The sequence below is a fragment of the Apium graveolens genome, chromosome 10, assembly GCF_009905375.1.
Source record: "Apium graveolens cultivar Ventura chromosome 10, ASM990537v1, whole genome shotgun sequence".
NCBI classification, from domain to species: domain Eukaryota; kingdom Viridiplantae; phylum Streptophyta; class Magnoliopsida; order Apiales; family Apiaceae; genus Apium; species Apium graveolens.
In genome coordinates, this window is record NC_133656.1 from 223,612,913 (window position 1) to 223,683,343 (window position 70,431).

At 34.8% G+C, this 70,431-nt stretch overlaps 3 protein-coding genes across 4 annotated transcripts; all 3 read right to left on the minus strand.

Moving 5' to 3' along the window:
• Positions 1-22,667: 22,667 nt before the first annotated feature.
• On the minus strand, positions 22,668-28,145 carry LOC141689601 (isocitrate dehydrogenase [NADP]). The gene is made up of 16 exons (XM_074493946.1): positions 27,991-28,145; positions 26,330-26,373; positions 26,127-26,236; positions 25,862-25,899; positions 25,660-25,737; positions 25,509-25,562; positions 25,325-25,426; positions 25,001-25,092; positions 24,800-24,903; positions 24,531-24,599; positions 24,339-24,454; positions 24,041-24,075; positions 23,652-23,794; positions 23,206-23,328; positions 23,031-23,119; positions 22,668-22,873 (listed from the first exon to the last, which is right to left on the minus strand). Exons 1-15 carry the CDS (start codon positions 28,037-28,039, stop codon positions 23,038-23,040), a joined length of 1,239 nt encoding a protein of 412 aa, XP_074350047.1. The 5' UTR covers positions 28,040-28,145; the 3' UTR covers positions 22,668-22,873; positions 23,031-23,037.
• Positions 28,146-30,472: 2,327 nt separating this feature from the next.
• LOC141693903 (uncharacterized) lies at positions 30,473-37,017 on the minus strand. 2 transcript variants are annotated; one of them, XM_074499088.1, is made up of 7 exons: positions 36,900-37,017; positions 34,344-34,463; positions 34,046-34,082; positions 32,377-32,450; positions 32,195-32,288; positions 31,997-32,079; positions 30,473-31,007 (listed from the first exon to the last, which is right to left on the minus strand). In XM_074499088.1, exons 2-7 carry the CDS (start codon positions 34,413-34,415, stop codon positions 30,840-30,842), a joined length of 528 nt encoding a protein of 175 aa, XP_074355189.1. In that variant the 5' UTR covers positions 34,416-34,463; positions 36,900-37,017; the 3' UTR covers positions 30,473-30,839. The 2 variants fall into 2 exon arrangements, with proteins under 2 accessions (XP_074355189.1, XP_074355191.1); XM_074499090.1 differs by having other exon boundaries at positions 30,473-31,020.
• A 3,411-nt stretch (positions 37,018-40,428) lies between these two features.
• Positions 40,429-48,313, minus strand: LOC141689573 (UTP--glucose-1-phosphate uridylyltransferase). Its single transcript, XM_074493915.1, has 21 exons — positions 48,108-48,313; positions 47,978-48,025; positions 47,234-47,325; positions 46,996-47,086; positions 46,031-46,091; positions 45,864-45,941; positions 45,728-45,778; positions 45,568-45,641; positions 45,163-45,235; positions 44,985-45,042; positions 44,829-44,875; positions 44,679-44,744; positions 43,726-43,758; positions 41,916-41,968; positions 41,746-41,821; positions 41,604-41,660; positions 41,307-41,390; positions 41,125-41,223; positions 40,911-41,015; positions 40,703-40,774; positions 40,429-40,607 (listed from the first exon to the last, which is right to left on the minus strand). The coding sequence occupies exons 1-21, from the start codon at positions 48,182-48,184 to the stop codon at positions 40,581-40,583; spliced, it is 1,422 nt and encodes a 473-aa protein (XP_074350016.1). The 5' UTR covers positions 48,185-48,313; the 3' UTR covers positions 40,429-40,580.
• Between the last annotated feature and the right edge of the window lie 22,118 nt (positions 48,314-70,431).

Sequence of the window (70,431 nt, forward strand, 5' to 3'; positions counted from 1 at the left end):
GAATCAAATTCAGTCCATTTTGGACAAACTGGGTATTTTTTTGACATCTCGATAAGCTTATTTTTAGTTCTCTACAAGAATAAACAAAATGACTTATCAATATGTCTTTCATTTCTTAAAATGACTTCTCGAGAGACTAATTCCAAACGTCTATTTTTGAGTTCTCGACTGTTAGGAAATGAATAACACATAGAGGGGGTGAATGTGTTTTAGATGTTTTTAGGCTTTTCTTGAATGTTTATGGTTGAACAAAGTAAATTAAATCTTGTAGTAAAATGTGTTCATGCATAAATTAAGCTTGCAGAAAATAAAGAACATAAATTTTCAAAACTCACTTAATTTTATATTAAAATTTAGAATATTTTGCTACAAAATTTCTAGGCTCTTAGTTGATAAAGAGCTTAGCTTCTTCTTGAGAGAATTATAAGATTTTTCTATCTAGATTGTTACCTCTAACGAAAGACTAGTGTTAACTTTATAACTCAGTTAACTGCTGGTTTACACAGTGTACAATAAGACATGCCATTCACTTTTCTAAACTGTCACTTGTCGTTTCTATTTATAGAAAATTACCTCTTCCATTTCTGGCTTAGCATATCTTTAGCATCCTGTGATTATCTTGATCTTCCTTTGTCAGTTAATCTTCATCATTGATCTTGCACATCCTTCAAGCTGCTTTTTGTAGACTTGTCAATCCAGCTGTTTGGATTGTTTGTTGATTGTTGATCTTGGATATTGAACTGATCTGTGATTTTGTACTTTGAGAATTTCACTCGGGATCTCTAATTAGGCATATAGAGATCTTGACATCACGATAAGTATAATGACATATCGAGATCTCTAATGCTCTAGTGAATTTGACTTATAGAGGTCTTTGAGTTCTCGAATGAAACTTTGGCTTGTCGAGATCTCTCAGCATCATGTCTTCACTTTGACTTGTCGATAACTTAGAGTTCACTAGTGAATTTTGACTTATCGATATCTTTGAGTTCTCTAGTGAACTTTGACTTATCGATAACTCAGAGTTCCCAAATGAATGTATACTTGTCGATAACTCTGAGTTCTCTAGTGAATAAATGACTTGTCGATATCTCCAACCTTCATGTCTTCTTGACTTGTCGATATCTCTCTGAGTTCTCTAGTAGCTTTCCTGACTTCTCGATAAGTCATTTGGAGCTCTCGAATGACTTCCCTATAACACTAAATCTGTGACTTGTAGAGATCTTGACTTAGAGTATTTTTAACCAAACAAATTTATTCAACTCCAAGCTTCTTCAAAATTCTTCTGAGGCATGATCACTTTGATCTTCTTCCAGATAGAATCCTTAGGCTTGATACTGTTTCAGGAAAAAGACTCCAGTCTGCTCCTTTGTATTTTTACAGACTTTAAAATGTTACAAATATAAACTAAGATAACAATACAACTTACTTAGGGTTGACAAGGTGTCTTAGTCTTGTTAAAGTACAGGCATGTCTTGTACAACCATCTCCCCCAATTTGTGAGAAGATTGCTTAACACAAATTCATGCATATTAACAAGACTAACCCCAAGTTTTTAAAAAAATGAAAAATTAAATTGATACACAAAGCTTGATCAAATTACAACTATTTGTACATTAGGAAATTTATAGAGTTTAATGGCTACAAGTGTCAGGTAAAGACAGTTTTTACATCAGCTTGTTCTCTTTGTAGGTCCTTTAAGTAATCAAGAATTTCAAGTTCTTCTATAATAGGTGTCCCACTTAGAGCTTCTATGAGTTCCTGTCTTGATGCTTTTGAGTAACCTTTGTCCAGTAAATCAATCCTGAATCTTTAAAATTGACCAGCTTTAATGTTGAGAAATTTTCCATCTTTGGAGATTCTACTCATTCCTTTTGCTTTCAACTCTTTAGATCTGCTTATGTACATCTCTATTTCTTTATCATACTTCCTCATTCTCTCTTCAGCTTCAGCCTCCTTTGTTTTCTTTGTTTCCTCCCTTTCAGTCAACCATTCAGCTAGAACTGATCTCCATGCCCTTGTAGCAGTATCCTTGTTCTTTATCAAGCTTATTATTCTCTTAATTTCTGTGGTTGAAAGAGAGTCCATTAATTTGCTGCTAAGTAAGGTGAAAGAACCATCTTCATAGAAAATTTTGACTTCCCCAAGAGATACAATCCAAACCTTGACTATTTCCTCAGCAAGTTAATGAAAAATTGTCTTTATCTGAGATGCACCAATTTAGAGGTAGAAAGTCAGATTGCTTGAAACAGTTCCAGATGGCCCTTTTAGTGACTTCCACTTTCTTTGCAGGCTTGACTTTCTTAGGCTTTCTCCTAACAGATTTGTGCTTCAATTTTAGTAAAAGTTTGGCTAAAGGTAGGGTTATCATTTTCTTGAGATTTGTTTGGCTTGAGATGATTGGGATTTTTAGAAGAGGGTTGGTTGTTTGTTTGTACATAAATTTTGGCTTTGAGGTTTGAGGTGGTTTGATGTTTGAGATAGTTGATGTTTTAAGTTGAGCTGAGGTTTGACCTAGTTGTGTTTGGATTTTTAGGGTTTGATATGGTTCTGAGCCATCATGAAGCTTTTTGCTTCTCCTCTCACTTCTTCTCTTTGTTTCTTTATTTTTCTTGTCATCATCCTTCTTATTTTCTCCGCTCTTGCTGCCAGATGGCTTACTGGATTGACTTGGATTTTATCCAAAAGGATTTTGATCATCTTTCTTTTGCTCATCATCATCCAAATCATCCTTGTTGATCTGAGTTTTGGGTAGGCTGGCTTTTGCATTATCCAGATATCTCCTCAGTAGCTTTATCATTTCCATATCATCATTGTTCTTGTTCTTCTTGGTTTTTAAACCAGTTCCAAGGATCATGATAAGCTTCTTGTTGCTCATGACACACTTTTTGGGGATGTGAAAATGTTTGAATTGTTTGGTGTTTGGACAGATGTATGTTATACCCTTGCTTGGCTGTAGATATGATTCAGAAAAGGCAGCCACTTGAGCATCTCTCAATTCAGTTAATAGCAAGGTATTTTCATGAGTTATAACTTTGACTTTGTTGATGAAGATATCTAACTCAGATGCCCTCCTTGAGACAAGGTAATTGAGGGACACATGTATACATCTTTCTGTCCCTGAATCATTTGCATTGATCACTATCCTCTTTTGCAAAAAGTTGTCCTGATTGACCATGATCACTCTTATGAAGTTAATTGTCTTGTCCATGGCCTTTTTGTATGTGAAGTGATTGTTGTTGAGAGAAGCTTTTAAGGGTTTGAGTAGTTCATCAAACTCTCTGCTCAAACTAGGTCCTTCAGCAACCCTAATAAGTCTCTACATGTCAAGATCAACTTCTTTAGATAATTTCTTTTCAGCACCCTGGACTTGTTGATGAGATGACCTTGATTGTGCCAATCTAGCATCTATCTCCCCCTTAGTCTTGTTGACAAGCATGAGGAGGGGAGTAGGGATTTCAGGCCTTACCTGTTCAGGTAGTGAAGGTAGTGGTATGTTGAGTTTACCCATGATGGCTCTTAAAGCTATAGAATTCTGCATTTGAAGATGCTTATGGGAGTCCACCAGGGTTTGGATATCTGTTTGTTGGCTCTTGACAAGAGATGTCAAGGCCTGAACTTGTGCAGTGAGAGAAGACTTAGAGTCTTGCAATGCTGTGACTTGACCTTATAGAGATTGAATCTGTAGATTTGTTAAAGTAGATGCAGGTTGATGGAAGCTTGACGTAGAGACAGCAGTAGATGACCCCAATGTAGCTTGCACAAATTTTTAAATCTCATCCATGACCAAGGGAGAAAGAGTGTATATTACAGTGTGCATTTGATCTAGATTCAACCTTGTGTCATTAGAGTTAGTGATATGATTTTGAACTTGCTTGTGTAAGGCAACACATGAGTGATTGAGTTGTGTCATGCCTTTATCTACCCCGCTGAGATCATATCTGGATATTTTGGTCTGAGAAGTGTTTAAATTGATTTTTGATCTCAATTTGAGAGGGAATGATTTCATCCATCTTTTTCCTTACCATCTTTATGATCCTGTCTTCATGACCAGTCAATTTGACTTCAAGAGCTTTACCAAAAAGGTGAAAAGCCTTGAGTTGAGCTTTGTGATCTTCTGTGACTGCATCATATACTTCTTGTGGAGTCAAGGCCTTTGCATTGCTTCCAAGGATAGTAACATACTCTTTCCTGAATCTGGCCAAGACTTGATCCATCTCCAGTCCAAAGTCTTGAGATAGCCATGCATCTACATTTCCATCATGTTCTTCATCAATTATAATCTTCTCCTTTTGTTTCTCCACATCTTCATTGTAGGTGAGCATGATGGCCTGATAGTCCTGATTGGTCATATCAGAAGTGAGTAGATGTTGAGAGATGTTTTCCAGTCCAGAAATCTGCTCCACTAAGAGATCATCTACAGATGTGGGTTGAGAGACAGATTCTTGCAGCCAGTTGGTGAGAATATGGGGTTGTTGAGGTTGGGAAGTTGAAGGGTGTGAGGTTGATGGTTCATAAACACCTGTGACTGAATTCACAGTTTGACTCAAAGATTGCTCTGTGGTTTTGACAGTGTGTTGTCCTCTATTTGTAGTGGGAACCTCCAATTGAATTGGAGGGGATTTGACTGGATTACTGTCATGTACAACAGCCTCAAACCCTTGTGTGTCTTGTAACACACTGGCACTTGAATGTACTATACTTGCCTCCCCTATGACATGATCATGGGCAATTATACTCCTAGCTTTAATTTCCAAGGCAATTTCTGCTAGGGTTATGAGGGGAGTTTCTCCTATATGAGGGGCCTCCAATTGAATTGGAGAGGATTTAGATAGCTCCCCTCAGGAGTACTACCCTCAAACATTTCAGTCTGTGAAGACTATTTTTCACATGAAGGTGCATTAGAAACATCCATGGGGTCTTCGGTAAAAACTGATGAATCCCCCGTGTTTGTGATGGTGTCATCAAGGTCTACCCCAGCATGTAGCCTATCACCATCTAAATGGAGTGTCAGGGTGGTGAACAAAGATTCTTGAGCTAAGTCATGATTTTTCTTGTACTTGAGAATTAGATTCAAGTGTAGATGGAAGAGAAGAAATTTTAGAGATAATAGAGTGTTGTTCAAGTGTGAGTGTTGGCAGCTCCTCCTGAATGAATGAGGGTGCTTCAAATGATGTGTCATCACAGTGTGTGCCTTCCTTGTTTCTCCTACCATACACTTGAATTGCTTCAGGTGCAGGCTGTGCAGACTCACTATTTGGTGCTTTTACAACTGCATTCTGTTGGGAGGATACAGAGGTGACTTGAGTGGTCAGCTCAGTTTGTTCACTCCTTTTGGATATCTTGACCAAGGGTGACTCTTTCTCAGCTATGTCCTCACCACTCTCAGTTATGACAGTCAAGGTTGCCCCCTTCCTCTTCTTTTTACTCACCTCATCCTTTTGAGAAGATGAGGTCGTTGGTTGTCTAGTTTCTAAAGGTTTTAAAGGAATGGTTGCAGCTTGGGAAGATCCATGTGGGTGTTCCTGTGTTTGTACTTCCACAGGTTCAAGGATCATAGTTGTGCTAGATTGACTACCAATACTTCTCATGTCTGGCATAGAATAAGGGTAGGTCTTAAATCTTTCAATCATGAAAGGTGTTAACTTAAGACTTACTGGAACCTTATTCTTAGTAAGAAGTGATCCAAATAGAATTTTGGATACTTGCTTACAATTGCCAATTAGTGTCTTGTTTACACCTTCTAGCATATGTATGTCATTTACTTTATAATTTAAAGCTGACATAATAAATCTAGGCAGAAAGATCTCTTTACCTTTTGATTCCAATGGCACAGTCAACCTGGTGCTCAGCTCCTCCAATATGTAGTGTCCTACATTTATCTATTTTTTGTGAGCCATGGAGTAGACTAGCTTCTGGACAACACTGGATATGTTGTCAAATCCTGACTTTCTGCAAGTAAATGCCCTTATCACAGAGTCAAATAGGAATGACCATTCCCTCCTCAGATATTTCTTGTTCATGCTGGCCAGGTTAATCCTCTCAGAATAATTTATGAAAGTCCATGAACTCATACAGCTCATCCTGAGTTGGAACCTCCACTAGATTGTCAGAGCTCTAACTCATGATGAGCTGTATGAATTCATGGACTTCATCAATTATTATGAAAAGATCAATCTGTCAAGCATGAATAAGAAGCACCTGAGGAGAGAGTGGTCCTTCCTGTTTGATTCAGTTATAAGGGCTTTCACCTGTAGGAAGTCAGGATTTGATAACATATCAAGTATTATCCAAAAGCTGGTCTACTCAATGGCCACCAACAAACAGATCAATGTAGGACACTACATACTGGAGAAATTGAGCATCAGGCTAACAATGCATTGGAATCAAGAGGTAAGGAAATTTTTCTACCTAGATTTATTATGTCAGCTTTAAACCATAAAGTTAATGATATACATATGCTAGAAGGAGTAAATAGGTCACTAATTGGCAACTGTAAGCAAGTATCTAAAATTCTATTTGGATCACTTCTTACTAAGAATAAGGTTCCAGTAAGTCTTAAGTTAACACCTTTCATGATTGAAAGATTTAATACTTACCCTTATTACATGCCAGACATGAGAACTAGTACAAGTCAACCTAGTGCAACATTGGTTCATCAGCCTGTGGAAGCACAAACACAGGCACACCCACAAGAACCTACCCATGTTGAGCTTGTTTCTTCAAAACCATTAGCATCTAGGAGACCAACCACCTCACCTTCTCAAAAGGATGAGGTGAGTAAAAGGAAGAGAAAGGAGGTAACCTTAACAGTTATGAATGAGAGTGGTGAGGACCAAACAGAAGCTGAGTCACCCTTGGTCAACTGAACAAAGAAGAGTAAGAAATCTAAGCTGACCACTCAAACCACCTCTGTGTCCTCCCAAAAGGATGCAGTTATAACAATAGGGACTAAACAGACTCTAGATACATCCTTTCAATAGGGTGTGTCTATTGAAAAGAGCATTCACCCCAATGCATCCTGTATAGAGTCTGCACAGCCTGCACTTGATCAAATCCAAGTGTATGGTAGAAGAAATAAGGATGGCACACACAGTGAGGGCACATATTTTGAAGCTCCCTGATTAATTTAGGGGGAGCTACCAACACTCACTTCTAAGCAACAACTTCTAACCTCTCAAATTTCTTTTTCACATATAATACTTGAATCCATTTCTCAAGTGCAAGCTAAATCAAGTGACTTGGTTCAAGAAACCTTGCTCACCACCCAGATACTATAATTAGATGGTGAGAGACTACTAGCTGGGGTAGACCTTGATGATACCATCAAGATCATGGGGGATTCATCAGTTTTTACTGAAGACCCCATGGATGTTTCTAATGCACCTTCATGTGCAAAATAGTCTTCACAGACTAAAAGGTTTGAGGGTAGTACTCCTGAGGGGGAGCTATCTAAATCCTCTCCAATTCAATTGGAAGTTCCTGTACAAGGAACAACTCCCCTCAAAACCCTAGCAGAAATTGCATTAGTAGTTGATGCTAGGAGTAAAATTGCTAATGACCCTGTTATGGGAGAGGCAAGTTTACCAAATTCATGTGATACTGTTTTACAAGAAGCACAAGGGTTTGAGGCTGGTGTACATGACAGCTTCCCAGTCAAATCCCCTCTAATTCAATTGGAGGTTCCCACTACAAGTGGAGGACAACACACTGTCATAAACACAAGGCAATCTGTGAGTAAAACTGTGACTTCGGTCACATGTGGCTCTGATCCTTCAACAACACAACCTTTAACCTCATAACCTCAACAACAACACATTCTTTCTCAATGGCTGCAAGGATCTGACTCTCAACCTACATCTATAGATGATCTTCTTGTTGAGCAGATTTCTGGATTGGCAAACATTTCACAGTATCTACTCACTTCTGACATGAGCAATCAAGACTATCAAGCCATCATGCTCACATACAATGAAGATGTTGAAAAACAAAAAGAGAAGATTCTGAATGATGAAGAACAGGATGGGAATGTAGATGTCTGGTTATCTCAAGATTTTGTATTGGAGATGGATCAAGTCTTGGATAGATTCAGGGATGAATATGTTATAATACTTGGGAGCAATGCCAAGGCCTTGACTCCACAGGATGTCTATGATGCAGTCACTGAGGTCTACAAAGCTCAACTCGAGGCTTTTCATCTGTTTGGTAAAGCTCTAGAACTCAAGCTGACTGGTCATGAAGACAAGATAAGAAAGCTAGTAAAGGATAAAATGGATGAGATTATACCATCTCAGGTATAGATTACCTCCAAGTTCAAGCATTTTTCTGATCAAATGTCAAGGATGGATCTTACTACCATTGAAAAGGAAGCCAAAAATCTCAAAAAATCCTCCATCTCTCTTCATACAGTGCTCCAACAGCAAATTACTCATTCAAATGATGCCAAGATCAAGCTGGACCAGCTATACCAATCAAGATATGAGCCTTCTGCACTGCTTATAGAAGGTACCAAACAAGTTGTCACAGACACATTTGGACCCTCTACTTCCTCAAGCTTACATCCACATGTCTCTACATCAACTAATCTTCAAGTTCAAGAACTTCAAAGACAAGTCTCCACTCTACAATCCTCTAATGACAATCTCGCAGCTCAGGTGCAAGCTCTTACCACTCTAGTGAAGAGTCAACAGGCTGACATTCAAACCATGGTGGACTCCCACAAGCACCTTCAAATGCAAAACTATGTTGCCTTGGGAGCCATTGTGGAAAGCTAAACATTCCATTGCCTGCACTGCCTGAAGCTGTGAGACTAGACCTGCCAACTCCCCTCATCATGCATGTTTTCAAGATTAAGGGGGAGATAGAAGCTAGGATTCAAAAATCCAAGGATGCTGGCAAGTCAAAAGAAGTCATCTCTACAACTCAGCAAGGTCAAAGCTCTTCAACATTTTAAATCACTCATGATGTTGGAAAAGAAAGACTCTTGAAAGCTGCAGAAGGATCTTGTCAATATAGTGAATTTAATGAGCTTCTGACAGTCTTGAGGGTGTCTCTTTACAATAATTATGCTACATACAAGAAAGCTTTGGCCTACAATATAAACTTTCTCAGAGTGGTGCTAGTCAAGGTTGACAACTTTTTGGAAAAGAGAATAGTGGAAAATGTAAATAATTGTGGAATGGATAGATGTCTCCAGGTGTCTCTTACCAATCTTCAAAAACTGAGAGCATCTGAAATGGATCTAATATTTGACAAAGTACACAAAGTCATTCCAGAGGACACCCAGCTGCTAAAGGAACTCAAAAATGCTCAGATAGCCGCCTTTCCTGAAGCCTATCTTCATCCAAGCAGGGGGATTGCCTACATATGTCCACAAACCAGAAAGTGCAGACACTTCACAGTTCCTAAGCACTGTGTGAGGAATAACTTGAGATTGATTATGACCCTTGAAACTGATCTAAAGACCAAAATCAACAAAAAGCTTGAAGATGAGGAAATGATCAGGATCTTGGAGAGATGTCTACAAAATGTTGAAACTATGTTGCCCACAACATACTACAATTTTAAGGAAGACAAGGATGATGATGAGTAGAAGGATGACAAACAAAAGCCTTCTGTATCAAATCCAAGTCAAGCCTCTAAACCAACTGGTAGCAAGGACAAGAGTCAAGAAGAGAAGAAGGAGGATGAAAAGGAGGATGATGAGAAGAAGAGAGGAAGTGAGAGGAGAAGCAAGAAGAAAAATGATGGCTCAAAACCACACGAAACCCTAAAAATCCAAACAACTCTAGCTCAACCTTTAGCTCAACCTTCAAACCATCTCAAACCTCAAAGCCCAAATTTCTATACAAACAAACTGCTAACTCTTTTCTAAAAATTCCAATCACCACAAGCCAAACATCTCTCAAGAAAATCACAGACCTACCTTCTGTCAAACCATCACACAAAACTCATTTCAAGTCTGTTGGGAGAAAAGCTAAGAAAGCTAAGCCTACTGAAAAAGTTGAAGTTACTGAAAGGGCCATCTGGAATTATTTCAAGCAGAATGATTTTCTACCCTTAAACTGGTGATGTTCAGATGAAGACTATTTTCAACAATTGGCTGAGGAAATAGTTAGAGTCTGGGTGGTCACTCTAAAGGAAGTGAGAATCTACTTTCAAGATGGGACCTTCACTTTTCTTGGCAGCAATTTGATGGACACTCTCTCTCCAACAGAAATCAAGAGAGTGATAAGTTTGCTAAAGGACAAGGATAATGTTACAAGAGCATGGAGATCTGTTTTAGCTGAATAGTTGATTGCGGGGGAGGAAAGATGAGGAAGGAGTAAAGCAGAATATGAGGAGAAAAGGAGAAAAGGAGAAAGTATGATGAGGAGATTGAAATGTATATTAAAAGATCAGAAGAACTTAAAGCAAAAGGGATGAGCAGAATCTCCAAAGATGGAAGATTTCTAAATGTAAAAGCTGGCTCATTTTCAAGATTCGGAATTGAAATGTTAGATGGTTATCCAAAGTGAGACAGACTCAAACTGATAGAAGCTCTAACAGGGACTCCAATCATAGAGGAACTTGAAATTATTGTATATTTAAAAGACCTCATTAGAGCAGAATCAGAAGTTCCAATCTTTGTCTGATGCTTCTAATTACTCAAACTCAAAATCATCTAATGTACAATTACTGTAATTGTATCAATTTTTATATTAGTCTTATTTTCCATTATAACTTGGGGTTTGTCTTGTTAACGGTCATGAATTTATGTTAAGCAATCTTCTCACAAATTGGGGGAAATTATTATGCAAGACATGTCTGTACTTTAACAAGACTAAGTCAAATTGACAACCCTAAGTAAGTTGTATTGTAATCTTAATTTGCATTTTGTATTGTAATATTTAAAGTCTATAGAAATGTCAAAAGAGCAGACTGGAGTCTTTTTTTTAAATGGTATCAAGCCTAAGAATTCTAACTGGAAGAAGATCAAGAAGATCATGCCTCAGAAGAATTATGAAGAAGCTTGAAGTTGAATAAATCTGTTTTGGGAAAAAATTTCTAAGTCAAGATCTCTACAAGTCACAGATTTAGTGTTATAGAGAAGTCATTCGAGAACTCCAGAATGACCTATAGAGAACTCAGGAAAGCTACTAGAGAACTCAGAGATATCGACAAGTCAATTATTCACTAGAGAACTCGGAGTTATCGTCAAGTCAACATTCATTAGAGAACTTTGAGTTATCGATAAGTCAAATTTCACTAGAGAACTCAGAGATATCGACAAGCCAAAATTCACTAGAGAACTCTGAGTTATCGACAAGTCAAATTTGACTAGAGAACTCTGAGTTATCGAAAAGTCAATAAGTCACTAGAGAACTCAGAGATATCGATAAGTCAAAGTGAAGATATGAAGATGAGAAATCTCGATAAGCTAAATTCTCTTATAGAGAACTAAGAGACCTCTACAAGTCAAATCAATTATGGAGTATTAGAGATCTCGATAAGTCAATATACTTATCGAGATGTCAAGATCTCTATATGCCTAACTGGAGATCTCGAGGTAAAATCTCAAAGTACAAATTGCAGACCAGTTCAATATCCAAGATTAACAATCCAACCAGTTGGATTAACAAGTCTATAAAAAGCAGCTTGTAGAGTGTGCAAGATCAAGGGTGAAGATTAACTGATAAAGGAAGATCAAGATTAACACAGTATGCAAAGATATGTTAAGCCAGAAATGGAAGATATATTTTTCCTAAAATGGAAATGATAAGTGACGATTTACTAAAATGAATAGCATCTCTTATTATACACTGTGTAAACCAGTAGTTAACTATGATATAAAGTTAACACTGGTCATTTGTTAGGAGTAACATTTTAGATCAGGAAAATCTTCTATTTCTCTCAAGGAAGAAGTTAATGTAAGTCATATGTCATAGGCCTATTTGTATATTCGAGGATTCAACTCAACTCAAATAAGAATGTAATAAGTAAATAGTGGATCGACCGTCAGAGAGATCTCGCAAAGTAATATTTGTCAAAGGATTCAGAAACAAGGTTCATCTACAGACTTGAGGAGTTAATTCACTGGAAGAAGTTCAAGAAGTTGATCATGCCTCAGTGATATAAATCAAGATCGTGGATTTAATCAAGTGACAGAGATCTCGTCAGAGTATCATTAATTACAAGGATTTAATCTGAAGAAAATCAAAGTGTCAAAGTCAAGACATGAAGAAACGTCACGGAAGTTAGTCACTCATGAACCAGACAGTACATCGAGTGTCAACATTGAAGTGGTGGAATTGATTCATAATTTTCAGTGATTTTCAGAAGATTTGCAGAAGGATGGGTGCTGTTGAAGACTAGAATTAATTCTCTATTAATTAATTGAGTCATCTAATTTAATTAAGAAAATAAATTATATCTGCGAAGAATAATTTATTTATTAATTGAATTAATTGATTAATTAATTCTGAATTAATTTTAGGAATTTTCAGAATTTAAATTGGTAAATTCAGCAAGTCAAACTGATTGTACTAGTATGACAATCGGTATGACAATCAATAGTCATACCGAAAGTCATGCTAGTACAAACAATAGTCACACCGAAAGTTACACTGGGAGGAGGATTGTCTTGCTAGTTCATTCTGATTGTCTTGCTAGTTCATTCGGATAGTCTTGCTAGTTCATTTGATTGACATACCGAAAGTCTTGCTGAGCTCAGGATTGTCATTCTAGTTCAATTCAATTCTGTTGAATGAATTAAAAAGAAACAGAAGCAGCAGAAAGCATTATCATCAAATATACAAGTCAAAAAACAAGAACAGAGCAGCCGCAGCAAACATTTTATTCTTCTCTGTAAAACTTCAAGATCAATTTCTAGATTGTAAAGTTAAATCCAATCAACTAGAAATCTTTATCTTGTTCTTGTGTAACAATCTAGCGGATCAAAATCCCTAGAACTTAATCTCAAATCGCGTTTAGCATTTGATTCTAATTATTGCAAAAATAGAAAAAGCTCATGTCGAATTTATTCTAGATTTGTGATAATTGATTTGAGATTAATACCTTGTAATCGATACAGTTGTTGTAACACCTTTCAAGTTTAATAATATTTTTATTTAACTTGAATTTTGTTTCACATTTTTTATTCCGCATTTATTCGATTATTTGGTACTGTTTGTATTCAACCCCCCTTCTACAAACACATTGGGACCTAACAATTGGTATCAGAGCCTTCTGATTAACGAACAAATCAAGATCCTAGACTTTTGTGATTTTTCAACTCGTTGAATTTTTATTTATTCAAAAATTCATAATGACTTCACAAAAAGTTGGAACCGTTAAAATTCCACTATTTGATAAAGAAAATTATATCATGTGGAAGAAGAAGATGCTATTATTTTTACAAGTTGCAAATCCCAAATATCTGAACTTGTTAAAGAAGGGTCTAAAAACTCCGATGGTTATTGAACCAGAGGTGATAGTAGATGATGTTGTGATTACCAAAGCTAGAACATATCCAAAAGAGCCTGAAGATTTTACTCCTGCTGAGAAGGAAGAAGCCTCCTTGGATGCCAGCCTTCAATTAATATTAATTGATTCCCTTGATCCCTTGATGAACAGACATGTGATGAACTGTAAAAATTCCAAACACATGTGGGAAACTATTGAGGTGATTAATGAAGGCACAGAGGAAGTTAGGGAGAACAAGTTGGAGATCCTAACCTCTGAGTATGAATATTTTAAATCAAATCCAGGAGAAGGAATTACTGAAGTGTTTGAGAGGTACAATACGTTGATCAACAACCTGAACATAAATGGGAAATATTATTCAATCAGGGAGGTCAACAAAAAGTTCCTTTTAACACTGCCAACTCATCTTGAACATAGAATCACTGCCATTAGAGAAGCTAGAGATCTGAGTGAGATTTCTTTGGACAGGCTCTATGGAGTGTTAAAAACCTATGAGTTGGAGCAGATTCAACAGAAGGAAGTATACGGGAAGGATAGAATGGTCAGCACATCTACTGCACTTGTAGCTGAAGGTCAACAACAACAACAATCTCAATAGTTAGAAAGAATGGCACAGTTTTCCAAGGGTGAGGAAAATGAGTTAGTAGCAGAATATGATCCTCCTACTACAAATCAATCAAGTGATGATTTTTATTCCTTGGAAGAGCTGGAGCAATTGGAAGATGAATCAATGGCCCAAATTGTCAAGAGATTCTCTAATGTCAGATTCAGGAGGAATCCCAAGCTTAAGTACAAGTCCAACTACAACAAATTCCAGAAAGGTGGATCTTCATCCTCTAACACCAGCAGTGGTGGGTACAAAACAGGGATGGTTGATCGAAGCACCATTAGATGCTATAACTGCAATGAGTTGGGACACTTTGCCACATAATGTAGGAAGCCAAAGCAAGTAAGAAAGAACTCTGAAAGGGCTTATCTGGTAAAGGGAAGAAGCTGGGATGATACTGACAGTGAAGATGAAGATGAAGGAAATCTTGCTCTTATGGCTATTGATGGAAAAGCTTCATCGTCAAGAATAGAGGTAAAACTTTCTGATGCTGAAATGGTTTATCATCTAAGAGGTAACTTAGATTGTGCACGTCGTGATAATGAACTGTTAAGTTTACAGATCACAGACCTTGAGAAAGAGGTCAATGAATTAAGACTTGTGCACATTAATCAAGACAAATTAAAAGAACAGGTATCTTTTCTAGAGAATAGAGTTGACTGTTATAGAAAACTCGAAACTATTCTCAAAGACAAGATCACCGGTCTTGAGACTAAGGTTAGAGCCTACTTCAATTCTTGTTCGAAGGCTAAAAAGTTCTACAGTAAGCAATCTGTTAATCAAACATCTGGAATAGGTTATGATTACAATGTTGCTATTGGAGAATTAGGCATAAACTCCCCTCCTCGTGTCTGTGCTAAAGGGAGGGAAGTACCACATGTGCTTAAGGGTGTTGATGAACCCCATTATAAACCATCAATTGCTGAACCATTTGATGCGACCTCTTCTGTTATTCAGGAAGAAATACGTGCTGAAGATCATGCTAATGAGAAGGTTGTTTCCAAGTCAAGTGTATTGAAAGTTCCAGTCAAAGTTGTGAAAGCAACTGAGACTAACTCAGACACACATGAGTTGGATAACAAAAATGCCATGTCTGCCATGCATAAATTGCCTACTATTAATTACTCTCATAAAGCATGTGGTGTTTCTAATTGTATGTCTTGTGCTTTTAATATGATGTATGCTTATTTTAATGGTAAGCATATTTCTAATGATAAGACTACTCCTCGTCAGCATGTGAATAACAAGAAGCATGACAGGTCTAAGACTGCTAGTCCTTCTAAGGCTAGAAAGGAGACATTTGTGCCTAAGCTTAAACAGAAATTTGTTAAGGCTGTTTACAAGGTCAAATGTTCAGTCATTGAGAAAGTTGAGGCAATTAAAATTAAAAATGTTGTTTTGCCTGACAAAGGACAGTTCTACAAGTATGTCGGGCCCAACCAAGTTTGGGTTCCGAAGAAGGTCTAATCCATTTATAGTGCAGGGCATTAAAACAGGTGAAACCGGTAGTGTGGATTCTTGACAGTGGATCATCAAGACATATGACCGGAGATAGAGCCCTGCTATCAAATGTGGATTGAGAAAGCTGGCCCCCTGGTTACCTTTGGAGATAACAGTAAAGGTTTATCCGAGGGATATGGCTGTTTGCAAGCTGGTAATGTTATCATTGAACTTGTAAATAGTTTCTATATTTTTGCTATATTTATATAAGTTTTTATTTGTATTTTCTGTAATTGTAAATATTGTATGATATATAAAATTGAATGCTGATATCTTGTTGATAGATATTTGGTATTTAATTCATTGATATTTGTTTTTATTATTATTATTTGTATTGTATTATTATTTTTATTTATTTTTTATATATTTATTTTTTATTTATTTTTTATTTATTTTATTTTATTTTAAACATTATGCAACATAACAATTAGTATCTAAAGTACTTGACAAGTATCGGTCAATGATATGTTGTTAACATTATGTTGCAGATATTTGGAAGCTTTTGACATGAATGAGAATTACTTAGACTTTACCCTAAGTGATCAATGTTTTATCAAAAACTCATTCATATTGAAATACAAAATCAAACTTCTTTCTACATTAGTGGTTTCTTATTTCATGTAAAATCTTTTGAAATCACTAGTGTAAATCATTTTCTCTCTATTACCATATGTTCTGTGTTACAGGTTCAGTCTCCAATGACTTTCTTTCATTGACAGTCATGAGGTTGAAAACCCACAACGTCTATCCCAGACTGTAAATACAAACACAAAAACAGAACCAACCAACACTCTCTTACCACTAAATGTAGTATGGATGAGCGTGAGGGAGATAGTGCCTTAGTGCACCACATAAGGAAGGTTCTGAAGTCAACCCAGTAGCTCTGTCTCCCACATAGATGAGTAGTATTTAAACCGAGACAACTGCTAGCCCCCATACATCTTCTCAAAAAGATGTAATGGCTGAAAAGGCACAAAAACAGTTACTAGATTCATTCTCTCAACAGGGTGTGTCTATTGAAATTTGCCTGTCGGCCAAGGTATCCGACGTAGTGTCACCACTTCAAATATAAAAAATTCTTGATGCACAAGGAAAGGTTACACACACAAAGGATGAGTTGACGGAAACAAGAGTTTCGACCATTTTAAGGTCAGATTCGATTGTTCAAGGTTCGTTATTGGACCAATTGCCTTTACAGGTGTTAGGAGAGGATACTGATCCAAAAGCCATATGTCAGTGGTCAGTGTCTACCTCCCCAGGCTTAAATCCCCTCGATGCATCTGCGGATAGTGGATCTGACATAGGCGCAGATCGGCAACTTGTTGACAATGATTCAGATATTACCTGATGAGTCACAAGGAAATGTCTTCACAGGCATTAGAAGGGAACTTTGATCTTTATGCTAAATTCTTTGGATCATTGTTTACCTTCCCATAATTCAAATCTGGAACCCTAAAAGGGAAACTAGCAACTTGTAAATTATGCTCAGATTCATCTGACGAGTTTAACAAGGATGGGGATTTGTGAACTCCCATTGCACCACCTGTGACCTCCTTAAGGATGGCTAAGGTGATTTTCCTTGCAGGTACAGCTGGATTATGGAGCTATGAGAGAAGAGTGATACACTTGTGAGAATGAGTGTAAACACGAGTGGAGAGAAGAGTGAAACACATGTGAGGTACACTAAAACAGGATCACACACTCACAGTGAGGAAGAAAGAAAAACTACTTGTTATTTCTTTTCCAACCAAGTGAAATATGAGAACTCCTTCAGACGACGGCATACATTCCTTCTTTAAGGGGGAGATAAAAGCTTAAGAAATAGTTTGGAGGATTCCTCAACTAAGGGGGAGAAATAGCAGGGAGGAAGAAAAAGATCCTACATGTACACTACACCACACCATTGTTGTTTGTAACTACGGATCCTATTGTACGGGAGAGGTGGTAAATACAAGGTGATTTTCTAGTAAAGGAAGAAGTTGTTTTCAAACGGGGAGTACCATTGGCTTTTATCTACGGATCCTATTGTACGGGAGAGGTGGTAAACGAAGGTGATCTTCTTTAATCAGTTGATTCTCATAGGGGGAGAAGCAAGAGAGATATGGGCTTCTCAACAGGAAATGTGGTTGTACAAATGAAGATGGAACTACTTGAAGATATGTTCAGTCTAGAGGAACATCTACTTGGAATCTGGAAAATGTTAAATCTAGTCCAGAACTTTTCTACTATTTACTTTGCATTTCTGTTTATATCTTTTTCTTATTTGTTAGTTGAGTTATCCTCTAGGTATTTGTGTGTTATTGTCTAACAAACAAATAGGGGGAGATTGTAAGTTATATGTCATAGGCCTATTTGTATATTCGAGGATTCAACTCAACTCAAATAAGAATGTAATAAGTAAATAGTGGATCGACCGTCAGAGAGATCTCGCAAAGTAATATCTGTCAAAGGATTCAGAAACAAGGTTCATCTACAGACTTGAGGAGTTAATTCACTGGAAGAAGTTCAAGAAGTTGATCATGCCTCGGTGATATAAATCAAGATCGTGGATTTAATCAAGTGACAGAGATCTCGTCAGAGTATCATTAATTACAAGGATTTAATCTGAAGAAAATCAAAGTGTCAAAGTCAAGACATGAAGAAACGTCACGGAAGTTAGTCACTCATGAACCAGACAGTACATCAAGTGTCAACATTGAAGTGGTGGAATTGATTCATAATTTTCAGTGATTTTCAGAAGATTTGCAGAAGGATGGGTGCTGTTGAAGACTAGAATTAATTCTCTATTAATTAATTAAGTCATCTAATTTAATTAAGAAAATAAATTATATCTGCGAAGAATAATTTATTTATTAATTAAATTAATTGATTAATTAATTCTGAATTAATTTTAGGAATTTTCAGAATTTAAATTGGTAAATTCAGCAAGTCAAACTGATTGTACTAGTATGACAATCGGTATGACAATCAATAGTCATACCGAAAGTCATGCTAGTACAAACAATAGTCTCACCGAAAGTTACACTGGGAGGAGGATTGTCTTGCTAGTTCATTCTGATTATCTTGCTAGTTCATTCGGATAGTCTTGCTAGTTCATTTGATTGTCATACCGAAAGTCTTGCTGAGCTCAGGATTGTCATTCCATTTCAATTCAATTCTGTTGAATGAATTAAAAAGAAACAGAAGCAGCAGAAAGTATTATCATCAAATATACAAGTCAAAAAACAAGAACAGAGCAGCCGCAACAAACATTTTATTCTTCTCTGCAAAACTTCAAGATCAATTTCTAGATTGTAAAGTTAAATCCAATCAACTAGAAATCTTTATCTTGTTCTTGTGTAACAATCTAGCGGATCAAAATCCCTAGAACTTAATCTCAAATCGCGTTTAGCATTTGATTCTAATTATTGCAAAAATAGAAAAAGTTCATGTCGAATTTATTCTAGATTTGTGATAATTAATTTGAGATTAATACCTTGTAATCGATATAGTTGTTGTAACACCTTTCAAGTTTAATAATATTTTTATTTAACTTGAATTTTGTTTCACATTTTTTATTCCGCATTTATTCGATTATTTGGTACTGTTTGTATTCAACCCCCCTTCTACAAACACATTGGGACCTAACAGTTAAGTTCTTTATTAACAAAGAGCTTAGAAATTTTGTAGCAAATCATTCTTCATTTTAATATAAAATTAAGTGAGTTTTGAAAGATTTGTGTTCACTGCTTGTTTAATTTCAGTATTAACACATATCACTGCAAGATTTACATTTACTTTGTTCAAACCATAAATACTTCAAGAAAAGTATAAAAACACAAAAACAAATTCAACACGCCCCGTGTGTAATTTATTACCTAACATGGGTTTCTACGGGGGCACGGCCAGGGTTCTAAAGGAGTTAGATGGAAAGCATGGGACAAATTATGCTTGATAAAAGAAGCTGGTGGATTAGGTTTCAGAAAGCTTCGAAATGTCAATATATCTTTGCTTGCTAAATAAGGTTGGAGGCTGCTCAATAATACCAACCCATTAGTGACATCATATATGCAGGAGAAGTACTTCCCGGATGGGAATTTTTAACAGCCAAGTTACGGGTTAATCCGAGTTATACATGGAGAAGTTAGTTGCACAATAGGTAGTAAGAAAAGGATGTAGGAAACGAATTGGTGATGGTAAACATACTAGAATATGGAAGGTTCCTTGGCTTCCATGTGTAGAGAATGGGTATATGACTACGGCGATGCCTATTCAGATAGAAGGGAGTAAAGTTAGCGGACTCATGCAAGTAAATCGTGAGCAGTGGGATGAAGATGTTCTTATGGATATATGTAATGACCGGGACAGGAATCTCATTAGAAAGATTCCAATACCAATGAGAGATCAAAATGACTCATGATTTTGGCTTCTAGATGATAAGGGGTGTTTTACTATAAAGAGCTGCTATAGACTGTTACAAGGGGAAGTGGAAGTACCTTATGCGGCATTCTGGAGGAAACTTTGGGGTTTGAAGCTCCCAAGTAAAGTGACCCAGTTTTTATGGCGTGTGTGTTCCTTATACCTGCCAACCACGGTGAGGCTTGCTACAAAAGGTGTTCAAGTGGATACGTGTTGTCAATGGTGTCGACAATGTCAAGAAACAGATAATCATGTGTTATTCGAGTGTGAAATGGCTATTGCAACATGGGCTGCAACTGGGCTTCAGACATGTCTTACTATACTCCCAGGAGATAGTGTGTTTGACGTTATACGCCGAAGTTTCGATAGCTGCACAAGAGAACAATGTACATTGATAGTTTTACTGTGTTAGAGTCTCTGGACCAGAAGAAACAAGTGGGTAGTCTTTGGAATTAAAGCAAATGCTCAAAACCTACTTGCCGACTGGAAGAAGGCGCAGAAAACACAGGTAATACCAGGTGCAAGATTGAGAGGCATGGGTGGGGTACGTAAATGGGAGAGGCCTATAGAAGATTGGGTGAAAATTAATATAGATGTTCCACTTTTTGAGGATGTGATTGTAACGGTATAGGCAGTGTGGTTCGAGGGACGAATGGGCAATTTATCATGGCTATGCATAAGAAAAAACAGGGTTTGATAGAACCAAGAGAAGCTGAAGCTTTATGTTTGAAAGAAGCAATGCTATGGGCCAAAGAAAAGGAATTACGCAAATGTGTCTTTGAAACTGATTCATAGATTCTTGCAAAAGCTTGCACAAGAGTGGGAGGAAGGTCGTATTTTGATACAATTGTTAAAGATTGTGTCGATTTATTTCAACACTTTGATGAAGTGTCAGTATGTTTTACTCATAGATCTGCGAATGAAATGGCTCATGCGTTATTAAGGACAACCTATTCTACATCAGATTTTCGGGGTTTGGCATGTTAATACTCCCGATTTTATTAATCATGTAATTTGTTCCAAAGTTTTATAAGAAATGCAAGTACGATTATTGTCAAAAAAAAGTAACATGTTAGCTAGAGCAATTAACAGCATCTCTGAGCCATGTTAAGTAGCTAATTATAGAGAATGAAAGATTGTTTTCGTTCCAATAGTTTTAGCTATAATTGTTAGTTATATTTCAAATATCAATATTTTATCATTCTAAACAAGAAAAAAATAATTATATATTAAAGTGAAATAAGGTGGAATCTTGAAAAATTAATAAAAAAATTGAGAGAAATGAGTTGAACATTTTTAGAGAATTATAGATGTTCTAACCCAGATGACCTAACAAACTGAATACTAATATATACTTACTACTTAGGCACTTGGCTAAACAAAGTACGTTTGCAAAAAACCATCCCCACGATGGGTAAAATTCAACACAGATGCAGCTAACATAAAAGACTTTGCATATATCTGGTTTTGGTTGTGTGGCTCGGGATGCACGAGAGGCAGAAGTAATGGGGTTAAAGGAAGCAATGCAATGGGCAGTGATAAAGGACCGGAAAGCTTGATGCCGATGCAAAATTGGTGGTTGACGCAGTGTGAGGTGATATTGCCAACTCTCCGTTTCATTTGATTGAGAGAGATTGTGTTAGTTTATTTAAACACTTTACTTTGACGATGTGCAATTGTGTCATGTTAATAGATCCGTGAATGGTATGACTTATGTGTTAGCACAAGCTCAGTTTATTTCTCATGGTTGCTGATATGAGTTAAACTGAACGGAAATTTATTTTCAAACAAAAAAAACGAAGAACCATTTTTTTATTTTTTAAACATAATATTTATTTATTTTTAATAAAAAAAGAGAAATAATTAATAAATTTTTGTTCGGCGACTTAAGATCATAAAACCTACGAGAGCACGTGACCAGCCCAAGTGCCCGAGAAATCTTAAAATAAGTAATTTATAATTTAAAATCATTAATTGACTTATAAGTAATAAATAGATAAATACTTATAATTTATATACTCCCTCCGTCCCACCAGGATCTTTACATCCCTGGTGGGCACGGAGACCAATATATATATATATATATAAGTAGATAAATTAGTGAAAAGTAATGAAAAGTGGTTAAAGTAGTGGGACCTATTAATATTTAATAATAAATTTGAGAGAGTGGAGGAAGTTAGTAGGTGTAATAGTGTTTTATATTATTAAAAGTTTACTATTTTTTAAATGTAAAAAAATGGATGGGACGGCTCAAAATAATAATTGTAAAGAAATGGATGGGACAGAGGGAGTAAATATTTGGATAATTTTATTTGTAAGTCAGAAATTTTAAATATAATTATCTTAACTCGTGAGTTTTAAATTAGAAACATATTTACAAACATATATTTTAAAACAAAAGTTAATAAAAAACGAATAAATCAAAATAAGTCGAGAAAAAGTGCGTCATTACCAACATTACACTTATCATCTTATAAGTTATTTATTCAACTTATAAACTAGATCGTTGTCAATAAGTACTTACGGGCTTACAAATCGATAAGCAGCTTATAAACTGTTCGCCAAACTGTTCGCCAAACAGGCCCCATATCTTACCTACCATCATCCAACTTTATCAATATAAAACAAAGTGTAGGAACCTGATGTACTTGTAGGTTCACATCTTTTTCTTTTCACAATGAAAACTTATGCCTTCAAATTTCTCAATGTTGATAAAATGGTATTATAATCTTCCAGTCATATCATAATTCATAACTAAGCAATTAAAACAAAAGTTATAAATATTCTGAATAGAACTCGCAAACATCACTATAAAAATAATGCAGCAATTATCTTTATTGATTATTTCTGCTCAACAGCGTCTGAAACTCCCCCAAATAATCAAACATTCGTATCTTTCAAGACCTGCAAAGAAAATGCCAGTATCAAAAGTGGGAAAACAGTTAAACAAGTTCTAACCATTCAACAATTCAATAAAAAAATGACCAATCAGCCTTATTTTGTGTAAAGTAAAATAATTAATTTCAACTAGTCTAGCCTTTTAGGTAGTATATGCACATACACTGAACCTAGTTGGCGAGTCTTGCTTTCAAATCATCTGCTACAGCATCAATGAACTCTTCAGTGTTCAGATAGTGTTCCCTGCTGAGTCTGCATCACAGGAAGACAATATCATAAGTGAAAGAAATTAGAAGCAAAGCAAAAACACAGGATGACAATGAACAATGAAAAGTTACTTGGATCCATGAAGAATAAGAGCAAGGTCCTTGGTCATCTTTCCAGCCTCCACAGTACCAACACAAGCAGCCTCTAGCTTCTCCGCAAAACTCAGGAGGGCAGCATTATCATCCAGCTTTGCCCTGTCAAAATGATCAAAGCTTAATTGTTCAAAACAGGGCTCGAGTAATAAAATTATTTTTCCCATAAAATGAATTATCTATATTGTTTTGTTTAATACAGTTTTATATCAATCAAATTTCCTATAGGTTTTTTGTGTATTAATGACATAAAAGTATTGTTCTCTTAAGACAAAAGAAGTAAAATTGTCAATCAAGGGGAATTTTCAAATTATAAGCTTTTAAAATTATATATTTTAACCAAACCAAAGTATGACCACCAGACATCCAGCCAAAGATCTCCCGTTCAACTTTAAATATTATAATTTTTTAAGATAATTAAGTACCTGTGAGCAAGGCCCCGGGACCATGCAAAGATTGATGCTATGCTGTTTGTGCTGGTCTCTCCACCCTTCTGATGAACCCTGTAATGACGGGTAACAGTGCCATGGGCTGCTTCAGCTTCTATGGTCTTTCCGTCAGGACATACCTGAGGCAAACAAGTACACGAATATTAAAATCAATGATGCACATCAGTGAAATATTGGCAGAATCCATGACAATTCAGTACTGTTTAATTATGGACGACCACAAATTATGGACGACCACAACCCTCAGATAAGCCTCTTGATTAGTGAATTTATATATAACCATTATGTTACACGCCTGTCGCCTGTACATTGGCATATGAATCTAAGTAGCAAGTATATATGGATTATGGAAAAAGGAAACGTACTAGGACTGATGTCATCAACCCAAGAGATCCGAAACCTGCAAAATAATATAGAGTATTAGATCAACTCACTGAAGTACAACTTACAAAAGGCAGCAAAGTCAACTATTCTACATCTATAAGATAATTCTATAGTAAAGTCTGAAAACATCAACTAAAAACAGGCAACTACAGGTGACAGACATGTAGACAAATATGAACTGCGGAAATGAGTAGGTAAACAAACTGGATATACTTGTGACAGATTAACAAGAAAATGCAACTTAATTATTTTCATCTAAACATTAGATTTCTAACTAACCTTGCGCGAGGAAGTCACTTTGTACATCCCCGTCATAATTTTTGCATGCCCAGACATAACCTCCATCACTTTTAAGAGCATATGCAACCATATCATCAATAAGACGGTGCTCATACCTACAAGTTCAATCACGACATTTAGTAAAAGTAACATCTCAAAGTCCAAGACAATTAATGCGCCAAGTTGAGTTACCATATCCCTGCAGCTTCATACTTCGATTTCCAGCTGGCTTCATAAACTTCTTGGAATATGTCCTTGAATCTTTATTAATGAAAAAAGGGTTATCAGAAAGGTGGATCAAGAATCCAAAAACACATGCAAAGTACGAGAAAATTTAGATGCAAGGACCGAAACATTAATTTATCCATGTATCCATGAGCATGCAGAAAACAATTGCAATATATCCGTGAAGATGATGATAGGAGAACTATTCAATAACCTAGAAACATACTGAAAATTACCTTCCATCGTATTTCTTAAGAATAGTATTTTTTGTGCTAAGATAAAGTGGCCACTTCTTTTCATAAGCAGTGGTCATAGAAGCTTCAGCAAAGGAACGAATGGACTGTGCACATCATGACAAAAATACAAAAAGAAATTAGTTACATGCAAAAGACACAAGTATGATCTCTAAATACCAATACAAAGTTTGCAAAACAAACCTCATCTGTGTTGTACATTGACAGAGCTACACCTCCAGCACCAGTAAAGTTGTAAACTTCCAACTCTGTCTTTTCCTCTTTACCTTCTGGTACTGTTTACAAGTTAAGAACCCCTTAGCAAAAGTGGACAAGTGGTAGACCAATTGATTTAAAAAGGAAGGCTAATCTATGACAATATTAGTTAAGAAAGAGGGGGGATTATACCCACTAGCAGAAATAACAGGGTCCCACTTTTGAACTTTACAGAGTTGAAAGAGGTAAATGGGCTTCATAAAGCTATTCCTTAGAAGCAAACATCAATATGAGAGTTTTTATAAAACTTACCAAACACCAATTTAAGTTTTCCTGGTCCTTTGATAACTGCATCTGTTGCGCGGTATTGATCACCAAAAGCATGTCTTCCGATGCATATTGGCTTCGTCCACCCTAATATATTAGCAGTCAGGACAACTCTTCTCGGCTGGGTGATGTAAAAAGAACAATACACGCGAGTGAAAGTTAATGATACCTGGGATGAGCTTCGGGATGTTTTTGCAGATAATTGGTTCCCTAAATACCGTGCCTGGAATGAATACACAAATGTGAGTCATCAAAACTTAAAAGTACTATGAATAGGAATTGATTGCAGACTCATAGTGTGCAACAGGCAATTATCTGACCATTTAAAATATTTCTAATAGTCCCATTTGGACTCTTCCACATCTGCTTCAAACCAAATTCCTCAACCCGAGCTTCATCTGTAAATCAAGAAAAATGTTATTTCGATCCATTAGCAATAACCCTAACATACATCCAATTAAAGCTTTTACTTATAGATAATCCAAGATTTGCATAGGTTGAAGCCAAATTTTGATTAATTACCTGGAGTAATTGTTGCACATTTGATTGCTACATTATACCTAAAAATGACAAGAAAAAGATCAGAATCCTCTAATAGACTGAAGATATATATTTAACACACTAGCAAAGAGATGCCAACTAACCACAGTAGCAAAGTTAATCAAACAGGCTAGAGATGCCTACTATCATGCTTATTTATATTAAATCAAACAATAATATGCCAAGCACAATACTCTTCACAATGACTGTTAATGACGCAACAACATTATGAATATCAATCGCATACTTGAGGGTAGCCTCTGCACTTTCAACAGTAACTTTATCATCGGTTGCATCACGGTGAGGAAGGCCAAGGTCAAAGTATTTTATATCAAGCTCAACAAAGGGAAATATAAGCTGAAAAAAATTCATTAAAGAAACAATCAATAAAATAGCCTTTCAAAGAAAATCTCAAAGAAAACAATTATCGAAAAAGAGAAATCAAATCACCTTGTCCTTAATAGATTTCCAAAATACACGGGTCATTTCATCTCCTGCAGTAAACATAGGGAGTAACAAGGTAAGATACAAAAAAAAATGCAGTCCATATTAAATTTAGTAAAATGCAGCAGACACAATAACAGAAACCAGTATATAGAACAAAGTAATTCATCTCTTTACAATATAAGGCATTTAGCTACTCTTTAAAAGTTCAAACAAGGGTGTTTGCCATCAAATAATCTTTTCACAGTTGATAAATATTTTTTACTGTTTATTATGTACTATGATTCAATGCTCTATAATTAACTGAGTAAAGTTCTAATAACAGTCTGTAAGATTATTTACCAAAATTTTAAAACCTCTGATGAAAAAAAAATATGGTTTGACAACACACTGCAATATATTTAATTTTACATAACCCATTTTAACAAGCTATCTGGATGCTAAAAAAAATTCCTGTTGTAGGCACTCTCTCCACAAGCTACAGATGTTCATAAAAAGATTCAAACAGACAATAACATTTTCATAAGCCATTTCGATAATAAATGTATGAAACAAAATAATTTTATATAACCAGAATCTATTAACCAAACAGTGTTATCCCCGTAACGTTTGCAACATATATTAAAGAGAGGCCACTCTGAATTTATGATCAATAGAGCATGAGACACCTACTCTCCTTAACTGATCGGTTAAAAAGTTGGGTGCACCATGTTCTAATATACATATTGACCATGTGAACACAATACTTTCTGTATATTTGTGTGTGATCGTGGGGCCTATGTGTGGATAACTAGATATATACATAAACATACATACACTGTACTTTCGAAAACTAGTATTGAATGCACACAATTTCTTATTCACATCCACTACAGAGCTACAATAAATTTTCAATGTCACATTTCTGTGATATATATATATATATATTATTTTAGACCAGTACTGCGTACCCAAAATGGTTCAAAAAACTATTCCACAATGACACATGACATGATTCCATTGGTGGAACTCATGGTACATATCATTAATGAGGAAATAACCAATAATATACGGACAACCAAGCATTTTGGAAAGCTTTTTGGGTCTCTTATCATATATTTTTTTCCATTATTTTTACAATAGTTTATGTCGTAATGAGTTGAAATTCAAATAGAGAATAAACTAGTAAGTGCATCTGAATTTTCACCCCGGTGAGGAAGTCAATTAGGATTAAAGCACCAGTTTATAAACAAAGCAAGTTGCAATATAATCGACTAGTTTACAAAACAAAAGAAGCATATACAATAACCCAACTTGCAATTGAACTAATAATTTAATAAAAACAAATCCCCGAATATTATTAATACGAAATATCCCAAAAGTAAGGAGCCATCACTAAAAGTCTTTTCGTATCTATTTTTAAATCCTTAAAAACAAAAATAGAAAGGCAGATAACAAACACAGTATAAAATCAAGCATCCGATCAAACACATAGGACTCGTCGCAACCCATTTTGGCCTAACAACTGTATAAACCTTCTGGATCCAACAAAAAAAAAGTTACACATACAAATATAATAATTATACGGATTATTTGTGAAATTTCTACAAAAATGAAATTAAAAAAAAAATTGAAAGACGTGATAGATCAAATAATGGGTGAGGAGGGGTAGGGAAGAAAGATCTGACCGTCCATTTCGACGATGGGGTTAGCGACCTTAATCTTCTGAAACGCCATGATCGATGGATGACAGTAGACTCGACTCAGTTCAACTCGGCTTTAACTCGGGGGATGTGTGAAGAGAAAAATAGTGAGAGATTTTAGGAGGACAAGTATGTGGGGGCGGATGTGTGTATATATAAGGGGTAGGGCATTTTGCGTTTTTTTTTTATTGACTTTTCAGGATTCAGGAGGCCGCCCTTTTTCTCTTTCTTTCTTTCTATTAATATAAATATTACTACTATAACACAATATATAATTTATTCTCTATATAAATAAATCAATCATACTCTTTAAAATAATTGAGAACATTGAAAACGCAAAACATTTACGATAACTTTAAACGGTGTGTGTTCTGTTCGCGGGCATATAAATTTTTATAATTTTAATTTATTTTAATTAATTAAATTTTTTTAATAATAATTGATCTCCCTGTATTTACAATAATTACACTAATCACTTCAAATTTATAGTAAATTTTAATATTTAAAATGTGCAAATATGCACATATTAGATAAATTCAACTTTAAAAAAATAATTAATTAATTGAACCTATGAAAAACTTATTGGTCTGTTGATATTCTATCGACCATTTCTGAACCATGCCCCGACTCATAAGTTTTCATAGTTGGGTGTAATGTAAATCATTTAAAACAAATATACTTTAGTATTTATAATGATTTCTTTCTTAAAAATATTGAATCTTTATTGCAATATTTTTTGGTTATATTATATTGATTTTTTTAGTTTGTATCATGTGGTCGTGAGCATATGTTAACCACTAAAAATTATAAAATTAACTTATTTTGATTGATGAAAATTTTGTGCATGGAGGGATCATGCATCATTATTAAAGAATAGGAGTCGATCAAATATAGTTAAATATATGAAATTTAGTGTTTATTGTGTTCAGAAAAAATATTATATTCATATAATTTATTCTATTCTATAAAATTATAATGACAATAATCACGAGAAATAGCAGGGACCTAAAAGACTTCTCAAAACTATTTTCAAATGCCATGTGGAAAGGATTTGTTTCATACTTTTCTTAATAATAATATGAATTTCGCATATATTCATATGCGTTCATAAATTAATATACGACAAATTTTGCGTTCACAAATTAATATATGATAAATTTTACATTATATTAATATTTAAAATAAATTTGAGACACGTAACACTGCTATAATTCAATCATTTGTAAGATAAAATGAGAATATGCATTATTTAGTGGAGTAGAGACGACGAGCTTGTTTATGAAACTTTAAAATAAGTAATTTATCACTTAAAATAAATAAATAACTTACAAATTATAAGTATATAAATATTTATAAGTTACATAAGTTTTTAGATATTTTACATATAAGTCTAAATATTTTTTTATTTAAATAAACTAAAATAAATAACTTTTAAATATAATTATCTAATTTATAAATTTTAAATTAAATTAACATTTAAAAATATATATTTTAAAATTACAGTTAATAAAAAGTAAAAAAATATATTGGTATAAATATTTTTACCTTACCAACTTATAAGTTATAAATTCGGAGAATCGACAAATACTTCTCAATAAATTAATGTCAAATCATGATTAGCTTATAAGTTTGCAAATAAACAGACCCAACATCTTGGTTGGTGAGAGTACAGAATTAAATTAATGGGGATGGATAATTGCAGCTGCAGGTAGGATAAGGTTTAATAATCCTCCACTTTAGCCAACCACAACACCCATTCCCCAAAAGTAGCCGCTGATAGTCTCAAGCAACATGTTGAATTTATTACTACCAGCTATATTATTTTATTATTTTATTACATGTTATTATTATATATGTTATTATTACTAATATTAGTCTATTATATTATCAAAAGTTTCATGTGACACAGCCTGAGCTTAGGTGTCCAGTTCAGGATAAGAATGAAATATATTATATTATTATCTTACCTTTCCCAACAATTTCTAAGGTTCATCTATATATATCACCCCATAAATTTAATGCCGAAAATTCTTATAATTATTTTTTTGCAAAGAGTTACATATTATTATATTTCTTCTTTTACTTATTTTTGTTTTTCTAGCTGATTATCGAGTTTTAACATTATGAATGAATAGGAGAAAAATATTTATCATTTCAAGTCAAATCTATTAATATACATTTTCTTCCAGAATATCAGTAACTTGCCCCCTACGTAACAGTTCCTTTTTCAGACTTTTTTATATAATTTATACATATATGTTTCATTAGTTGATCACTTTTGACTCAAAACTCTCTACATGACAAACTTACTCGCGACATTGAAAAGTTTCCGTATGTACCTGTTTACGAGAGTTCAGTCTATTTATTCATTTATGTCCTAATAAATTATTCCAGGAGGCTAAACATAAATTCATAACTGCATTAGTATAATATTCTAAATATATTACTGCTTTCTAAAGCGACGGAATGGGGTAAAAGTTCTATAAATCCAAAATAGACTGATAAACTTGAAAATAACTGACCAAAATTCTGATGGATTGATTGATTGATTACTAAGATTTACTCTGGAAAGTTCCATAGTAGTACACCACAAATATGCCTTACCTAACCTCCTCCACCAAGACGGCAGCACCTGTACTCAATCAAACAATCAAAGCAGCCAAGTCTACTCTCAACACTGGCCAAGGTTTTACATCCACGGCAAGTTTTAAGCTTGAACTCTAACTAATGAAACTAGGCTCGCATTAAGCTTTGCAGTCTCATACTTCAAGTAGATCATATAGTACTTGCAGCCTAAACTCCAAACACCAAATTAATATGCATTTCACCGGTGCCTAGTGGACATGCTTATCCAGAAATGCCTGGGCTAGATTGCTGAAGCTCACGCTAACTGAACCAGCTGCAGAGTACCTTTTGATGATTTCCACCACTTCTGGCTTCAAGATCTCTTCCCGGTTGGATTCATTACATATATAATATAGAGCCGTGATAGCATAGTTCACCTATAAAATCAACCTATGACATTAAACCATTAAGCCCCTGCCACTCATGTTAAAAGATCATATATTAAGATATTTAGTTCCACAATATATCAGAAACAAATGAGAAGTAGAGGTGCACACAGTATTATCTGAAAGTCAGATCAAAGATACACAACTTGACTCCTTGGACATGTGGTTCAAGCCATGTTTACCACAAGGACCGTCAAACCAAGACATGGTCAATTTAATGTTTTTGATGACCGAAACGTGTGCCATTAAATATACGGACTCCTTAGATTAATACATATATTCTATCTACCAAATAAGTTAAAAGGGAGTATAATTTAGTTTCACTTCATATTATCTGAGCTTTTCAATTTTCAATTGTGTATGCAACAAGCTTACAAGTCTTATAATATGATTCCTGCTTGTGGGGGAAAACTCGGGTAAATATGCAGCTATTACTAGTTGGTCTTTCCATATAATAGTATTTTTTTTTATCTAATTCATAATTTTATTGTTTGGGACTTGACCTATAAACTATTATGTTCACCTTTAAGCATATTTATTTCTCTGCCTATATACTATATACTATAATACTATTCCTCTTCCTAGTTAGTTCTGGTCTTGTATACAATCATGTAACATATTAGACACAGTAATGTTATAGACAACAGATGTTTAATTATAGAAGAGAGTAGCGATAATGTTATTAATAGGCTAATCATTGTATTTCGTGCAAAGAAAAAACTCATCGTCCTGACTCCTGAGTACTGACTATGGAGCCAAACTTAGGTACCGTTTCGATCATGAGATTCCAACTCAGTTAATGGGAATGGGAATGAGATTCTAATACATTTTTGTACTAAAATCTCATTTCTATTCTTGTTAACTGGGCTGAAATCTCATGATCCAAATGGACCCCTTGTATGTTAACCTTTTCACAGAAACAACTGTAAGAATGAAAAAAGTTAAATATATATATATAAGAACCAGAATAAAGCCCTTACAGTATTTCTGACAGGACTTGATAAACATTCGATAATTAGTGGAATTCCATTGTAATGAGTTATTACTGCTGCATTTGCTGGATCTGTACAGAACCTCTCATAAGGTAAGTATAAATTTGGTATTGAGAATTCACTATCTATAGGAAAACTAAGTTTTTGAAACAAGGGAGAAAAGAGTGACTAAAGTCATCAAGTTACCAACACAAGAATTGCAAAGGCCACCAACACCAAACTCTACAAGCTTCTCATTGGGCTCTGTGGTGCAGTCTAGGAAAAGTTCCAGAACATTGAGCTGTAAAATCATAAAAATTAGATTATGCCACAGAAACAAAAGAAATCGATTAAATCCAAGCAAATCACTGCATATATATAGGTCTAACCTGGCGTAAAAAGGTATAGTTGTAAGGATCATATGCAAAGTTTGCTAAATTGGCAGCAATTTTTTCTTTCGTCTCTGTCATTAGAAGAGTATATCAAAACATTAATTGGTCACACACTCACACTTCACAGAGATTGAATATGACGAGAATCACAAGTTTACTACTTTTGCTGCTGCACTCAAATTATTACATGCAGAATAATGCTTTGCAACAAGCAACAATTTGTAAAATGATTCCCAATAAGCTCTAGCTACAAAGAATGCATTGCAAGAAGCAACAATTTGTAAATGAAACCAATGAGCTGCTCATTTAATGAACAAAATCATGGTCATAGTATAAGGCCTAACACATCTTGTGCAACTTTCAGTGAAAACGCAATAAGGCATAAAAGTCAGCATCGGGGACTAAAGGGTGCAATCAGTCCAGAAGGATGGAGAGACCGGGGACATGACTTCACATGCTGTATATATGCATGGTGGAAAAAGTGAAAGTTTGCCAGTTCCCACAAAGCTTTGTGCAACGACTTAGCCGTAAATAATTTAATTCTGTGCAACGACCGAAATCCGTTAAACAAAACAGTAAAAATAATATAATATAATATATGGGTAAAATTGTTGAATAATCAAGAAGGCACATCCATGAAATTTGGAAATCCAGCGGACTTGTGGTTCCATGTTGGACAAATTACCAAATGAGGTCTTTTAGGCAGTGCAAGAGGTCATGGATGTACAAATAAAGTATTTGAGAGAAATTTATGGTGGCTTGGCTACGTCTGCAAGTGACACAATAGAGTATCACTGAGGAGGGTGCCGACTGCCGAGTGTATCGATCGAAGGAGTAAGGAAGAGGGTGTTTATTGTACAGGTCGATGAAGTGAGGAAGACAGGAAGTATTATAAGAATTTTAAATGTTTTGTAGCCTAATATAAGTGTCCTCGAGTGGAGGAAGCAAGGGAGGATTAGGATTTAGGGGGTTTTCACAGAGAACTCTCGCAAGAGAACAACTCAATATCAATTTCAATAAAAATAATCTCTCCCAATTTACAAAGATTAAATCCATATATATATATATAATAATTCACTTTCTAATTAAATTATAACTCTAAAAGATATATAAATCAATAATTAAATACTTAAACATATTCTACAATATCCTAATAAATGGGCTTCCAAAGCCTATTGTACTGCTCCCAAATACTTTCTTTGGGTCTGCATCATCGAGTGTCTGACACGGGTACTCTAGAAAAAATGAAGAGTCGTGGCAACTGAGTTTTTATCAATGTATAGAATTTTTATCAGGCAAATTAGAAGCCGGGACTACAAAGTTTTATATCAATTTCTAGAGTTTTTACAAATTTTTGTTCCCTATCAATTAATAACCTTTTAAGAGAAATCACATTTAGAGCATAAGAAACCAAGGGAGAAAAAATTAAACTCCTCAAACTAATGCTATAAAAATAAAGCAGAGAACTGAACTCACTGATAACCATTTCGAAATTATTTAAACTTGTACATAGTCCCCTAATTGATGAATACATAAAACACTACAAAAAAAATTCTGCTTGTTACTCCTTCATTAACTGCTGACGGAAATCTCAGACTAAAGATTCAACATTAAATTTCTAGAATCAAGATTATTGATTGGGGGAATATGAACTGACAGAAAATACCTTCACTTGAAGCATTCTGAAACTGAGTCACCAATTCCTATTTAGAAAAGAACCAGAAAATGGTGTTGGTGAAACATATGAACTACCATTTATAAAATATATTCAAAAGGAAATATACGGTTTTAAACATACAAGAAAAAATTCTTAACTTTTCTCTTTTCTATTACTTTACAAATTACAGTCGCCACACATACTGCATGCATATCATTTCTTAGAAATCAAAGAAGGGAACCTCGACTTTATCTGACAAGGTAAAAAAGCATTAAATAATTTAATAGCAAGGCTTCACGAAGCATGCCTGAAGGTATTGCACTCTTGGAGTTCCATATTTTCCGGTACGCTCTTCTTGTCTCTGATTATTAGTAAACATATAATCTTCCGACAAGATGAAAAGCCAGCTAATTTCAACAATTTTTCCCTGATGAAAAAAGACATAATCTTGACTTTATTAATTGACTGGGATTGTATCAATGTTAACTAATAACTGAAAAAATAACAGTTTGGAATTGCAGACAAACATCTTAAAATAATATGCCAGCCGCAGACAACCGAAGAAAGTATTGAACGAACTTGATAGCATCAAGCCTTTACCTTCTTGTCAGTGCACAAATTGCACCTGTGATCTCACACAACTTCTAAAGAGTAAAGATACAGCAGAATCAAAGATTGATGTTGCTCCTAATGAATTTCTCAGTCAATATGCTAATGTCAAATGAAACAAACTTAATTTCCTTAAGCATACATAATGCTGAAGCAAGTGCGAAGACAAAGGAAAATCACTAAAAGTTTAAATTTATTGACCGACACTGTGGCTTTTGCAGCAGATAGAACATCATATGATGACAGATAAACCTCTTTCCAGATCAACATAAGGATCCATTCAAAAGTGCCCCTCGTACTGTTTTAGGAAGTTCTCAACAAACGAAAAATTCTGGTTCTAGGGATATTTATGTAACATTTACAAAAATCCAGGTCATAGCACTGAGAGATGCTTTTAATTCCATGGTTATCCACGTGGCTACTAGAGCAGACAAAGATATATGCTGCTTATGCTGCAGGAAAGGAGTTTTGTTGAGTTAAATCATATGGCTTCAAACATCACTTTGGACTAGAGATGCACAAAAAACCCGGGCCCGAAAATCTGGTCCAGCCCCACCTGGTCAAAACCCAGTCATGCCCGGCCCGGGCTTAGGGCCTCGACGGGCCTTATATTTTTAGGTAAAGCCCGGCCCGGCTTGGTTGAAAGCCCAGGCTTCGTCCCGGCCCAGTCTTTGGCCCGTCCCGGTTAAAATCTGATTATTCTAATATATTTTCTTATATATTTATGTTTTCACATTTACTATAAATATATAAATAATACTTTAGGCACATATATATTTCCATATTTGTGACTAATAATAACATTTATATACTTTATTGTATGATTAATGAAAGAAGATATAGTAAGTACATTGTATATATTTGGATAATATTTATAAAATGTATTATTCTATACACATGTTCATTTCTGGTCGCACTTAAATATTTTCAATGAAGTAGTGTTTTCATAAAATATTCCATGCAAACTAATACATTTTTTCAATGATCTAGTTGCTATATATAGTCTTCGAAATCTCTAATAAAACCCGATTCGATTTAAATTAGAAAAAGCCCGGCCCGATTTGATCCGGCCCGAAAAAAAAGCCCGAGGGCTTAAACGGGCTCTGAAATTTCTCGGAAGCCCGGTCCGGCCCGATCAAAACCCGGTTTGGTGGGCCTTTTGTGCATCTCTACTTTGGACCAATAAAATCATCTCATCTATATGCTAACATTAAGCAGAAGGACCAAGCTAGTATATATTCTGGCAACGGAAGTGATACTGTCATTGTTGTTCTAAACTCCTGATAATGAGCACAACCATGCAACATTTATCCAAAGGGTTAACAAGGTTTTAAATCTACTCATCCAGAAAATACCAATTTCTAGAAATTTAGTATTATATGTAAAACATTTTTCCATCCATATTTATTCAGCATTTCCTCAAACACCAGAGCCATTATATTTACCAATTCATAACGTCTTTGTTGCACATACATCACAACTTATCGAGCCGGTTTCTAACTAAAAGAATGTCACCAATCTAATTTAGTGAATTCCATGAACCTTGAACTTCTAGCGTTCAAAAGGAACAATACATTTTACTTAGTAACTTTACCCTAAGGAAAAAAGCTAAAATGCTACCAGCGGTTCACAAGAGAAATCTCGAGCCAGATGGTACTACTGAAAGATACAAAGCTAGACTTGTGGAGATGATTTATACATATTTGAATTGGCTTTTAGCAAACATTTTCACGAGTTATATAGATGATAACTATTAGAAGCATCATTTCCCTGGCTACTAGTAGAATCTGAATGCTCTTTCAAGTTGATGTAAATGATGCATTTCTTGATGGTGTTACTTACATAGGCTACACCAAATGGCTATAAACTATGGTACTAATAGTTTAAGGCACTTAAAGCTCTTTCTATCGGAGCGGTTCATTCCTATGTGGTTGTGGACTGGTTTACTTTTGTAATATGTATGTACACAAACACATACAAATATAAACCATTAAACATAATAAAACGATGGATATTAAACATGAAAATCACTGTATAAAGAGTAGATATTATTATACATGAGATATCTGAACATTACAACAATGATCAATTCTCTTGTACTTGCTTTCATTGTGAAATTTCATCAAACAGTTACTATGCCATTAGGAAAACAACAAATAATTCATTAAAAATCAGCACGAACAAAAACTAACAAACAAAATAAAAGGAAAAAGAAGCTAGAAATATAAAAAAGAACTGGGGATTATAAAAATACCTTGGGGACGGAGACTTGGTATTGAGCTCCGGAGGCCTTTGACAATTTTTTTAATTGATTTGAAAAGAACCCGGGAGCAATGTGGTCTACCAGGCTGTTTAGTTGATTTATTTAATTTGGTTTATCAAAAAATAGGCTAAATAAAATTTCGGAGACCGAAGTTATAAATAATCTACCGATCAAAGGGACATGTTGCCGGTAAATATTATAAAATATTAATGACTAGTAATTTAATATATGATTTTGAATTTTAACTCCAATAATATTTTTTATCTTGGTTTCTTATTATTACAATAATAATAAATTTAAATTTTTTATTGATAAAAATGATATAAGGGATGATTTGTGATTTTTTAAATACAAGGTACGAGAGAAATGTCTTATCGGTCGTTTAATTCAGAATACGGTATGGGTTTGGAATAGGTAATCGGGTTAGTCTGGTATAGGGGTACGAGGTTAATGAATCATTCCTATACAATGTGTTTCGGTGCTCGAATGAAATGTATTTGATTTAAATATTTTTCATTCAGTGATTAAATTAAACTTTTATATATTGCATATGTCGAATTTAAATTAGTTATACAACTTACAAACAAAAAAAATTAAATGTAAGTGATTAAAAAATTAAAATTTTAATATTCATTTATAACTTTAAAACAAATAAAATAAAATATTATTAATTTGTATTAAATTAAAATAAGCTTAACTTATTTAAGATTAAACAACATGATATTTAAAATATATGTTTTAAGATTGTATTTAACTTTATAAAGGGAAAATGAATTTTTTCTTCGCCCAACTTATTGTGTGTTTAGAAACTTACCACTCAACTATAAGTTTTTTTGTTTTACTCACTAATGTTAGGTTCCGATTTTTTTTAGTCATTAACGTTAGGTTCGGATTTGATTATTAGTATTTTGTCAATTTTCAACAGTATTATTAAAATATAATGATAACCAGTACAAAAAGTGTCATATGTGTCTTATAAGAAAGCTTATATATGTTTGAGTTTACTAGATGGAGTCGTATAATGTCTGAATTATATATGTATTTTATAGGAAGGACGCATATTATTTTAAACATCTGATCAGAACATATGTATATACATTGTAAACAGACGTATAAAATCTGTTCATATACGTCTGTTACTTTTTAAGTGGAGTACTAAGCTCAAAATCAAATTTAATAGGAAGAGGCGTCCCAATCCGTACTAAAATTATTGGGAAATAAAAAAAATAAAAAATTCAATATAATCAAATTAGCAAACTGATTATAAAGTACTAAAAACATTAAAAAATTACATATCAATATTTTACCAAACGACACTTTCAAAAACCAAATGAAATCACTAATCACAACTCCTTCATGCAACTCTTACCGACCCAAAATCAAAACTATAAACACATCCACTCTAATAGAATTATGAAACAAGTATATATATAAACACAAAAATAGAATAATGTTATAATAATGTGAATTTGGTATGAAATCAAACAACTCTCACAACATATTTTTCTTACAAACATAGTTTTATAACTTATTTTTAAGATTTTTTTTTATATAAAAATTTAAATGTTAAATTATTATTTAGAAGAAAAAAATATAAAATAATTCATGAAACTACATCTTTTAGGCGCCTTAAAATGTTTGTCAAACTCTCATCACCAAGGTAAACATCTTGGGGGACATACGGAGTACTATATATAAAGATATAGACATATATCGAATCATTAAAATATTACAGACTACCATAATATTTAATAATGCTACAAAAAATTGACATAATGCTAATAATCAAATCCGAACCTAACATTAGTGACTAAAAACAAATATGAACCTAATATTAGTGAGCAAAAGAAAACAAATAATAGTTGAATGGTAAGTTCCTAAAAACACGATAAGTTAGGTGACGAAAAAATTCATTTTCCCCTTTATAAATAAAAATAAAACAATGAAATTGAATTTGATACCTCATACCCCTCTCCGCTCTCTCGAACCCAACTCTCCACTAAACTATGAAATCTGATTTCAGATTGGTATCAAGAATGAGTATCAGATTTTTAAAACAGTAAACTAAACAACAGGTATAAGTTCGGAATGCACGAAACTCATACATGATACTAGAAAGTATGAAACCAAACGACTTTTTAGTGATATAAGAAACCACTAAGATACTATTGGAGTACAATTTTATATCATATTTCTTATATTTAGACTTAAGAGAATGTCTAAGTAAGTTGTGGGACTTGCTTTAGGAGCGTATGCACCGGCCCTTGTATTTCATTCAGCAGCCGTATCAATGGACCAAACAAGAGGTGCTTGTTTTTTGCTGCCATAATTTGTTAAAGCTCCATTGATTTGAACCCACATTTTTTTCCTGTACAATCTTGATAACAGCTATATATATTTAGTCATTTATTGTTATAAAATTAGTAAGGGTAAAGTATACTGTTATAAATAATAATTTATGAATTGATAGAGTTGAACGGGTATATAAAAACCGAGAAAAAAAGTCAATTTTAAGTGAATAGTACCCAATTACGTTGATGGGTGCATATGCTCTAAGATTCTTGAACTTGTATTGGATTCTCTAATATTTGCTCCAAGTTATTGTTCATCTGTTATTAGTTGCTCTTATTCTATCTATTTGTTTGTGATATAGAATGGAAACACCTACAAATGTTGGTTAATCAACTGCATCAGATTCGGAGTCTGTAGAAACTATAGCTGCAACAAATTATAGTGGTAAGGTTATTGATGTCGGCTGCAATCTGGAACATTGGTCGCTGGTAAAACAAACTAGTAAAGTGCAATTTGTGTGGCAGAGAAGTTTAAGTAGGTGTTAATTGTTTGAAACAACAGATAGCTCATATTAGAGGAAATGTGGCACCTTGCCATAAAAATACACCTTTGGACCAAGATATATGCAAGACGGCTAAAGCTGGGATCAAAAGGAAAATTGAGAACAAAAGTATTCAAGAATTGAGAGAAGCTACAGGGGATGATATAGTCATATAGATATAGTTGATGCAAAAGGTGTTGCAAATAAATCACACTTACTTGGACCTTTGGATGAATATGCAAGACCAATATAGCCTAAAGATTGGACTATCGATGCAATTTTCGAGGACGACTAATGTTGTTCATGCATACTTAGCTCGTGGGTGTCTGAATCTAGTGTCCCATTTAATACCATTAACAAATGAGGTATTTCTTAGATTTGTTGAGGCTGTTGGTAGGTAGATTTGGCCCTGGATACATGCCACCTAGTCAATGCAAGAGCCTTTATTAAAGGATCAAGAATAGGAATGGAATGAAAATGGTTGTTCCATCATGACGGATGCTTGGTCAGATGAAAAAGTAGTATTATGAACACGTGTGTCAAATTGTCAATTGCAAACTTGGCAGTAGCTTCATATCGTCTATTGAAAACTGAAGTGAGGCACACCTGAAGATATAAGGCAAAAAGACCCAACATATTTGGACATCTTGTGCAACTCACACTCTAAATATTTAGACATCTTAAGACTATGAAAACATAAAGTATTATTTATATCAGACTGTGATATAAGTTTGACAGTCTTATTCTTGTAATATAAACATTACACAATCATTTAAAAGCCTGGAAAAGAGGAAGTAACTTTCAAAACCCTCCTCCTGAATAAAAGTCATAGCAGTTTCTTAGATATCTTCAGGACCATTGATTTCCTGTAAAAATCAATCAAGAAACAATTTGTAGTACCAAGTTGACCTATTTTATGCCAAAAATATCTTAAAGGCGGTATTCATTTCTCGGAAATCACCTTGTCTTGAATGACGGCTCCATCTGGGATTTCCAACTTCACCCCTGGTTTTGCAGTAATGGTAACTTTTCCCTGAAAAAGTAATTAAAAAAAATATCGAAAAGAGTACAAATTATAATCACAAATCGGTAGTGCAACTGTATACTAGAAAAACATAAGCGAATGCACATAGCAGCAATGCAGAGAGACGATGCATGATGCCGATTACCTTTAGGGTGACGCCAAGTCCAAACCATACATCACCAGACACCTTCAAGCTGTCAAGTTCAACAATACTAGGGATTGACTTGAAACGGCTCAAGAAGTTGGCAACCTAAAAGTTAAGAATATATACATAATTTAATATCCCGTTTATGGGAGAAAACACAATTACACTTAAATCCAGCGACCAAAAAGTGCACTTGATAATTTCAATGTATAACCTTTTTAAATTCAGGTCCCAGTTCAATAGAAGGATTTGCAGGATTCTTTCTGGCCGTGTTCCGTGTCACAAGGCCATCAGATAAGGTGTAAAGATCAGACTGTAAAAATGAGCCTCACATTAAATCATACCATCCAACTAAAATGACAATAATTTAAATTTAGGCAAGTTAAAATAATCAACCTGGACAAGAAGCAAATCTGAAGTGGCTTTTACTGGTAAGAAACGTGAACGGGGAACGTTACTCCCAATAGCACGATCAAAAAACTGGACACATACGATGACCATCAAAAAAAATAATTGACAATAGAATACGAAAATTGTGGTAATATCCAGGTAGATTAGATCTACTACTGAAGCAGAATATAAGATTGATGTGGGGTTATGCATCACATTACGGAAGTAGGTAAATAAACAATGACCATGTGATGATTTTCAGGTAACACAAACAGCATATACAAAAGCATTCGAGATGAATACCTTAATAGCAGCACCAGCTGCAGTTTCTAGCTGAAGAACCTTGATCCCTTCCACTTCCTGTCACCAAATCATCTCTTTATCAAAACACATCCACCAGAAACTGTCTGTGACTTGCGCATAGTAAACTACAGTAGATGCATACCTTAGGGTTCGGAATGATCTCCATCTTAAGTGCATCTGCTTGTACAAGTCTTTTAATTGCATTTAAGTTTACCCATCTGGCACACCAGAATTGACGTTGCTCAAATATTGTATGTTCATATGTACAACAGTTTCTATTTAGGTAACTCATATAGTTAAGCAAAATCGTACAAGTTGTTGGTATTGAAAATCTTGAATTTCTCGATTGACTTAAATTCATTGACCTGCAGAAAAAAATATCATGTATCAGCTGACAAGAAAATATATTATAACTTCTTAATAAGCGGAGGCAAAGTTCCATTATCCATATCATTCCAGTTGCAATTGATTTTACTATCATCCAGATTGTAGTGAAGAAAAAATATAAATAAATAAAGTGTTGGCCTTTGCTAATCAGGCGTAACTCCACATTAGTATAATATTGTCCGCTTTGGGCCGATCTCACACGGATTTGATTTTGGGCACATCCCAAAAGGCCTCGTTCTAATTGGAGTTATCTGGCTGCTTATATTCTAGCAAACTGCCCCTCCCACATCGTATGTGGGACAACTCCTAACAATCTCCCCCTTCACACATTGATCTTGACACCAGTCGAATTTGCCACCTGATTCTGAATCTGCTCCCCCTGGACCCATATTGGAATCCTACTGGTTTTCTGACTCCCCCTAGGCCCATACTAGAAGGCCCAACTGCCTTTTCCTTGAGCCCATACCGGTAGCCCATCTTCTCCCAGGTCCATTCTGGAATCCCAACTGAAATTGTTCTAGACCGTTACAACCTGAAACTCTGATACCACTTGTTGGGATTTGCTAAGCAGGCCTAACTCCACATTAGTATGATATTGTCCGCTTTGGGCCGATCCCGCACGGATTTGATTTTGGGTACATCCCAAAAGGCCTCATTCTAATTGGAGTTATCTGGCTGCTTATATTCTAGCAAACTGCCCCTCCCACAAACGATGTAGGACAACTCCTAACATAAAGCACCCGATTATGACCTACTAGCTACTATCCTACATCACATGTTCACTATTCAATCTTATCAACAGTCAACAGTCAACAGTCAACCAACAGTCTATAGATACTGAACTACTGCTAGTAATATTACAGATCAAAGCGTAATGGTAAAGATAGCATTATCATCATTATGATCATGTTGCCTTGAACTTTCTCTACAGATTAAAAATATCTATTGTATATAGCATCTTAAAGTAATAATTTTTATACGTTTATCAAAAACAATCAATCTGAATCCATGACAGTACAAACAAGTGTTCGAGAGCCATCTCTCCTTTCTTAGTCCTTCTCAGTTCTTCGTTCAAACATATCCCTTCTAGATCAAGTCCATATGCGTTTTGATTCTTTCCGTAATTCAAGGTAAATACTGGAAATGTGACCAATAGTACTTGCAAGTCATTTCCTAGTGAAGGGTAAATTTCATAATATTTTGGAAAACAGTTCTCTCATTTGTCTCTGTTCTCTAGATTCAACTTGTATGTTTCTGCCTTTACAAACTCTGGTATTTGTACTGTATGTCAAAGTCATATATATCTAATAAACAAATCTCAAACTAAAATTTATTCATTTTCTAGTCCATGTATAAAACAATTTGCAAGTCATTACAGGTCTCTCACTTGTCTCTGTTCTCTTAACTTGTATGTTTCTGTCTTTACAAACTCTGGTATTTGTACTGTACGTCAAAATCATATATCTAATAATTAGTCTCAGATTAAATTTTATTTTATATAGATTTTCTTTCTACTCAAAACAATTAAAGTGTACTTTACAAAAAAAACTTGAAGTCTCACACTTCATCTTTATTATAAAGGTAACAATAATTAATTTTGATTACTCAAGTTCAAGACTGAAATAAGAAACATTTCAAAATTATCATGCAAAAATATAGCCACACTTGAATCTCATAATACAGATAAGTTATGCATTAAAAATTGAGTGAACTTGTAAACAAGAACCAGGCTTACATGTTCATCGGGAACCTGTGCAATTTCCAGTAGCTGCATCAGAAAAGGTTGAGAAACATATCAGCAACTCAGTATACCAAGGAAGATGAACAGAGAATATACTTTTTTTTCTTATCCTATCCCTTTCAAATTCCCTCATGGTTAATAACCCGTCTCAATTCAATTATATTAACTGCTCTTATCAATGAATGCTTAATCAATGTACAAGAAAGCAGAAATATATATATATGAAAATAGCAAGCACAATCAAGATCTGTTAAGCCAAATGATAGAGATCCTAGCTTCAGCATAATAAATTATATTGACCAATAAATTTCTGCTCAAAAATATTTGGCTGGACCACGAGTACATTCCACAAAAATTAAAATAATTCAACCCCATTCGACATAAAACCTTAATTAATATTGTGATGAGTATCTACAAATTTATAATCGATTAATAGTTTTTTTGACTTCATTAAGCAAAAGCATAATACTGTTAATTACACCACATAAAGTGTTTCCTGAAGGAAATGAAAGGTATACATTCTAAGATCTAACTATAGACGCATTCTAGGAAGTTCAAGTGAAGACCAGTTATATGTCGATAATAATGCAGCATACAGAAAGCAGTGGCATGAATAAGTAAAAACTCAAAGTTCTTTTGACAAAAGGACAAGTAATGACTTACCAAAGAGTACGTACTTTGATAGGATATTAAGTGCAGACTAAATCACCAGTAAATTAGATTTTAAAATCAGCATGTAAGGTAAGAAGTAAAAATTGTGTCGCCGCAGTTGCTACTAAGAGATGGATGGAAGGCATAGATAACATATAATTTCATAAAAAGAGATAAAGTCGACTAATTAACTAGTGCCATATGTGATTATGAAAAGATACCTCGTGCATACAAGCATGAATCAAGTAATTCCCTATCACTCTTTTTCAAATGAGCAACAACCAATTAATACTGACCTGAACTTTCCCTTCGTATGAGATCAGAGTTCCACCTTTAACGTCAGCTAATGTTTTGGGTGTTACCTGCAAGAATATGGAGCATGAGACCCAAAAAAATCTGAAAGCGAAGGAAAATTTCTTAAGCATATTAGGAAATCCTTGGAGTACCTCCATGCAGTACTCATTCTTGTTCTGAATCAAGTGATTCAAAATTTCTGTGATGGTTAATTAAAGAAGCACAAAGTTATCCAGGTAAAAAAAAGTAAAAATTCAGCTTAGCAAAAAAAAGGGAGTAAAGATTCAACAGAAACACAGTAAGGATACTTATATCTACAATAGCTCCCAAGTTGTCTGAATTGGCAACAAACACATATTCCTTGCCCTGTCAGCAGAAAAGAGAAAAGTACAATTTAAGCATCACTTAAACACATTATGCAACATATGTGAGTTTGTGCTATTAAAGCTTCAATACTAAATAATGAACTTAAGATATAATTTAAACCTGAGCCAACAAAGCATCCAACTTGCCGCTATTTAACAAAGCAGGGAACACATCACCATGGCCCGGGGGATACCTTAACAACAAAACATCTTAGTGAATTAAAAAGTAAACAATAGATACAGTCAACCCAACAGGGCATGTGAAAGTAATGAGGGAAAAGTTCATCTTTATCAGAGAAACAGCACCACATTCACAATTTGTAGGTATTATAGAAAGTAGAGCTATCCGTGTGGATAGTCATACAGACATGACATAAATTTCCAGAATATGGACAAACAAGGATAAGACTTAGACTACATGGAGATTGATTACACAGAGAAAAGATGCAAAGAAGAGCAACGTAATTGCATCGTCAAATCGCATCCGTTAAAGCTTAAGAAAGAAAAGCGGCGATGATATACTTACCATCCATCTTTGCCAGAAATTCCTTTAGAGGGAAGTGGCATAAAATCTTCAACAACTAAACGAGGAAACTGGCTCTGTGTACGTAAACAAAATAAAGGATTTCAAGACTGGATTCACAAATATCCACCAACCAAAGCAATAACCACAAAGAATTAGTAACCTGGTTGAATGTGTGAATGTCAATCTTCGAAGCTGCGTATTTTTCAACAATCTACATTAGAAAGTAGATAGTTGTCAATCCACTTGGAATCAATACATTACAGGAGAAGAATGATAAACGAAGATACAAGGGATACCTTTTGTGTATCCTCATGTGTGTTGAATGAGTTCATTAAAAGCAGGGGGACATTGCATCCGTACTTAGCATTAAGTGTCTATGCCCAGATAGAAAGGTCATTATTGAGCAAAGTTAATTATAGAACAAGTACAAGGTGAAAATTTACATGTCCCGATTCCACAATACCTCAATTTGGATGACAATCAAATCTAGAAATGTCAAACCATTCCGAACTTCAATTACAGATCTGCATAAAACAAACCCTTAATATATACATAGTGAATAAGCAGCGGGTCAACGCTCATTAACAGCTATGACTAGATAATAATTACGTTAAAGTTGTTTCAGTGCGATGACCTACTAAGTTGTTTCTTGGAAGTTAAAGTTTATATATGTATTCCTATTAACACGGAAAATTGAATGACCAACACTGAAAAAAGTGAAGGACAAGAGTGCAAGTTTAAAAAAAAGAAGAACGCCTGATTACCTGGTAGATACCCTCTCCTCTTGGTAAAGAAGAGGACAAGGGTCCATGCCTCAATAAACGCATATTGTGAAAAATTAAAATTTTGCAATTACAATGTCCAACAAGAAAAAAAGAGAATATAATACAGCTAAACTGGGAAGAGAATACAACACTGATAGAAAAAGTTTATATGGCGAGTACTAGTTTCTTTAAATTCATTGAATTCTATTAGAATAAAATAATACAAAACTACTTCCCGTTCCAGTGAAACTTTGCAGGAAGTCTACATACTAGCAAATGCATGAAATATTTAAATCATCAGCTTTGAAGACATGCCTTTATCTCACAAAATACTCAAATACAGTTAATAGAGTGTTGATAAGATGATAAGCGTACCATCATATCATCATACATTGGCGAGAAATCTAATTAAACCTGGCCACTGTCGGCATTACAGCTCTTAAAGTGAGAGAATAAATCTCACATAATGAGTATAGCTATTCTAGCAAACATTAAAACCAAAAGACAGCAGAAGCAAATAATAGATTGTACAGTAACAAAAAAACAATCCATATGCATATGAAGCAACTAAGTTCTAGTAAAACCATGAGCATGCTACAAGGAACTTAATAATGATTTTTTAATTTGTCTTTAGCAATTGACCAAGATTATTGTATATGCATACTTTGGCCCAGTACAGCCCATTGTCGTGCCCAGTCCTCCATTAAGCTTCAAGACCACAAGTTTGTCCAGAAGCTTTCTGGTTTCCGCAAGATCTGCATCAAGCGTTTCACATAATATTATAATAATATACCTTACCTTATTGCCTCAGCAACCTATGATTAATCAAAAAAATTATAACACAACTGGTATCAGTACAAAACAGTAAACAGTAAAAAGCCAATTAGACGACCAATAATTACCTTCTGGCACGGGTGCCATGGTATCATAAGGCACCACAACTTCATCGGTCGGAGTCTGGATCTTACTCCACTCCACATGTTCTGCCTCACCACTTCAATGCAAAACGTCCAACAAAAACAAAGGTTATCATTCATCAATACTAAGTTTAGATAAAATCAAGTCTACCATAGACACAGCCAGAAGGATTTGAGAACATTTACTAAAATTAATTTCAAATCACTTGTACAATCTTGTGCATGTATGCATATATTACTCAAAACAAAATTAAAGAGCATATAGTTCAAAATTGAACTTCTCCTCACTCTTCAATTCCTCAAATACCAAAATCAATATGAAGAAGATTAGACAGCAAAACTGGTACAAATTCAGTCCAAATACACCACAAGTATACAAATCTACAATATCAGGAAACACTCAAACACAAGCTAGTGCCCAAATTCTCAAATGACAACCACCGCGACAACAAGACAATTGATTTGAGTAACGAAAAATGAAAACCGTTTGATAAACCTATGATATTGGATGCAAACCAGTAATCACACATATCACTAGTAATTTGCATCAAATCCAAATAAATCGATGTTCTCACTAAAGCATAACTCTCTATTTTACATACACATAAGTTCGCGGTGCAACAAAAATTGACAATTTTTTTTAAAAAAAAAGAAACAAAAGATTAATTTAAAAAAGCGATATAAAAAAAATAAACATCAAACATATAGTCGAAATGAAGAGTGAAATACCTCAAATAACGGGCGACGAGATTGATGAATCCAGACTTTTCATTATCACTGCAAAATTAACAACTCAGATAATAACATAGCCGAATAAAAAATGAAATTGAATGTGTGTGTGTGTGTAAATATAAGTTGCCTGATCTGAGGGAGTTGAGAGACAGCAGACTGTAGATTTTTCAGCTTCTCGGAATCAGCAGCGCTTAGAGTAGCCATGGGAGATAGATACAGATGTTAGAGAGATATGTATATTTATTTATGTATTTATTTGAAAATGGAAGGCTGTCAAGTGAATGAAGGTGATGGATAATTTTTTTTGTTTTTGGGGAGTGAGAATCTGATGCGAAATGCAAATCAACACAATCATATAGATACGTGGGGGTGCAGTGGTGCTGCACCTATTTACTCGTTTTGTAATTTATTTAACTTTCTCGCTAAAGATTTTTTTTATTTACTTTATGTAAATAATACATTGTAAAAACACTATTTCAAAAAGTTTTTGTAATATTAAAATTTTACTTTTATTAAATAAAATATAATTTTTTTGCAGTTATGATCAAAAATATATTTTTAAACACATTTCAGGAAATTTGGTTGCTGACATAATTTATTTTTACAAAGTTGCTAACATAAGTTTAAAATTTGTTGATTTTTCTCCTTTTTAATTTGCACCCATTCAAAAAAAATACTTTCTAGTTTCTCCCCTTCCTCTCTCTTAAAAAACCCCACCTAGAATACCAAGTTCCTCACCTTCTCCGGCCGGTGATGATACTAGTCAAAAATTTATTTTATTTTACCTATGTCTCATTTTCTAGGCTTGTCTTTTTCGGATGTCTCTCTCATTTTTTTATGTTTGAAGATTAGTAAAGTTTTATAATATATAAATTAATTACATCAACTACTTTATTTCACTATACTCATTATATACATCAAAAATTGACCAATTCCATCATTTCACCCACTTTTTTTACTTTTTTCTCATTAAATTAATTTTTTTCTTTTTTATAATAACAATTATATTAAAGGGACAAAAACCAAATCCATCTTACATAATCTAGCCCACTTGAAAAATGGGCTAGAACATAATCATTCTAAACATATCAATCCACCACAAACATAACTTACTAATCATAAAAATCCCTAAAATAATATAATTGTTACTAAACTTAATAATAATAATAATAATTAAAAATTAACGACTGTTGGACTACCCAACAAGCCATCATTTTCCAACCTGCTTCTACCTTGCTTCTGCCGTAACTTCAGTGTTCCATCTCCTCACTAACACCATCGCCAACTTCTTGGACATCACCAGCTACCCCCACCACCCCAGCTGTCGGCAAGCCCACCACAATCTCAAACTCCGCAAAATCTGCCACACCTGCATTACCCTCTACTTCTCCAGCCACATCGACTTCTACATCATGCAAACCCAAACCCAAACCCAGACCCTGAACCTGAACCGCATTGACCTCCACATCATGGGGCAAGTCATCTTCTTGAGGATCAAGAGCCTCATCTTTCATAACGGCGGACCCAGTCTCACTTTGCTAACTGCCTTAAATCTCTGATCAATACTCCCAAACCCTTGTCCAAATACCATAACTCTTCAATTCTCCCAAAATTCTCTTCTATTATCACCAGTGATTAGCACCATATTCAGCTAAATATGCAACTAATTTATTAGCCTCTTTATCAACTAACCTAAGCTCATATTTGTAGTTTTATCAGCCTTACGCTGATTGCGCTGCCACATGACATGAGCATATTGAGGCCTCCCTCCAACAACTGTAGAATTGAATAACTCCCAATAGGCATCTTTATATATTACTTCCAATTGATCCCCCCTTGAGTATGTCATTAAAGCCCTATAGCCTTAATACTACTGTAATAACCCCAATTTTTGAGAAATTTTGAAACCCTTATGAATAGTGTTTTTGCTGAACGAGAAAACTTTTCATGCCACACTATGTAGGGGTTCTGATATGGATATTCTGAGATTTTATTAGTACTTTATATGGGATATAAGTGTATGTAAAGATCGTCAGAATCCAATTCCGAACACTTTGATTTTTTCCGGAAATCCACTAGATACGGAGAGAATTGAGTATAAGGTAACAGGATAAAAAGGATTTAAATTAAAGGATTATAAGAGAGGATCATAAAAGGAATACAATGTATTGAGAAAGGTTAAGGGAACCTAAGTAATAAGATCCCGGGTATGATCCTTCAAACGATAAATGAAAACGAAAGTTAAGCGAACCGTATAACAGATCAGCGGTCATTAGGCAAACAATTAGGAAGTTAAGCAAAGGGATTAGAGGAAGTGATGTCACCCAACCAATGAGAAGAGGACAAGGAAGGGAGGATGACATAGCAAAGTGATGCAAGCATGACATAGAAGGGAAGGAAATGTGGTGGATTGTTAACCACACAAAATCAAGGGTAAATGGGTAATTGGCCTAAAACAAAACAAAAATCTAGCAACCAAGCAAAACAAATCACAAAACACAAAAAAATCTCTCTTCTTCTCCTTGAAGCTCTCGGGTGCTTTTCTTAGAAAATGGAAGTCCAAGCTCCTCCACTTACTATTTAGCAAGGTAATTATCTAAGCTTCCCCATGGATAGTTACATACTTCCTATAAGTTTAAGCTTCTAATTCCAAGCCAATCTTTTTCTATAAATCATGAAAGAAGATGGTGAATAGTGTTTTCAAGAACTAAAATTTGTGTTCTTGAAGTTTTGTTTAGATTAAGCTTGGATAAGGACTTTAAAGGTGATTCCAAGCCATCCTCTTGGTTCTCCACTCTCCAAGGAAGGTATAAACTACAAACCCTAGCTTTAGTTTTGAGTATTTAGGAATGGTTATGAGTAGTATAGTATATGTGAAGCATGAAACTTGTTTGTTTAAGAGTTTGGGTTGGAATGGTGGTGATTGATTTGTTGAAATCTTAAGATTTGGTTAAAGAATGTAGTATAGTTTAAATTCAAGTTTTAGGAGTAAGTAAATGGATTATAATGAGTTGGTTTGGGGCTGTTGTAATGTATTTTGGATGGAGTTTGGATTGGGTTATGAATTGGGGTTGGATTGTGGTTGTTTTGAGTTGGTTTAAATTTGGGAAATCGCGTAAACATAGTCGTCGTAATGTCCGATTTACCGTAGACTGTTTTTGTTCTTAACATCAGAACCCTTGAACTCACTGCTAGGTTTTGACCATTGTCATGTTTAGATAGTTCATGTTACGAGCTTCGTTTTGATATGTGGTTCGTTTGATTCCGATGAACGGTTTAGGAGAAACGACCGTTTCAGGTAACGGCGTTTCGCGAACGAAACTTTTTCCCCTCGCCTTACTTTGAAATGTAGGTTAAAGACCAAAAAGGGTTAATTAATGCATGAAACATTTATGGTAAGTGTTTTAGGCAATTGGTAAGTCACTCGAGAAGGAATCGCTTTAAAACTCGTAAAGGTTAAATTATTAAAAATGGTGGAGCCGAGGGTACCCGAGTGACTTAAGCGAATCAGTGAGCGCAAAACAAGCGTTAGAGTCTAAGTTAGTTAAAGTATAGATTTACAAGTGACTTTGGTTTAATTCCAACTTACTTGTTGTTTATAGGTTACCAGACTCGTCCCGAGCCATTCGTAACCCCCAGTCGCTCAGGCAAGTTTTCTACCCGTTATACTGTTGTTGTGATGTAAATATATGTATATGCATTATCTTGTGATATTGCATGATTGTTATTAGCAAATTTTGCAATATATTGGAGTATGCTAATATGGTATATATGCATGTCTGCTTCGTAATCTGGTTATCTATCTGTTGATTTCAATGCTTATAGTTGCATAATACCTATGCTAGAGGATAGCGGTATCTTGCATATACCCTTAGTATAGGGACCCAAAGGTGAAAATATTTTCTAAAACCGGGAGTCGAGGATCCCGAGTAGATTTTATATGGATATGGATATATATATATATATTTATATATATATATGGTTATAGTTTTCCAAACTATTAATCGAATAAGGTTTATACGATTACTTCATCTTTATATTATTTATTGAATAATATGTGAATATTCATTCGAGGACTTATGACTCCTTTTATATTATTTATTAAATAATATTTGAATATTCATTCGAGGGCTTATGACTCCTTTTATATTATTTATTGAATATTATTGAATATTCATTTGAGGATGTATGACTCCTTTATTTTATTTAATGAATATTATTTATAATATTCATTCGAGGTATTATGACTCACCTTATTTTATTTATTGAATATTATTTGAATATTCATTTGAGGATCTATGACTCCGATTATTTGCTGAGATATATTCTTTATTTTATTAAAGAATAAGGTGTAAATAATCAAACTTATTTTCGATTATTCAAATAAAGATAATACTTCATATAAGTGTATCTTTGGTTATTTAATACTCGTTTCAAGTATAAATTTTAATACTTCTACTTCAATTATTTTTATAAAGATTATTCTTTATGGGAATATTATTTAAATAATAATATTCGGTCATTTTCTAAATATTCTGGGGACTGATTTACTTCATTAAATCAGCCTTACTCCAAACACTCTTTAAAGTGTTTTCGAGTCTTCAAAATGATTTTTAAAAGTCAGAGCGGATCCCAAAACTCATTTTTATATTTAAGATCTTCTTTTTTTAAGGGGATTTAAATACTCGCTCAAAACCTGGGGAATCCAGCTCTGTGGTGTATTTTATATTCGCAACGAGGTTGCAGTTTTGGTAAATGAATTGATTACTTGCCCAATGTTCGGGAAGTAAGCCCATCTAATTGAGTCGGCATAAGCGACAGGCCGGGGTACGGTCTATTATTGTGTAAGTGGCTGGGTGGCAGTCCATCAACGCGTGAGGGGCCGGGGTACGGTCGAGCGCGAGGTCCTAATGCGGCCAGGGTGATGACCGGTGAGGAATTCATCCATCTACAGTAGAAAAGGTTACTTATTGGTATCTTTGCCTGATCAGCAAGATATCGGGTTTATGCCAAAATTCTTTTCCTTTCCAAAATTCATTGGATGTTTCAAACTCTGTTCATACTTTGCATAACAGAGGTTCCAGGAAATGTTTAAAGGGATATATATATGTGGATATATATATATCGGGGTTAAATAAAGTATCTCATAACTTTTTCATTCAATAATATTTCAAAGATTGAATCTATTCAAGTCTTATCTTGCGGTCTCATCAGTGGGATGAACTTTTGAAATTGATTATAACTTGAACGGTGGTAGTTCAAGTAGTATTTGGGAATGATATAAGTGTAGTGAAGTATTTGGTACCTTCATCTTTTAAACTTATATCTAATTAATAATTGTCTTATGAATGACAAAGATTTTCAGAAAAACGTTGAGACAAGGTTAGATATATGAGATCACCTTGCAACGATATTTTTATACAGTTATACAATGGGACTTTGTGTATACCATGCATGGAAGAGGACTTCCATTACTTTGAAAAGTATATATGTATATATACTGAATATTTTGCGACTTCATCGCATTAAGATATCAAACTTGGTTCATTTCTTTTGACCAAGATTTTCATGAGTATTATGAGTAGACTCATATACTATTAATCATTATACATATTATTTTGGTGGGCTTGCTGCTCACCCTTGCTTTCTTCTTTCATCACACAACATCATATAGATAAGATGAACAGGACCAAGCTCCCAATTCGCGATCGGATAGGAAGCGTTTCGCAGCTTCCTATAGGCATTGAAGTCACTGTAGCTGAGGTAGGGAACTACCAATAGACTAGGCTTCAACTTTTGATGTACCAGATTTATGTATATTTATGAATTGTAATAATGGCAATGAAATGTAAATTTATTCAGAACCTTTTTAAGGTGTATTGACATATAATTGTGGAATAAAACGACTTGTGATTATTTTTGGATGTTCATCTCTGAGACTATAACGTGTGGTGTGTGTGTTTATTATGGGGTCACAGTACAGAGTAGTTGAGAAATTATTAAGATTGGGTGTTAATAAGGGAAATGGAACTCGTGACAACCCGGATCCCCGACCCCGGATCTGGGGGTGTTACAGAAATGGTATCAGAGCCAAGCGTTATAAACCTCAGAGATGATGGGACGTTAAGATAATAAGTTCACTAAGATAATAAGAACTCTTGCCAAGTTCATAGTCGGACTACCTAACGTAGTACTGACAGTTAAAACCCTTATGGGAACCCTTATAAATATCGTGATAGGAGCGTAGTTCGTTATCGTATATGGTAGCGGGACTCCGAACCCTGAGGTTGAGGAGCAACAGCGCGATGATGTTTTATTACTAATTGGAGATCAGATTGTGGATCCGATAGAGTGTCCTAATGCAGGACCGGATGATGTTGATATTGAGGATGTAGCGGTTGAGGATGTTGTCCTAGAGGGATAGTTGTTGAGGAGGATCCCATGGAGGATCCTGACAAGATTGGATAAAGGACCACTGATGAATTGATGACCATGGTTTGGTCGACTACCAGAGGTAGGATTGGCCGGTCACTACCGGAGGTTCGTTCTAGTTGTAAAGATAGTAGCCCCTTTAACGCGGCTTACTCGTAAGACTGAGAAGTTCGAATGGACAGAGAAATGCGAGAACAGCTTTCAAGAACTGAAGCAGAGGTTGGTGATGGCCCTTATGCTGGCATTGCCGGATGGAAAAAGAGATTTTGTGAAGTATAGTGACGCTTCGCACAAGGGCTTAGGGTGCGTGCTGATGCAGCACGGTAAGGTAATCGCGTACATGTCAAGACAATTAAGGTAATATGAAATTCGATATCCCCGCTCATGAGCTTAGGCCCGTGGCAATAGTTTTACCCTAAGGATTGGAGGCACTACTTGTATGGAGAGAAGTGCAAGAATTACCTAAGCCATAAGTGCTCTAGTACATTTTCACGAAGAAAGAGCTCAACATATGCCAGAGGAGGCAGTTAGAGCTAATCAAGAATAATGATTGGGAGATTCTTTATCATTCGAGGAAAGCCAATATGGTGGCTGATGCCCTTAGTAAAAAGGAGAGACTCAAGATGATGATGTCTTTTGGAGAGTTTATAAGAGATTTTGAGAAAATGGAAATAGTAGTGAAGGTAACCGGAGCCGGTACCGAAAGGCTGTTTGAGATTGCAATACAATCTGAATTATCGGAAAAGAACACATTGTGCCAGAAAGAGTGATGAATGAAGGCAGAGAGCCAACAAATAGATAAGAGGTTAATACCGAGAAAGATGAGAAGGGAATAATGAGGTATTCCTACAGAATTTGGGTTCCAAATGTTCAAGAGCTTAAAGATGAGATCTTAGATGAAAGCTAGTTTGAGGAATAAGAATTAGAGCAAACCCTGAATGTGATAGTCAGGGAGGACGCCATCAAGATAGAAGGGACCCATAATATAATGAAGTGGAAAATGAGGATTTTAACGTATAAGATAACCCCAAGTATGGGGAGTAGGAAGAAATATTTAGACTGAGAAAACAAAAGTCGAGCGAGATAAGGAGACCCAAGACGGTACTCCTATACGGAAATTCATGGACCTGTCTAAAGAGAACTTAGACTATTATCCCCAACCACCACCCTGAGGGGACAATACGGCAGGAAATTCTTTCATGACCTTTAAAGCGTTAAGCTCTCAGAGTTCCAAGGAACAAGTTGACCTAGTCGAGGCAAGAGCCTGGCTAAAGGAAATATATGAATCATTTGAGATTCTAAATGATTGACGAACCACAAAGGACTGTTTTTATCACTTACCCTCCTAAGAGAGAGGCCACTCGCTGGTGAAAGACCAAGAAAGGCACGGAGCCAGAGGTTATGATAAACTGATTAAAGTTCAGCCAATTATTTTTGGGAAAGTAATTCCCAAGGTTATAGAGAGAGTGTAAAAGCTTTAGAGCCAGAACAAAGGCATACGAGTATGATGAATGGTGAATTTAAGTTGTAAAAGTTGTCAAGATTCGTTCTGAGGACACGAATCCAGAATGACGGGATGTTTGAAATCAATGCTTATGTTGTGTTGGTTCATGAAATAATGATAAGAGAAAGGAAAATAAAAAGAAACTGAAGTGGAAAGGAATATAAAGGCACTAGAGTTTGAGGAATGATAAGGGAGTTGGGTATGAGGAAACCCTAAAGACTCGTAGCAATAGACATAGAAAAGTATGTAATCGTTAGGATGAGGGTGATATACCATGAGTTAAATTGATGGTTGAAGGTATAAGAGATACATATATAATTATCCCCTGTAAGTTGGGAAGATTCGAGGAAACCTTGAGATAATTCGAAGGATAAATAATGAGACGCGGATAGACTAAGGAGGCAAGGAAGTAAGAAACTAGGAAAATTGGATGAAGGAAGTGACCTTCAAGAATGTGAAGTGTAAGATCGGTGGCTTGATACCCAGAAAGGGAGATGCCAGGTATGAGAGATATCCCAACATTGAGATGACTGTTGAGATAAACAACAAAAGTAAATAAGGAATTATTAAGAAGAAGTTCACGTTGAACACGACCAATATCTTCCAGAACATCCTTGTTATCGTTACCAAATTAGGCAAGATAAGCGGATGACCATTGTTATCTTTTGGAGGCCATATGGATTGACCTCAATTTGAATAAGGATGCTATTATGAAATTAGGTATCGACTATCGAGGTGGGAATGATGAATAAGATAATCTGTCAAGGATATATGACTTGATTTATCCATGGATGGATGCAGGTACCTTTTAAAGGTGGAATTAAGGCTAGAACATCGGTAACTTAAAATGAATCCTAGGGGAATGCATAAAGGTTTGCATTTCACCCTTAATAGGGACGGTATGAGTTTTGACAGTATGATTTGGAAAGGGTTAAGGTAACAATAACCTTTAAGAATTAGTGGAGAAATTTTCAGAAGTATATAGACAATGGTTCTAGTAATAGTAAATGGTATTTTGATATGCCCTGTATTTAGGGAACACAGGAGGAACGATTGAAGGATAACCTTAGAGGTTTCCAAGGAGAAAGGTAATATTCAAAATTCTCAGGAATAAAAATGTTGATAAAAGAAATATGACGTAATTATAATGATGCCAAGTGGGGCACGTGTTAAACCACGAGAAAGGATGGATCGAACCAGTAATGGTCGAAATTGTTCAGGGCAATTAGGACTTAAGATAAAAGATGTTCTAAGTATGATTGAGAGTCAGTCGTGACAGTGATTAACCTCTAAAGACTGAGGCAATAACTTATGGAAAAATGGTGATATTTTTTTTTTACTCATCAGATTTTAAGGGAAACATCTTCACTCAAGCAGTGATCGGAAATAAGGTAGAAAATTTATTTGGAGGTGGTTAAAATGACATTGACTGTAAGGAAATTTTACTATCAGGAAAGGCCAAAGAGGTGGCCGACATTCTAAAGGTAAGTGGATAATTATAGGCGCGTGTGCCAAAAGAAAACAGTGATGATGGTTAAAAAAATGTGAAGGTTGAATTATGGTTTGGAAGATTGACATTCCTTCTGATGACTGTGCAATACCCAACCGTAATAGTAGTTGGTAAAGGTTTAATTCGTGTAATCGCCATGAACGGGCTATCTATCTTAGAAGGTCCTATCTTGAGATAATCCAGGACCATGTTTCAAAAAGGACTAGATGAACCCTTGAGTTAATTCTTCTATTGAAGGTATATGATTAAGAATGGTATTAACCTGCTATCGTTGCTTTGAGCGAAACTCTTCTGCAATTTTATCTGCTTCATGTCATGTATGTATGTCAGAATCAGGAGTGTACTCCATGAATCAAGAATGGTGATTATGTTAACTCCTTAGAAGAATTAGATACGACATATATGGACTCCGTATGGTTAGATATTAAGATTTCATGGAAAGTGAATGATGACAGTAGGTCAGTGGTGGACCATAGTAAGGCAGCAATGATTCTGCGAGTAATGAGCTGATTACAACCATGAGAGTTGTATTGGAATGGGTGTTGAGATTGAGCACCACTAATCGGGTCGTGGTAGTGTATAAGTTATCATTGATAGACTAATTAAGTAGAGTATCTACCTAGTGAATTATTATTCTTTCTTATCAATAGAGAGTCGTATTATTATACGAGGAAGGTTGCGGTGCAAGCATAGAATTCAAGTAACGATGATGTCTAGAATGAGATCCCAGATTCGATTTTCGATGTCGAGGGAGTTTCAAAGGTAATTGTGTATAAGCTCGAGGAAGAGCATGGGTCCATAGAATGATGGACGGGATAGCGAAAATATTTAGGCACGTGAAATGCGATGCTATAATACTTGATGTTGATATAAATACATATATGTTTTGTTCTTCTATGACAAACCTCTATAGTTCAGAGGTAGGTTCCAAGCCAGATATTTTGTGGCAGTATATATATTTTTTTTATATACAATTCTCTTCAGTTCGTTCTTTTCTCTTCTTTTCATTTCATATAATCTGAGAAGAACAACCCTTCCAGAAGGGGAGGTATTGCCGAATGACTATCTATCTGTGTGATAGAAGCCTAGTAGGATACCATCTATTGTTTAATTGCTTGTCAAGTACTAAAGGCTGGCCACCTTCTGTACTAACTATGCGAGATAACAAGTGTTCGTGATCATAGTGATCTCTCAACAAATTCCTTTACTTCTATTTGATTGATCAAATTCTGGAAAATAGAAATAACTGAAAAAGGAGTAATAAAGTGGTGGTAGTATGCGGAATGGGAACACGTTCGTGATACTAAGGTTGACGTGGTTATTAAAAGGTTATAGAACGCTAATGAGCAAAAGTATAACCAGTATAATATTAGGAACGGAAGGTGATAGCGATTACGAACTGGAAAAGAATGGGTATTGAGAAGCAAGAGCTCTAATGATTGGAAGCTATGATGAGAGTCTGTGTAATAGACTTGAAAGAATTTGGAATGATCACTTAATTCGGATTGAGTTATCTTACGACAATAGATCATATATCATTATCGAGATGTCGCCTTATGAGATCCTTGAAGGAAGACAATGTCGATCTCCCTTATGTTAGGATGAAGTTGTAGAGCGCAAGATGCTCGGACCCGCAGTAGTCCAAAGGACCAAGGGTATGATAGATCTAATCAGAGGACGGCTGGTAGTAGCCCAAGATGGACATGATAAGTATGTTGATTTGACACGAAAGGATAAAGAGTATGAAATAGGGGACCTATAATGTTATAGGTATCCCTTGGAAAGGATTGATGAGGTTCGGAAAGGAAGGAAAGCTAAGTCTACAATTTGTTGGACCCTTGGATATATTAAGACGTTTGGGAAGTTAGCATATGAGCTAGCCCTAACCCCGAACATGTAGCAGGTCGTAACGTGTTTCACGTATCAATGTTAAGGGAGTGAAATTCAGATGCCAGATAAATAGAGGCATATGAGCGCATAGATATGTAACCCGACGTAACCTATATGGAGCAACCAGGAAGGGTTATAGAGTGAAAAGGGAACAAGTGCTTTGGAGAAGGGTTATCAAACTATTCAGAGTTTGATGGAAGAACCACAATGTGGGAAAATTTACTTGAGAGTTAGAAAATGTAATGCTAAGAAAGTATCCCCATTTGTTTTCTATCTGATTCCGGGACGGAATCCTTTTAAGGAGGGGAGACTGTAATAACCCCAATTTTTGAGAAATTTTGAAACCCTTATGAATAGTGTTTTTGCTGAACGAGAAAACTTTTCATGCCACACTATGTAGGGGTTCTGATATGGATATTCTGAGATTTTATTAGTACTTTATTGGGATATAAGTGTATGTAAAGATCGTCAGAATCCAATTCCGAACACTTTGATTTTTCCCGGAAATCCACTAGATACGGAGAGAATTGAGTATAAGGTAACAGGATAAAAAGGATTTAAATTAAAGGATTATAAGAGAGGATCATAAAAGGAATACAATGTATTGAGAAAGGTTAAGGGAACCTAAGTAATAAGATCCCGGGTATGATCCTTCAAACGATAAATGAAAACGAAAGTTAAGCGAACCGTATAACAGATCAGCGGTCATTAGGCAAACAATTAGGAAGTTAAGCAAAGGGATTAGAGGAAGTGATGTCACCCAACCAATGAGAAGAGGACAAGGAAGGGAGGATGACATAGCAAAGTGATGCAAGCATGACATAGAAGGGAAGGAAATGTGGTGGATTGTTAACCACACAAAATCAAGGGTAAATGGGTAATTGGCCTAAAACAAAACAAAAATCTAGCAACCAAGCAAAACAAATCACAAAACACAAAAAAATCTCTCTTCTTCTCCTTGAAGCTCTCGGGTGCTTTTCTTAGAAAATGGAAGTCCAAGCTCCTCCACTTACTATTTAGCAAGGTAATTATCTAAGCTTCCCCATGGATAGTTACATACTTCCTATAAGTTTAAGCTTCTAATTCCAAGCCAATCTTTTTCTATAAATCATGAAAGAAGATGGTGAATAGTGTTTTCAAGAACTAAAATTTGTGTTCTTGAAGTTTTGTTTAGATTAAGCTTGGATAAGGACTTTAAAGGTGATTTCAAGCCATCCTCTTGGTTCTCCACTCTCCAAGGAAGGTATAAACTACAAACCCTAGCTTTAGTTTTGAGTATTTAGGAATGGTTATGAGTAGTATAGTATATGTGAAGCATGAAACTTGTTTGTTTAAGAGTTTGGGTTGGAATGGTGGTGATTGATTTGTTGAAATCTTAAGATTTGGTTAAAGAATGTAGTATAGTTTAAATTCAAGTTTTAGGAGTAAGTAAATGGATTATAATGAGTTGGTTTGGGGCTGTTGTAATGTATTTTGGATGGAGTTTGGATTGGGTTATGAATTGGGGTTGGATTGTGGTTGTTTTGAGTTGGTTTAAATTTGGGAAATCGCGTAAACATAGCCGTCGTAATGTCCGATTTACCGTAGACTGTTTTTGTTCTTAACATCAGAACCCTTGAACTCACTGCTAGGTTTTGACCATTGTCATGTTTAGATAGTTCATGTTACGAGCTTCGTTTTGATATGTGGTTCGTTTGATTCCGATGAACGGTTTAGGAGAAACGACCGTTTCAGGTAACGGCGTTTCGTGAACGAAACTTTTTCCCCTCGCCTTACTTTGAAATGTAGGTTAAAGACCAAAAAGGGTTAATTAATGCATGAAACATTTATGGTAAGTGTTTTAGGCAATTGGTAAGTCACTCGAGAAGGAATCGCTTTAAAACTCGTAAAGGTTAAATTATTAAAAATGGTGGAGCCGAGGGTACCCGAGTGACTTAAGCGAATCAGTGAGCGCAAAACAAGCGTTAGAGTCTAAGTTAGTTAAAGTATAGATTTACAAGTGACTTTGGTTTAATTACAACTTACTTGTTGTTTATAGGTTACCAGACTCGTCCCGAGCCATTCGTAACCCCCAGTCGCTCAGGCAAGTTTTCTACCCGTTATACTGTTGTTGTGATGTAAATATATGTATATGCATTATCTTGTGATATTGCATGATTGTTATTAGCAAATTTTGCAATATATTGGAGTATGCTAATATGGTATATATGCATGTCTGCTTCGTAATCTGGTTATCTATCTGTTGATTTCAATGCTTATAGTTGCATAATACCTATGCTAGAGGATAGCGGTATCTTGCATATACCCTTAGTATAGGGACCCAAAGGTGAAAATATTTTCTAAAACCGGGAGTCGAGGATCCCGAGTAGATTTTATATGGATATGGATATATATATATATATATTTATATATATATATGGTTATAGTTTTCCAAACTATTAATCGAATAAGGTTTATACGATTACTTCATCTTTATATTATTTATTGAATAATATGTGAATATTCATTCGAGGACTTATGACTCCTTTTATATTATTTATTAAATAATATTTGAATATTCATTCGAGGGCTTATGACTCCTTTTATATTATTTATTGAATATTATTGAATATTCATTTGAGGATGTATGACTCCTTTATTTTATTTAATGAATATTATTTATAATATTCATTCGAGGTATTATGACTCACCTTATTTTATTTATTGAATATTATTTGAATATTCATTTGAGGATCTATGACTCCGATTATTTGCTGAGATATATTCTTTATTTTATTAAAGAATAAGGTGTAAATAATCAAACTTATTTTCGATTATTCAAATAAAGATAATACTTCATATAAGTGTATCTTTGGTTATTTAATACTCGTTTCAAGTATAAATTTTAATACTTCTACTTCAATTATTTTTATAAAGATTATTCTTTATGGGAATATTATTTAAATAATAATATTCGGTCATTTTCTAAATATTCTGGGGACTGATTTACTTCATTAAATCAGCCTTACTCCAAACACTCTTTAAAGTGTTTTCGAGTCTTCAAAATGATTTTTAAAAGTCAGAGCGGATCCCAAAACTCATTTTTATATTTAAGATCTTCTTTTTTTAAGGGGATTTAAATACTCGCTCAAAACCTGGGGAATCCGGCTCTGTGGTGTATTTTATATTCGCAACGAGGTTGCAGTTTCTGTAAATGAATTGATTACTTGCCCAATGTTCGGGAAGTAAGCCCATCTAATTGAGTCGGCATAAGCGACAGGCCGGGGTACGGTCTATTATTGTGTAAGTGGCTGGGTGGCAGTCCATCAACGCGTGAGGGGCCGGGGTACGGTCGAGCGCGAGGTCCTAATGCGGCCAGGGTGATGACCGGTGAGGAATTCATCCATCTACAGTAGAAAAGGTTACTTATTGGTATCTTTGCCTGATCAACAAGATATCGGGTTTATGCCAAAATACTTTTCCTTTCCAAAATTCATTGGATGTTTCAAACTCTGTTCATACTTTGCATAACAGAGGTTCCAGGAAATGTTTAAAGGGATATATATATGTGGATATATATATATCGGGGCTAAATAAAGTATCTCATAACTTTTTCATTCAATAATATTTCAAAGATTAAATCTATTCAAGTCTTATCTTGCGGTCTCATCAGTGGGATGAACTTTTGAAATTGATTATAACTTGAACGGTGGTAGTTCAAGTAGTATTTGGGAATGATATAAGTGTAGTGAAGTATTTGTTAACTTCATCTTTTAAACTTATATCTAATTAATAATTGTCTTATGAATGACAAAGATTTTCAGAAAAACGTTGAGACAAGGTTAGATATATGAGATCACCTTGCAACGATATTTTTATACAGTTATACAATGGGACTTTGTGTATACCATGCATGGAAGAGGACTTCCATTACTTTGAAAAGTATATATGTATATATACTGAATATTTTGCGACTTCATCGCATTAAGATATCAAACTTGGTTCATTTCTTTTGACCAAGATTTTCATGAGTATTATGAGTAGACTCATATACTATTAATCATTATACATATTATTTTGGTGGGCTTGCTGCTCACCCTTGCTTTCTTCTTTCATCACACAATATCAGATAGATAAGATGAACAGGACCAAGCTCCCAATTCGCGATCGGATAGGAAGCGTTTCGCAGCTTCCTATAGGCATTGAAGTCACTGTAGCTGAGGTAGGGAACTACCAATAGACTAGGCTTCAACTTTTGATGTACCAGATTTATGTATATTTATGAATTGTAATAATGGCAATGAAATGTAAATTTATTCAGAACCTTTTTAAGGTGTATTGACATATAATTGTGGAATAAAACGACTTGTGATTATTTTTGGATGTTCATCTCTGAGACTATAACGTGTGGTGTGTGTGTTTATTGTGGGGTCACAGTACAGAGTAGTTGAGAAATTATTAAGATTGGGTGTTAATAAGGGAAATGGAACTCGTGACAACCCGGATCCCCGACCCCGGATCTGGGGGTGTTACAACTACTCCCCAAAGAAATCGTTTAGGCTTCCAAGAGGGAATCTTAAGCTTTTTCAGTTTCCCCAAGCTAACATAATGACTCTATGTACAAGTAATTATGTCTATAATATTTATAGATTTGAAATAATCCACTAAAATCCTAATTAAATTAAATACTTTTATGCAACCCCAAAAAAGAAAAAATTCCTTATTTAATCACCTCTAATTTATTCAAAATAGCACCTCTTTTTGCATGTCCATATATTATTTCATTCCATCTTCGACTAACATGCTTTAACTGAACATTTAACTGCTTACCACTCTAAAGTCTCTCCTGAATAGCATCCAGATCAATCTGCTTATCTAGCTTCTCATTATCCGAAAGCACCAGTATATGATTTTGCTTCCAGATGTTATCTTTTAGCAACCTCAACAAAACTTCTAGAGCATAACATTTCACTTCAAAAACACTAGAAACTGTTGCAGGACCAACAAACTGCATTAAAATTTCTCCTGAAGCAGATTGTACCACTCCTCCAATACCAGCCAGAATCTTATCCTTAACATTTTTTTGTAACTATCATCTATAAATGCCACAATATGAAAATTGTTCTTATTGACTATCTCCCACCACAAATCCTTTTTACTTGTTTTCATCACACCAACTGGATTATGAGATCACCAAATAATTCTCCTCTTATTAATGATGCCATTAGCTAAACACCACTCCAAAGCTCTACTTTGTATCAGAATATACACTTGCTTGTGTTCTGGAGTTCTATTATCAAAGATACAATGATTCCTATGTAACCAGATGGTTTATAACGTGGATACTAAAATACTAGACCAAACTGTTTTAATACCTTCATGATGAAAAAAAGAGCATGGATCTCCACATAGATTCCAAATCTTCTATATACACTCTTGAGACTATCCCCTACCAGCTTAGTATAAGGATCCAATTTTTTCTAGAAAAAATGCATTTCCAAAATAAATGATCTTGAGTCTCCTGTTCCAAGCCACACAACAGACATAGATTACAGTCACTAAAATTATGAATTCTATTAGCTAACCAGACCTTTGTTGGAACAATCCCAGACTAAATTTTCCAAAAAATTAATTTAACTATTTCAGGCACTTTACATTTCCAGATAGTTTCCCAATGAACATCACATAAACTAACTTCTTCATTTAATAATTCATATGCAACTCTAGTGGTATAAGTTTCCATAACTGGGATCCAAACTAACCTATCATGTTTACCAATCAATTGCACTGAATCCACTATCTTGCTCAATTCTTTCAATTCTTCTAACTCTCAACTTCTTAATTTCCAATTCCAAAATGCTTCACTACTCCGGTCAAAACAATCCCATAAGACTTTAAAAATTCTTAATTCCTTGGATATACTTTAAAGCCTGGTAAATCTATCCATAATAGGTTTGTCTTGATACCAAAGATCTTCCCAGAATAAAACTGATTCACCGTCAACAACTATCCATCTTAAACTTTCTAAACCTATATGCCATGACTCAGAGAATTTAGCAACTGCCTTTAGTATATCTTGTACCATAACTGAACAAGACTTGTGATTACTCAAACATTCTTATACCTCCCCCTTACAATAACCATATTTATCTCTTAACCACACATTCCAACCCACCTTTCTATCAGCTTGCCATTTAAACCACCACTTACACAAGAGCACTAAGTTTCTATGTTGCAAATAATTTAAACCCAAGCCTCACTTTTTCTTGGATTTACATATCTCTTCATCCCCAGACATATCTCCCCGAAAAAAAATCTCTTCTAATTTTTTGAAGCTGATTACAAACTCCCACATGAACTCTATGTAGTGCATATATATATATGTGTGTGTGTGTAAATCTTAAATTTATCACTATCCAAAATTACGAGATGTAAATCTTAAATTTATTACTATTTAATATTACGATATTGCTTACATATCCATTTTAGTTTATTACGTACGGCTCAGAGATTTAGTAATTCACGAATTTCGAAGTGGATTTTTTTGAAAGTTATAAGTATGGATTGGTAATCAAGATCCATATATTTTGTTTAGATTCAATATTGCATATGCTGTGTATTCTTTGAAGCACCAATATTTTTGAAAATCTTGATTCTCTAGCTTCTTTATATTTGATCGAATGGGTTTTACTACCGTGATTCCTCACAAGTCCTTGTGATGAATCAATCGTTCAATTTAAATATTGTGCTAGATTTTTCGATATTCTTCTATTTTCAATTAAGAATGCTTTTAGAATATTTCTTTTATGTAATCCTATAATGTAAATATTTATTTTCTCTTACGTGAGAAAATTTACATTCTCGTGTTATACCTTGTATGAGGATTTGATTTTATACGTGAAAATATGCTTTGACGTCCAAAAGAAAAAAAAGGAAAAAGAACTTTCTAATTTGATGTTCAAAATTTAAATAACAATGAAGTTTAATCTTTGTCAAAAAAATAATGGAGTTTAATTAATCCACATAGTATGAGTAGACTTTCATTTCGTTTGTTGTCATATATTTTCGTGTCGTGTACTTAATGGTCAAATACAAAGTCGATCTATTCAGGATTCGTGTACTTTTATTTTCGTGTCGTTCTCGTATCGTATTTTGTGTACTTTCATTTTTGTGTCGTGTTTCATGTATAATTCAATATTAATATAAATATGTTAGGAATATGTTGTAGACTTGATGATATACTACAAAAACACCTTAGTAGATTTGATTAAGTGTAATTGTATCTTTCAGCGGATAATGTACTCTGTCATCCGTTGAAAGAGTGGCTTATGTTTAAATAAGTTTTGGTAGCACATTCATGCATATTGTAATGCCTTAGAGAACTAGAAGTTGTAGGATATTCTAAGTTATGTTGACTACTAGATTGATATGCAAAATAGGTTGGCTAATTATAAATATTATATGCCTTATAATCTTGCATAAGTGAAATAGAGTTAATTGCTATGAAGATACTCTCAACGGATGTTCCACAAGGTTTCAACGGATGATCAACTAAAGTTTCAACGGATGATCAACCAGACTCTCAACGGATGATCCAACAGAGTTTCAACGGATGATCAAATTTAAAAAGTATTTGATAGTGACTTGACAGTCACATGGGTTGATTGTATGCAAATGAAATGTGGCATCTATTAACAGGTTTTAAAGAACAAAGAAGCATTTAGATATCCATGCTAACTTGAAGATATTCAAAGATGTTGGATGGAGAAATGGAGCAGCATGTAATTAGACTAAGATACTTTTGTCTTATTAGTTTGTCTTTTTTATCATGTAATTTGGTGGTATATAAACTAAGTGTAGCAACTTGAAAACCAAGTAAGCAAGAAATGAGAAATAGAAAAATCTGTATTTGTTAAGAATTTCTCTGTTCTAAGTGTATCATACTTGTAAGCAGCTGTGTGCATTTTTGCATCACAAAGTTCTCATCAATATATATATATATCTCTGGTAGGTACATTCAATCCACCAGAAAGTTTTTTAATCCTTGTGTTTAATTACTTTGTATTTGAATACATCTACATTTTTATTTCGCACTTTTGCATATTCAAACACCGATATATATTTATATTTGTGAGAAGTTCTTAAAATTGAAAAGAAACCAAGAATTATATTCAACCCCCCTTTTGTAATTCTAGTTGTTAGATTATTTGGGAATAACAATTGGTATCAGGCAAGCTCTTGACACACTAAAAGTTTAAAGATCAAAGCAACTAACAATATATGTAGGAAGGATGTTGGAATAAAGATCCCGTTCTTGGATAAAGACAATTATCATCATTGGAAGGTGAAAATGCACATGCATCTTCTTTCTCAAGATGAATGGTATGTTCATTGCATTGAGAAAGACCCTCATGTTCCTCGAAGAGCTGCTACAAATGTTGATGGTGTTGTAGGCAATGAGCAAACTGTTCCAAAGCCACAAGCAGAATGGACAAATGAAGACATTGAGCAAGTACATAAAGATAAAAAGGCTATGAATATTATGTTTAATGGTCTAGATGGAGATATGTTTGACATTGTCATCAATTGCAAATATAATAAGGAAATTTGGGATACAATTCAAATCATATGTGATGGAACTGAACAAGTAAGGGAAAATAAGATACAACTTTAATCCAGCAGTATGACCACTTTAATTGGAAAGACAGTGAATCCTTAAGTGACATCTTTAGTAGATTTCAAAAACTACTGAATGCACTGAAGCTGCATGGAAGGGTCTATTAGATAAAAGATTCAAATCTGAAGTTCCTTAGATCTGTTATTTCTAGAGAACTAACAATGAGATTTACAGAAGGGGGGTTGAATGTAAATCTCAAAACTTTTTCAAGTTTTGAGCAGTTTATAAAGACTGTGTGTTCAAGATGAACAAGTGTGTGAATTGCTTTAAGCTGATACAGACAGATATATATTCAAACACAAATGTAAAGAACACAATAAACCTTTAAAAACTTTTCTGGTGGATTTGTTGTTCCACCAGAGATGGTATTTCAGAAATTCTGTGATCTAAGAATTTGATCACAGCTGCATCCTAGTACAAACTAGATAATTTTTCTCTCAAGATTTTTCTAAACAGCTCTGGAAAAATTCTTATCTAATTACTAGCTACTACTTGGTTTATATATTACCAAGTTTACAAGTGAAGACAAGGATATATAAAATAATAAAGTAAGATCTCCACTTGTTTCTTCTCCAGTTCACTCCAGTACTTTGTTGACTTAATGTCTCTTTATACTAGAGTAGAACGGCTGCTTTTTCTGATGTTCCTGAAATTAGGCTGCCACATTTCAGTTATCTCTGTTCACCCACGTGCCTCTGTTTGTAGGTACAACTACCACTTATCAACGGTTAATCAACAGAACATCCGTTGAAGCTTTCATCCGTTGATGCACTCATCCGTTGAAGGATGTTATCCGTTGAAGCTTTAGAGACATCCGTTGAAGCTTAGCTTCTCATCCGTTGAAGGTCTTTAAGTCATCCGTTGATACCACTTCATTTATACAAAATTACAAGGCATGAAATATTTACAATTGGCCTTCCTATCTGCATATCTTCTAGTAGTCAACATGACTCATAGTTTCTCTCAACTTCTAAGAATTACATCTTAAATACAGAGACTGAAATATGCTACAACACTAGACTTATTTCTAAGTAAAGCTACACCATCAACGGATAGCCAAAGTGGTCTTATCCGTTGAGGCTACAGACACTGAATTTCTACTTAAGTGTTTTGTTAAACATATCATCAAACTAATGCACATATATTCCTAACAATCTCCCCCTATTTATGTCTATAAGAATTGTAGGCATAAATTCAGGGTTAACTTGATGATAACAAAACACTTAACAGATATATGAATTGAAACTAAGTAGAAATTTGAAAATGCTGCAAAAATGTATGTACTAGGAGGAAATTGAAGATTTACAGTATTTCCAAGGATACTCCTTTAGCCTGAGCAAATCATCTTTTTCTTCTTTGTTCCCTGGTTTTCTTTCCTAGCCCTTTGTCATTTTCCTCAATTTGGAGTTGGAGTTGTCTGAAGAATTCAGCTTCATCTTCAACACTGATATCCAACTTAGATTGCATTTCCTTGAGAGTTTCATTGCTGGCAATCTTGAGTTGGTCTTCAAGTCTGAAAAATCTTCTGACTCCTTTATCATCTCTAAATTCCATCAACCAATGAGGTGATTTGTGAATTGTAATTCCCCTTTCTTGAATGAGTAAAGTCCTGGGTAAAGCATTGGGCTCCCTCCAAGTTTTCCTTATATTGGCAATCTTGTTGAGAATTTCAGTCTTGGCAGTTCTGGTAAAGCCAGAATCCTTTTGTATAGCTGAAAAGACTCTAATCAAGGTAGAGTAGCCTTCATTCAGAATCCTGTGGAGAGGCCATGTTCTTTCCCCCGCTCCTTTGTATCTGAACACTAATCTCTCTGGTAGCTGTCTGTAAGCAGCTATTCCTCTTACATCCTCCAGCTCATCCAGATAGAGTTCAATGTCTGAAATTTCTTTTATGTCACAGATGTGAACATAATCATCTTTAGAAATGGATGGCTTAGGCTTAGGCTTTTGTTTTTGAGTGAATTTCTTAGAGGTTATGGGAGGTGTAGATTTGGGTTTTCTTTTCTGTTTCTTTGGTAGTGGAAGAGTGGTTAGAAAGGTAGGCAATTTGATGGTGTCCCAATCAATAGGTTCCTCTTTTGGAATGATTGGTTCACCATGGATGTTTATAGTGGGATTAGCAACAAGAGGTTCAGGTATGGAAGGTAGTGGTTTAGATATAGATTTGGTTACTTCAGTATTATCTTCACTCCTTCTATGTGCCTTGGCCTTTCTTCTGTTTCCCTTCTGCCATTCCTCTCTTTCTTCCATACTCTCACCAAATATACTCCCAAAAACCTCATCTAGGTTTGCAATCTTGTCTTCACCCCTGACTTCAATTCCTTTCTCTTCTTCAACTTGACTTGACTTTAGCTGTTGTTCAAGCTTTGCTTGTGCTCTTTTGTCAGCCTTTAGTTGCTTGACTTCTTCCTTCTTGGCTATTGAGAATTTGGGATGTCCTTGCATCACACATATGCTCT

Coding starts and splice junctions, on each gene's coding strand:
- LOC141689601 (XM_074493946.1), bottom strand. CDS start 28,039: ATGGCGTTTCAGAAGATTAAGGTCGCTAACCCCATCGTCGAAATGGAC. Junction 26,374..27,990: donor CCCCATCGTCGAAATGGACG/GTCAGATCTTTC, acceptor TGTTTACTGCAG/GAGATGAAATGACCCGTGTA. Junction 24,904..25,000: donor CAATGTACAACACAGATGAG/GTTTGTTTTGCA, acceptor TGATGTGCACAG/TCCATTCGTTCCTTTGCTGA.
- LOC141693903 (XM_074499088.1), bottom strand. CDS start 34,415: ATGTTTACTAATAATCAGAGACAAGAAGAGCGTACCGGAAAATATGGA. Junction 34,083..34,343: donor CAAGAGTGCAATACCTTCAG/GCATGCTTCGTG, acceptor TTTTCTAAATAG/GAATTGGTGACTCAGTTTCA. Junction 32,451..34,045: donor TCAGAATGCTTCAAGTGAAG/GTATTTTCTGTC, acceptor TTCTAATGACAG/AGACGAAAGAAAAAATTGCT.
- LOC141689573 (XM_074493915.1), bottom strand. CDS start 48,184: ATGGCTACTCTAAGCGCTGCTGATTCCGAGAAGCTGAAAAATCTACAG. Junction 45,779..45,863: donor CACATGAGGATACACAAAAG/GTATCCCTTGTA, acceptor TTTCTAATGTAG/ATTGTTGAAAAATACGCAGC. Junction 40,775..40,910: donor GACTTGGCGTCACCCTAAAG/GTAATCGGCATC, acceptor TTACTTTTTCAG/GGAAAAGTTACCATTACTGC.